Source organism: Doryrhamphus excisus, chromosome 17, assembly GCF_030265055.1.
Source record: "Doryrhamphus excisus isolate RoL2022-K1 chromosome 17, RoL_Dexc_1.0, whole genome shotgun sequence".
In the NCBI taxonomy this organism is placed as follows: Eukaryota; Metazoa; Chordata; class Actinopteri; order Syngnathiformes; family Syngnathidae; genus Doryrhamphus; species Doryrhamphus excisus.
In genome coordinates this window covers 7,749,342-7,821,430 of record NC_080482.1, presented here as the reverse complement: position 1 = coordinate 7,821,430, position 72,089 = coordinate 7,749,342, and the positions used below count along the sequence as shown (strand labels likewise).

The 72,089-nt window shown below is 40.9% G+C and overlaps 2 protein-coding genes across 9 annotated transcripts; one reads left to right on the top strand and one right to left on the bottom strand.

Annotated features, from left to right (window-relative positions):
- Positions 1-26,570: 26,570 nt before the first annotated feature.
- Positions 26,571-67,099, bottom strand: LOC131105698 (polycomb protein SCMH1). Of its 8 annotated transcripts, XM_058054095.1 has the most exons (16): positions 66,934-67,098; positions 66,040-66,113; positions 65,853-65,930; positions 65,716-65,786; positions 64,033-64,267; positions 63,864-63,952; positions 63,076-63,322; positions 61,749-61,990; positions 61,481-61,666; positions 61,105-61,231; positions 60,694-60,894; positions 60,440-60,614; positions 60,209-60,330; positions 58,482-58,571; positions 58,288-58,421; positions 57,165-58,073 (listed from the first exon to the last, which is right to left on the bottom strand). In XM_058054095.1, exons 2-16 carry the CDS (start codon positions 66,062-66,064, stop codon positions 57,954-57,956), a joined length of 2,142 nt encoding a protein of 713 aa, XP_057910078.1. In that variant the 5' UTR covers positions 66,065-66,113; positions 66,934-67,098; the 3' UTR covers positions 57,165-57,953. The 8 variants fall into 8 exon arrangements, with proteins under 8 accessions (XP_057910081.1, XP_057910077.1, XP_057910076.1 ...); XM_058054098.1 differs by lacking the exons at positions 57,165-58,073; positions 58,288-58,421; positions 58,482-58,571 and adding exons at positions 26,571-28,921; positions 52,535-52,623; XM_058054094.1 differs by having other exon boundaries at positions 56,291-58,073; positions 58,288-58,571; positions 61,749-61,987; positions 66,934-67,099.
- Positions 40,495-42,750, top strand: cited4b (Cbp/p300-interacting transactivator, with Glu/Asp-rich carboxy-terminal domain, 4b). Its single transcript, XM_058054109.1, has 2 exons — positions 40,495-40,747; positions 41,262-42,750. The coding sequence occupies exon 2, from the start codon at positions 41,267-41,269 to the stop codon at positions 42,011-42,013; it is 747 nt and encodes a 248-aa protein (XP_057910092.1). The 5' UTR covers positions 40,495-40,747; positions 41,262-41,266; the 3' UTR covers positions 42,014-42,750.
- Positions 67,100-72,089: the final 4,990 nt, after the last annotated feature.

Sequence of the window (72,089 nt, the reverse complement as noted above, 5' to 3'; positions counted from 1 at the left end):
TAAAAGAAAAAAAACAACAAAAAAAAACCTTAAACTGTATTATGGAAAGCAGGAAGTGAACAAATGTATGGAGATGGAGGGGTAGGATTTAATAAGCTTTGCTTCTTCCTACTCCTTTTGGACATGTGGAACTGTGAACTGATTATGTGATGCATTCAATTGTAATCTGATGCATGTTCAAATGAAATAAAACCATTACCATTACCAGTACTTGTCACGGGACAACACTACAGGGTGTATTAACAAAGTTCAATGTGGTCAAGGTCATGTGGTTGGTGTCACATAGACTTTTGATTTGAGATGGTGACCTCAGGGGTCATTCTACTGGTCACTAAAAGTTTGTCCTCCAGTGTGGTGGAGCATCATCTTGTCGCCCATCAAGCATGTTCCGAAAACACGACATTCCTATGAGAGTATGAACAACATACTCATTCAACATTCCGAGATAATCGTCACCGTTGATGTTGTTGCAGAAAATTAAACCATTATTCCGACAAGATTGGTCTTGTCGGAATGAGTCAACACAACGACTCCAAATGAGTCCGGATGAGTCATTGTTGTCTAGCTAGCTGGCAACACAAGTGAGTAGTAAGATGATTGTGTCTTGGCTACAATCAAGCGTAGTTGTGGTAGCGTCAATCATACAAGGGCATGCAAGTGTAAAAAGAAGTTCACCACCCTAAAAACTGAGGTGTGACGTGACGATGCGTACGGTGAATGCGAGTTTGCTTAGTTTGTGCAACATCCTACGTATGTTCAGTGTAACAAAAAAAGTTAGTCCTATTCTTGTGAGTTACATTACATTTGAGAAACTCTGAAGTGTTGTGCGACGTAGGAGACCAGGGTTCAATTCCACCCTTGGCCATCTCTGTGTGGAGTTCTCCTCGTGTATGCGTGGGTTTTCTCCGGGTACTCCGGTTTCCTCCCACATTACAAAAACATGCTAGGTTAATTGGCGACTCCAAATTGTCCATAGGTATGAATGTGAGTGTGAATGGTTGTTTGTCTATATGTGCCCTGTGATTGGCTGGCGACCAGTCCAGGGTGTACCCCGCCTCTCGCCCGAAGACAGCTGGGATAGGCTCCAGCACACTCCTCGACCCTCGTGAGGAAAAGCGGTAGAAAATGAATGATTGAATGAATGAAAGCCAAGGAAAAAGTAAAATACACAATGAACATATGTATCAGGTTTTTCCTTGATGTCAAAAATTTTAAATTTGATTTCAAAAAATATGTGCGACTTTTTAAAAAAATGTAATGTTCCAATGTACAAAACTCCACTGTTCCCCATAAATTCATTAATTCATTTAGTTGTAACCCAACACAGGTACATTTGGCGGTACTTGGTTTGTCAGAGAATAAGAAGACGTAGCAGGAAGGATCAGAGTCGGGATCAAAATACACAATGAACAGATGTGTCAGGTTTTTCCTTGATGTGAAAAATTTGAAATTTGATTTAAAAAAATGTGTGCCACTTTTTAAAAAAATGTAATGTTCCAATGTACAAAACTCCACTGTTCCCATAAATTCATTAATTGTAACCCACCACAGTTATATTTGGCGGTACTTTGTTTGTCAGAGAATAAGAAGACGTGGCAGGAAGGATTAGAGTTGCCAAATTAGTGACATAGTCACTATTTTATTAAATTCCCGACAAATGGAGTGAAGAGCATTTGGCAACTCAACAAGCAGCGGGTGCTGCTGTGGGCCCCCTCCCCCCATTGAAAAGCAGTCACAGGTGGCTCTGTCTTTTTTTTATGACATTTTACAAAAACAACATGTGACAGAAGAAAGATGGATTATAATTCTGTTTTTTTTTACTCACTTTTGACGTGTAATTCTTCAAGCAGTAATGCACTTCACCAGCTACACACTATCCAACGCTTCACTCTGATGTAACCATCATGACTACAGCATTCCGCATGGGGCTTCTTAATATATTACAGTAAAGCAGAGTTATATCATTACATGTTAATTGCTGTCAGCATGGAACTGCACTGAACCTTTTGCATCACCATGCTGAAAGAGAGGCAGGGGGGTGGATGCTGTACTTCTCCTCCCCCACCGATGGTAACTTTGGAAGGAAACTAATCAGCCCGATCACTCCCTAATTTATCATGAAATGAGTGAGACAAATGCCGGGTTTATGAAAAGGTTACATGGAAAAAAAATCTTTAATGTGAGCTACTTGTGGAATATGTCTTCAGGGTTTTTTTTTTTTTATTTGTTTGTTTGTTTTCGGAGGAGCCAAACCCCAAACCAAATAGTCTGCCGCTGCTACTTTGCCAGTTGTCTCGAGAGTAAACAGGATGTGTGCAGCGCATTAGAAGACAAGTGAGGGGGGGAGGGACAAAGCCTCAAGGGAGAAATAAAAAGAAAGAGAAGTTGTGTTGATGGCACTTTTTTTTGACAGACAATACACAATATCACGATGATGCGGCCACACATCATTTCCTGACATCTGCTGAGGTGTGTTTTTATTCCAGGGAGCACTGACTCATGAAGCTCACTTGAAGACAAACTGTGACTAGAACGGAAAGTAGGAATTGAAGATAAAGTCAACTCTTCCATTCTTAAACGCCCCTTAGGACATTCCAACAAACTCGGGCCCGCTTGTGTTCTTATAAAAGAGTTGTTTTGCAAAACTACATGGAATATATATACTTAATGCTACATTAATACTACCATTGGGTCGTGTTCCCTAACTTGGACATAAACATTAATTCTGGCAATAAATTATGATTCCTTTCACATCATGCAAAGTTCAACATTAGAGTCATTCCCTTGCTCCTTCACTTTGACCACTGTTTTGTCATTTATTACAGACTATTATTAATATATAAAAAATATTGAAAGACAAGTTTTATTTAGTATTCAGTCATGTTACACTGAACGTGACGTTATACTACATTTAGGAGATAGTGAAAAAAAGTTCTCCTCCCATTCCATGTGGAAGTGGTTGTCCTTCTTAACCGCTCCTTTTCAAACCCTTTCTTAAGTTTAGAATAAATATGTTACGTTACAGGTCTGTGATTGGCTGGCGACGAGTCCAGGGTTTACCCCGCCTCACGCCCAAAGACAGCTGGGATAGTCTCCAGCACCCCCGCGGCCCTCGTGAGGAAAAGCGGTAGAAAATGAATGAATGAATGAAGTTTTAATTAGTATTCAGTCATGTTACACTGAACATGACGTTATACTACATTTTCCTTCACACTACATGGAGTCAGTCATGTAGGACATAGTGAAAAGAAGTTCTCCTCCCATTCAATGTGGAAGTGGTAAGTTTTTGTCTTCTCACATTGTCCTTCATAACCGCTCCTTTTGAAACCCTTTCTTAAGTTTAGAATAAATTCATTAGAGGGTCTGTGATTGGCTGAAAATGAATTAGATTAGATTAGATTCAACTTGAATGAATGAATGAATGAATGAACATTCGAGGCTGAGTTTCTCTGCTTTAACTACAAAAATATTCAATTGATTAAAGTTGACTGTATTAAGTTATGATTTAAGTTATTTCTTAGTCTATATAGCCTGCATTTATTTATTTATTTATTTTTATTTATTTACTTATTTATATTGTATATTATATTTATTTATATTATATTTATAAGTTTCTACAATTTTTTTATATATTATAATATAATAATATTTCATTAATAATATGCTATAATATATTAATTAATAATATATATATATATATAATATTTGTCTAATTTTTTACTGTATTTATTTATTGTCTTTAGTATGTATTTATTTACAGCCATCCCTCCTTTATCGTGGTTAATTGGTCCCACAACCGACTGGGATAACTGAATTTCCGCAAAGTAGGATTCCTTCTTTATAAATGGAATACTTTTGCACCTGAATACTTTAAAACCTGAATACTTTTGTAGTTAGAACATAGGAAACATGTTTACAATCTTCTAAATACGGCTTTATAGATGGATTATGTCCGCCGTCTAGACATGAAATAACACCCCTATATCACCTTTACGCTCCTAATATAGTGGATGTTCATACAAGTGTAAAAAGAAGTTAGGCTGTTTTTGTCAGTCTCCATATTTTACCAGGGATGCCAGACTTCAACAATAGAAGACGTTTTTTTCAAGCTCTGGAGGTTGAGCTGCACTGTTTTGCTTACGGAGTAAATGTGTGACTATATCACGAGGCAATTACACTTCCTGTCCCTCATTTAATGTGTACTGTGTGGTTAATATCAATACGGCTCTGTTCCGTAACAAAGCATCCGATTATAAATACTACATGTACCGTTACACCCCAAAACATTTTTTTTTTAATCAGACCCACCATGTTGCTCTCCTTCTGCTACTTGTTTGCTTCAAATAAACAGTGCAAGGAGAGTAAAATAGAAAAGCCTACAGAGCAACCGGCTGCCAGGCTCTCATCACTTGGCAAAAGTGCAACATGTAAATTTCATGACCACAACATGTCACTGCTGCCAATTTCAAGCCTGTGAGTGTGATTGACTTGGACGCTCAACAAAAGCCAGCAGCATTCATCTTTTATAGTGCTGTTTTTTTTATTTATACCAATGTGATGGTCCCAATGAAAGATTCAGGGAGATGTTTAATCTCCGTGGGTCGAGTCAGGTAGACAGATATTGCACGCCTCTACGGAGGGATGCAGGGTGCAGACTGACAAGCAGACAGACAAGCGTGGCTGCTAATGTAGCAAGCGAGGAGGCGCTGATGGCCTGTTGCCAAGGTGACACAGGCCAGCCGGGTTGTGTCTCATTTGCAGATGCAAACGAGGCCGCGCAGCTCCTCCCGACGCTTGCAAAACCTCCTCTGGAGACATAAACTAAACCCTCCCTCCGCACGCTACATCCTCCCCTGGAGGCAGCTCCTGCATACACCTGATGTGAGGAAGGGAGGTGTGTGTGTGACTATTTGTTTGCTTTTCACGTTTTCCTGTGATCTTGCCTCCTTTGTGTCCAGTGGCTCCTTTTGAGAAGAAGGATTGCTCATGGTTCCTAAGTGTTCAACAACCCCCACATTGACATCTTCTCTCTCTTGTATCCTCGACGCGTCCATTGATTCTCTCTGTTGAATTGGCCCTTTTCAGAGAAGGGGGGCAGGCGGCGGCGGGGGTGGTGGGAGGTGGGACTGTTGAATAACAGCCCTCAGCCGACGCAGTACTCCATCCCAGTGACAACAAAAAGGCAGACTCCTTTGTTTGGCTAAAGGTAAACAGCTGGGAACAGATGACGCTGGCCGGGGCTGATTTACGTACATGGCCACATAGCAACTGTGGTGACAAGGTTTTGTCGTTGTGGTGAACACAACAGATGAGAGGAGAGACGGTCAAGTCGGGCAGAAATAAAAAATAATACCCACCTGACAGATCAGAGATTTAGTAGGACGACCCTTACTGTATTTACGCTAGCAATTTTCCTGCAAAATGTGCGTGTTTTAGAGTTATGCAATCCGTGTTCAAGCACCAAGTTTCCAAAAACAATCCAGTCACAACAAACTCCACCTTGGTTCTCGTACTACCCAGTTTTAGTATGATTCTGGTTTTGGTGAAAATGTTGTTCCAGTTTTTGTATACTGTTTTTCCCGGTACCATATCATTCCACGAAATCGATTGCCCAAACCAAAGCACCCAACGCAAAATATGCGTGTTTTACAGTTATGCAATCCGAACGTGTTCAAGCACCAAGTTTCCAAAAACAATCCAGCCACAACAAACTCCACCTTGGTTGTCGTACTACTCAGTTTTAGTATGACTCTGTTTTTTGGTGAAAATTTTGTTCCAGTTTTGTCTCCTAGTCTGTTTTCCATGTACTGTATCATTCCACGAAATCGATTGCCCAAACCAAAGCACCCAACGCTATGCTGACTCACTACTAAATAACCCGCTATGGGCCAAAGAAAGTTGATAAAGAAGGTGAGAAACTGTTCAGGAAGTCTGCACCAACAATAAGTTCCAGCCATTCGTATAATTATTTTGCATTGTTTGCATTGGTTTACATTATTTCCTATGCAAAAAAATGCCTGGATTTTTGTACATTCTGTTTTCCATTTGGGCTTTTCAAGCAAATAAATGACAAATGATGATGCACCGATTAGCCCGATTGGGTTTATATAGCACTGCATGTCTTTAATTTATCAAAAAAACATGATTTTCTTTAGTTTGCTCAATTAGTTAGTCACTTTTCAGTGACACAATCAAGAACATGATACTGTATCTAGTCCTGCCACAAATATGGACGAGATGCTGTGCTGGAAACTTGACATTTTCTTTAATTAGTTTGTTTGTCATAACACTGACTAGGGTTTAAAAAAATAAGAAAAAAGAAGCTCACAAGTAATGAAAAAGACAGGTAAGGTAAGGAGTAAGGAAGTGAGGAATCTTTGCTGTGACGCAATTCGAAAAAAAATTCAAGCCATTTGCCATTTTCTTGCCAAAATGTAAAAGTGGTAAAAGTTAGGTAAGTTAGTTTGTCACAATGTTCATTAAACTAAAAAAAAAAAAAACAACAACAACAACAAAAGCAAAATGCAAGGAAAACCAAAGCAAATTATAGTGGGACATCTGTACTTTAACCAAATCAATAATACAAATCCAGTTATTCTGTTCCGGACACCCAAAAAACACAAAACACTTTATTTTTATACTTTTATACAATTTGAAATGCATATAAATATGCATAGATTATGAAGGAAAGGGATAAATAAAAAAATAACATCACTTTTACCGAACAAGGATGCAAACCAAGGCAATAAATTCACGCTAACCGAGGTTCCACCGTATGGGAAAACCTTTGCAGTGATGTTACATTCTAAAACTAAAAAGTCCTACCGACAGATTTCACAAACATGGTCGTTTTGCTGATGAAAAAAGTTAGCGTAGCTTTTTGTACTGAGAAACAAGTCAAGTATGTGTGTAACCTTTTCGAAAGAAATATCAAGCTCTGCCTTAACAGGTTCCACAAACATGACCGACCTACCGCAGTGTAAACAGTAAACAGTATTTGGCCATGAACGCTGCTTTAATGCTTTAATGTCAAAGCTGTATTAATTTCCGGTTACAGCACAATTTTATTGTTCCTATTTTTATTTTTTTTTAATCGATGCTGAACATTTTCAGAGTAACAAATTGCAGGACCTCAGGAACATTCAACTTTAGCACTTTTTTTTTTCAAGAAATGTAATCAAACTGTGTTTACTGGTGCATTGCTTTTCACAAGAGATCCTAGTAAACGATTGCAGGAACAAGCTCTACAATTAATATACGGTATGTAAAATGACAGAAGAAGCATTCAAAACACCCCATTGTCGTCATCCTTGCATGAAAAACATATTTCCCCCCTGTGACGGCAGCAACTAATTAACGAGAGAGTAAATGCACTATTAGCTGTGATCATTTCGCAGTCTCTGCCTACAAAAAAAAAACAAAAAAACAGTGCAAATGGAATGGGCCATTAACAAGTGTGGCTGACACACACTTATGAGAAATGCCACATATGCCGCACAGACCAAATCCTGAATGGTTAATGGTCATGAATAATTAGGGCATTCTCTCAGTGAGCAGATGTCTCTTTCTGCAGAGTGAGGATGAACGGCGAGGCGAGATAAGCCTGGTGGAGAAGCATGGACGGTGAGAGGGAGAGGGGGTGGGGGTTGTTTTTCGATTCTTTTTCCGGATGGTATATTAGGAAATACTGGGCGACGTGCCCTGTTAAGACAAGATGTGGCATATGCACACAATCACACCCCCCCCCCCCCCCCCCCCCCATTGCCTATGTAATGCTGAGTCTGTGCATATTCACAGGCCTGATCAATGCCTGCTGGCCCACTGACCTTCCCCCCCTCCCCAAAAACACACACAGCACATAACACCGTGGTTATTTACGAGCATTCCCACTTGAAGCCTGTGAAGTCCACAGACAGCGACACAGAAAAAGGGTCTGGTGGTGAGGACCCACTCTACTGCTGAAATGCCTTGTGTCAGCACACTCATAAATTTCCTACCTCACCACTTTAATATTGATAATCGCTTGTCTTGTCCAACGAGAGGGGACACTTTGTCTTAGAAGTATGTTCCTGAGCTCCAAGGAGTGTTCATTTAATGGTTTCATGCTCTAAAGGGCGGTGGGGGCAGCAGGATACTTAACTTTGGGGCCATTGAGATCAATAGATCGGTTTCGTAAAGGTTAGATAAAATACAGAATACGTAAAATACGTAAAATACGTAAAATACGTAAAATACGTAAAATACGTAAAATACGTAAAATACGTAAAATACGTAAAATACGTAAAATGCGTAAAATGCGTAAAATGCGTAAAATACGTAAAATATGTAAAATACGTAAAAATACATAAAATATGTGTTGACCAGGGGCCTCAAACTAGTGTCCTGCGGGCCACATATGGCCCGCGGGCCGTGTGTTTGAGACCCCCGCCTTGATATGAAAGTTTAATGTTAGTACGGCCCCGCGCAAGTTTGATATGGATGCTGTATGGTATCATATACCCAGAAAAAATTATTACGTTTGATTAATGTTCATGTTAAAGGTTAAATAACTGTTAATAGTTATCGTCCATATACGTGTGGAAGTGGTAAGTTTTTGGCTATTTAAGTTTAAAGGAAATAACTTGAAGGCTACCGTTTAGGTCGCTAGCTCTCTAGTTTGCGAGTTAGCATGTGTCTCAAGACCCTGCAGTTGCGCAATATGTTGTAAATAAAAAAGTATAAATGTGACTATAGTCGTGTTTTGTCATGTCTACAGGGCTCTAATAATGCTTTGTTCATTTTAATCTGAAAAAAAATAACTTTGGGGCCATTGGGATCAATAGATCGGTTTCGTAAAAGTTAGATCAAATACGGAATACGTAAAATATTTTTTTATTTATTATTTATTTTTCATCTTATTTTGTGCAGAAAAATAAAAATTAAGATATTTGAGAACAGTGGAATGTTTTATCAGAGCTTTTATTGTAGAAAATCGGAACCAAAGCACTGAAAAAGTTTGTATATTTTTCTGTTTTTAATAAATGCGTTTTTTGTTTTTTTTTGGAAAACCTGATGCGGCCCAGCCTTGCCCAGACCCTAGCCCCAGTGGCCTCCAGGTAAATTGAGTTTGAGACCCCTGGCGTTGACCATATTATCATATTAAGGCCTACATTATAATTAAATGTAAGGTCAATACTTGTTGCATCCAGAGCCATTTGTATTAGCAGTAACTGCTGAGACACAGACGATGGGGGATTAAATAAACTCTGCTTCTTTCTATTCCATTTTGGACATGTTGAATTGTTTAAGTGTAAACATGTGATGTACTTCACGGTAACTTTGTTAAGCATGTTCTAAATGAACGTTCACCACATCCTAAAAGAGGTCCATTGTTCTGGAAAGGTTAACAATCAAAATATTTTCCTTTGCATGTAAGAATCCACACTGAGAATGTGATCCTCTTGCAAAACAAGCTGTTGTATGCATGCCAGTGTCGAAATGATTTGTTCTCATTGTTCTAGATAGCAGAAGCAAATCAGACTGTGAACTATGGCATCGCTACTATCAATCATCATACAGTAAATGCTAAAAGAACACTGTAAACCATGCAATCTAACCAGCTTTGGTGTTCCCATCTGCTTGCTACTCGTTGATGTCCAAGCGGAAATTTTTTTAATTCTACACTCGATCAACTTGACTTAAAGATTTGTCAGATCAACCCGCGTAGCTGTTTGGCTTACCCTTAATCACCAAGCGGTTTTATTGGCGCTGAGTGGCAACTTTCATTCATTTTCTACCGCTTATCCTCACGAGGGTCGCAGGGGGTGCTGGAGCCTATCCCAGCTGTCTTCGGGCGAGAGGCGAGGTACACCCTGGACTGGTCGCCAGCCAATCACAAGGTACATACAGACAAACAACCATTCACACTCACATTCATACTTGGAGTCGCTAATTAACCTAGCATGTTTTTGGAATGTGGGAGGAAACCGGAGTACCCGGAGAAAACCCACGCATGCACGATGAGAAAATGCAAACTCCACACAGAGATGGCCGAGGGTGGGATTGAACTTGGGTCTCCTAGCTGTGAGGTCGGCGCGCTAACCGCTGGACCGCCGTGCAGCCCCTGCCAACTTTCAAGCTCCTGCAATCACCAGTTGTGTTTCATAACATACCTCATACATATAGAAGAGATCCATGTGGACAATTTTGTAACATACTCAACATATTTAGCCTGTAAAAGTTTTAAACATTTTGTAGCTTTTGCGTGCATGACCTACAGTAAGGATGGTGCGTTTAACCAATGCTAAAAGTAAAAAAAAATGTCGACAGTTGTAACTGCTGCTACTAATTTTTTACTTGGACACCGTCCACGGTCCATTTACACCATTGCAGCTGTTGAACTCTTGATGAAAAAAAGCAGCCACATATGATGTGGGGGGGAAACTCGAGGCCAGCTTACATTGCAAGGTTTATAGTGTGCGCAAAGCCATTCATAATGTACCGCTTCCATATTGTATGTACCATCATTGGCAGTAGCGATGCCATAGCTGACAGTCTGATAGCCTTCTGGCTCTGCTGTGCCTGACAGCTTTTCTCTTAAATGAGAAATCATCACGTTTTAATCTTGTGAGATCTTGTTTATTGTTGCTCGTACGTAGTCATGTGATACTGGTGAACATTTAAATTTAGAGTGACACAGACTTACAGTAACATGGCAGTCTGCTATTGCTACCGTCCTCATGCTAGGATCCGACTTGTTTACGTTTCGTATATTCGGTCTCCACTGATGAAACAGAGATAATAAAATAAAATAAAATTACATTACATTACGGGCGGCACGGTGGTCTAGTGGTTAGCGCGTAGACCTCACAGCTAGGAGGCCAGGGTTCAATTCCACCCACGGCCATCTCTGTGTGGAGTTTGCATGTTCTCCTCGTGCATGCGTGGGTTTTCTCCGGGTACTCCGGTTTCCTCCCACATTCCAAAAACATGCTAGGTTAATTGGTGACTCCAGATTGTCCATAGGTATGAATGTGAGTGTGAATGGTTGTTTGTCTATATGTGCCCTGTGATTGGCTGGCGACCAGTCCAGGGTGTACCCCGCCTCTCTGAATGAATGAATGAATGAATGAAGTTTTATTTAGTCAGTCATGTTACACTGAACATGACGTTATATTACATTTCCTTCACACTACATGGAGTCAGTCATGTAGGACATAGTGATAAGAAGTTCTCCTCCCATTCCATGTGGAAGTGGTAAGTTTCTGGCTTCTCACATTGTCCTTCTTAACCGCTCCTTTTGAAACCCTTTCTTAAGTTTTGAATAAATATGTTACGTTAGAGGTCTGTGAAAAAAAGCGGTATAAATGAATGAATGAATGAAAACTACATTGCTGCTACACTAATAGCCATCATTCTATAAGGAACTTTGCAAAAAATGATAGATCTTGGTTTTCTATCACCTTGAAATGGCCAGGTGAGGGAATTATGTGCTCACTTTGCCAAGATTCTAATCATTTGGCAGCAAAAACCAGATGGCAATCAACATCCCGTTCATCAGTGATGATATCAGCATGGGTTTGGTCTCCGTCACATTAGAAGAGATAAAAAAAAAAAAAAACTGGTCTGATTATCTGCATCTGACATGGTGGCCTTTTGTCGAAGATTTATCTTTTTATCTTTCTTCCTGTCCAGTCGCTGGGGCTGCTGTCACTTGTTGTTTCACGACCAGTCAAGACGGCTGGTAGGACCGGCTCCAGTGTCCGAACTGGATTTATATCTGGGCAGATCCAGCCTCACAAATTACAGTCTCTACATTCAATAAAAAACAGAAGCTAACAATCCCCAGGAGGAGAGGATTTATGGTTGTATTACGCTCATCTTCCACTGTACCTCTACCGGGGTATTATGCCCTCACAGGAAGCAGTCTACAATCCTATATGTCTCCTTATTCGATTTATTCCCCAAGTCGGGGGGAAGCTTTTGTTTCAATTAGCCATCCTCTACTGAATGACGCTGCAGCAACCATGGACCAAAGGTTTTATGGCGTGTAAATGCAATATAATAAAAGTCCCTAAAGGTCGTGTGGTGCCAGCCGCTATGAAGTGTATCCATTGGCAGTGATGTGACTCGACTGGTGAAAGTCTGCGGACAGTAATAACTGTCAGCGACATGCGGCAACACGATTCAATCACAGGGAGTCAAACGCTAACCCGGCTCCCGTTAAAGGTCAGCCAAGCCAAACAAGCGTGCTCCCGATATATATGGATATATGGATTTGTTTTTTCTAGGAGAGAGCACGGAGGAGGGACTTGAACTCTGGGATTTGATACAAAGGGGAACAATGTTATGTAGGTGATTTAAATCAAATCAAATCAACTTTATTTGTATAGCACTTTTCCTGCAAAGACATGCAACACAAAGTGCTTTACAGAATTAAAACAATTTCCACAATTAAAAAGAAAAAACAAAGAAACAAAAGAAAGCCCCTACTTCCCACCCTCCATACTAGATCCACACACACACACGCACACACACACACACAATCACACACAGTAGGGAGACATGGCATGGCACTGAGGAACAAGGAAACGCCACCTTTGGGGCCGTCCACACTGGGAGGAGCTGCAGGCCGTGCCATCGGAGGCCCAGCACCCGGGCCCCCCGACTCCGACAGACGGGCGGACCCCCCACATTAAAGGGAGGAACCCCCAGCCGGCCGGGTCGAAGGGACCCGAGGATGGCACCCCCTCAGCAGACCCCGACACAGCCCCCAGTGTGGAGGACCCCCCTAGGGAAACACTGGAGTTAAAAGCTGAAGACTAAGAGCATAAAATAGGACTAAAAATAAAAAAAACATAACACTAGAGTTAAAAGCTGAAGACCAAGAGCAAAAAAAATAGGACTAAAAAGATAAAAACAAAACACTGGAGTTAAAAGCTGAAGACTAAGAGCATAAAATAGGACTAAAAAGATGAAAACATAACACTAGAGTTAAAAGTTGAAGACCAAGAGCAAAAAAATAGGACTAAAAAGATAAAAATATAACACTAGAGTTAAAAGCTGAAGACCAAGAGCAAAAAAATAGGACTAAAAAGATAAAAACATAACACTAGAGTTAAAAGCTGAAGACTAAGAGCATAAAATAGGACTAAAAAGATGAAAACATAACACTAGAGTTAAAAGTTGAAGACCAAGAGCAAAAAAATAGGACTAAAAAGATAAAAATATAACACTAGAGTTAAAAGCTGAAGACCAAGAGCAAAAAAATAGGACTAAAAAGATAAAAACATAACACTAGAGTTAAAAGCTGAAGACTAAGAGCATAAAATAGGACTAAAAGGATAAAAACAAAACACTGTAGTTAAAAGCTGAAGACTAAGAGCATAAAATAGGACTAAAAAAATAAAAACACAAGAAAAGTTTAAAAATATTAGTTAAAGGCCTGATTAAAAAGCTGCGTCTTTAATCTTTTTTTTTTTTAATTACAGAGATGTAAATTCAACACAAACAACAAGGAGCAAAACAAATTTAGGGCCTGAAGCTCATTTATCGCAGGCATTTTTTTTTTCTGTTAAAGTCTCAGTTATGACTGTAATGTACGAGGGACGAAGATATGAGTCAGAAGACGAGACGATGACTTACTCCTCTGCTGAGCTGCCTGACAGCTTTTACTGTGCCGCTGTAGTCGATCTAGACATGTTGTAACCTTCAGGTTCCACCTCTCTTACTCACCCTTGCACACAACATTAGGTAGACCTGTACAGTATCATAACGGCATCCTGGATCTTATTGATTTCAAGGCTGTACCTAATGTTGCTGCCATGTTCTACTCCTGAACTGCTGGACATAATTTCATTCATTGCTGCCAAAGAAAGAATATCTGTGCAGGGTCATGAAAGAAGCTGTAAATTATGCATACATGTAAACATTTGCATTTGAAAATAAGGGTCATTTTCTTAAAATCAAGGCAAAATAAGAGAAATTGGCGGAGGAAACTACCTACTACCAATGCGTTGCACCATTGTCTTTCCAAATCAAGTGTTGATACAACCACTATTGTCAGTTTGTGGGTTTTTTTTAATGAAATTTATTTAAACTTATTTAAACAAGAGGGCACGTAAAATCATGGTGAAAAAAAAATTATGTGTTTGTGCAAGCTAACTCTTAGAATGACATTTGGTAAAAATGTACACTACTGTGTTGCCTGTGGTATTGTTTTTCTGACAAATACGCCATTTGGTGGCCTTCAAAGTTTCACCCCCAGAAGTTGGACTGACTTGAAATTTCCCACACAGCTCATTGCGCTCTAGAAAACACCCACTGTAACTTTTGGGTGTTTATTGTTAGTGTATAAAATCTAGTAAACACCTTAGAGGACACCTAGAGGACTGACAAAAATGTGAGCAAGATTGGTTGAAAAACATGGCTGCCATCAAGCAAAATCTTTACAGGAACAAACTCTCGATACATCGTTGTCTAATAATTAGAAAAAATATATATTCCTATATAACTGTAACCCTGTAACTACACTACCGCTCAAAAGTTTGGGATCACTTGCAAATTTCTTTGTTTTCCAAAGAAAATTTTTATGCATTTCACAAACATTTTTATTTCACAAATAATTAAAATTAATCAGATGATTTTCAAAAAGTGATATACATTTTTTGCATAGAGGCCTACCATCAACAACTGTCAGTCCTCTACATCAATCTCCTGGTATGGCTGCTAATCCAAGTGAATCATTTTATAAGGCTAAGATTATTAGAAAACCCATCTAAAAATAATGTGAGCGAGATTGGTTGAAAAACATGGCTGCCATTAAGCAAAATCTTTACAGACACAAACTCTCTATACGTGGTTGTCTAATAATTAGAAAACATTAAGGATATCTGTATTACATGTATGCTAACATGTCTTTCAAAGCATTTTGACCTCAAACCATAGGGGGCGCCTTATTTAACGTAGACGTATGGCGTCCGTGTGATTGTCATCGTAGTCTTCAATGAAGGGAAAAGTGAATATTCATTCATTATTTTTCCGTTTTGCTAGCAAGCTAAAACTGTTCAACTGTTCAAAATGAAAGTGCTTCTCCATTCAGTATCAGGCTCAGATTCTAACCCTGTGTTACACATAAATCTCAACAAGACTGTAATTCAAGCTGGTTATGACTGGTTCTCCATGAGTCTGAGGCGTCACAACAGTCAAATGGCACTTTAGTGTGGGGGGTTGTGTGTGTGTCGGCCTGGCTGAAGGTATTTGTGTGTGAAAGGAAGTGTGTGTGCCTGATCACCACATCAGCAGGAAATCCCCGCAGGAGGTCGCTTGTGGCGCCTCACCCCCTATTCCACTGTCCTTTTGGTGATACTCTATCTTGGCCAGTTGCTGCAATATTCATTTTTTAGTAGCGTATTATCGTATATTGTAAGAAATGTGCACAAATGCATTTAAATGAGGACTGCATTTTTTGGGAATTTTTACCCATTATCCAAATTGTCCGTAGGTATGAATGTGAGTGTGGGTTTTCCCCGGGTACTCCGGTTTCCTACCACATTCCAAAAACATGCTAGGTTAATTGGCAACTCCAAATTGTCCATAGGTATGAATGTGAGTGTGAATGGTTGTTTGTCTCCGGAGCTAACAATGGACGTCATGGGAAATATGTATGTGTTTTGACGCTAAAGCCCTCACAAAAAATACATAACGGACTGCTATATTAACAAAGTTAGAGTTTTTTTTTGCGCTTCGTAGTCAAAATAAGTGTGTCCCAATGACGTGCATTATTAGCTAGCTCATTTTAACTCGTTTTCTGGCGTTATGATGCACAGTACAGGGAAATAAATGTGTTAATGTTTCACATAAGGATTCCTCCCACATTCCAAAAACATGCTAGGTTAATTGGCGACTCCAAATTGTCCATAGGTATGAATGTGAGTGTGAATGGTTGTTTGTCTATATGTGCCCTGTGATTGAATTCACAATCCTTATGTGAAACATTAACACATTTCTTTCCCCGTACTGTGCATCATAACGCCAGAAAATGAGTTAAAATGAGCTAGCTAATAATGCACGTCATTGGGACACACTTATTTTGAATATGAAGCGCAAAAAAAAAACTCTTAACTTTGTTAATATAGCAGTCCGTTATGTATTTTTTGTGAAGGCTTTAGCGTCAAAACACATATTTCCCATGACGTCCATTGTTAGCTCGCTCGTATTAACTTTTTTCTTGTGCTAGAATGCACAGAAAAGGGTAAGAAATATGTATTTACATAAGGATGGTGAATGACAAATGCAAAATTCCCAAAAAAAGTGCAGTTCCCCTTTAAGTGCAAAACTGTAATGAATTTAAATGTCTTCAAATACATTTGCTGTGCTTGCCAAGTAGCTCCAAATGGCAAAATGAGACATGACAACAAGGTGATCACTTACTTCAGAGCTTGAACTAAAGGCCTCTATCTATTTATTTCCCATTGGCAGAGGAAGGCAAACTGGCCTTTAAAAAAAATATATATAACAAACTTCACAGCTCCCTAAAATGCGAGTGGAAGCAAGAAGCCACTTCATCTTCTGCTCAAAATACGGCACCCAGCCAGCTGGAAGCACAACGGGGGGAGAAAGAAAAAAATTGTTGGAAGTGGCCAGTGGCTGGTGCGCTGCCCATTCTGATTTAGCAAACTTCACGTCTCTGAAACTAGAAGGGACTTTATTCCTCTCACAACAATGCATGTGGCAAAAATAAGACCATAAGAAAGAAAGCAATTCAAGGAGTATAGTACCTGAAAAGCATTATAACTATCACTTTGGAAACATAACCATTAGAATATGTGAATTAAAAAAAAAAACAATGTCAAAATTATGGCATTGTAATATGCCCACAATCGTAAAATCATTTGGATTTTACTACTTTAGTTGGCATATATTCTTCCACTGCACTGTGGCTTGCTTTTCTGTATAAGGCCCATTGATAATAGCTAACTAACATGATGCCTCGTTAATCGCTAGTCTCAGCATCATTCACAGAAGGACGATACCTAGCTACCTAGCTTTCGATTTCGCTACAAAGACTCAACAAGATGCTTGTTTAGCGTCAGCACAAGACTGGAGCACACATCTCGTGCTGGAAGACACAGCCATCACAAACAAGAGCGACAAAAACATGCTAGGTTAATTGGCGACTCCAAATTGTCCATAGGTATGAATGTGAGTGTGAAGGGTTGTTTGTCTATGTGTGTCCTGTGATTGGCAGGGTGTACCCTGCCTCTTGCCCGAAGACAGCTGGGATAGGCTCCAGCACCCCCGCGACCCTAGTGAGGAAAAGCGGTAGAAAATGAATGAATTAATGAATTAATGAAACACTACAGCTCATTTTCCGTTTTTGCTGTTCTCAATTAGAATTAGTTTTAAAAATATTTTAAAAAATGCCACGGGCCTCTAATTTCTGCCTGTGCTAATTTAGTGTTGTGGTGGTAAACTGGTGCCATGGTGTAACCCCAATGCAGGCAATCATCCTCTTGTTTTTATGTCCTGGTACAATGTTGTGACAGCTTACGCACTAACATGATGCCTTGTTAATCGCTAGTCTCAGCGTCATTCACAGAAGGAAGATACCTAGCTACCTAGCTACCTAGCTTTCGATTTCGGTACAAAGACTCAACAAGATGCTTGTTTAGCGTCAACACAAGCACACGTCTCGTGCTGGAAGACACAGCCATCGCAAACAAGAGCAGACATCGTAAGTGTTATCGCTGTTGTTGTTGTTGATGGAACTAGCATAAGTATGTTATCAATACGAACCGAGGTTTGACAGTACTGTGGATGCCCGATTGGCATATTTTTTCTTAATATCGAAAATTTACGCCTGAATTTTACTTCAGTTTGCGGACATTCTCAGTTATTGTACAATATGGCGGACATCGTGTCATGTTGTTAATACACTGCGAAAGTTCTACTGTGTTCTTAATGTATTTTTATCACAAACATCCTTATTAGCATCCTTAGCTTGCTAGCAAAACGCAAAAATGATAAATGAACGTTCACTTTTCCCTTCATTGAAGACTACTGTTCCCGAAGACACGATGACAATCACACGGACGCCATATGTGTCTTTTGTTACGTGATATTTCTTGAATTCAATAGTGTTTTTCACCTTCTTTATGAAAATGCTAGCAATTGCAACTTATTTTGTTCAGTTTTGGATTATTACGGTGAGAAAAACAATTGAATTCAAAAACTAACTCATGGCAAAACAGGAAGGTGGTGTCAATGTGGTGTTTCGCTGCTACATTGCGTCTTTGGGATCAGTTACGTCAAGAATCACATCGTCAATGAAGGGAAAAGTAACCTTTAATGTTCATTTATCCCTTTTAATTCATAATTCCTATGCATTTTTTTTACTTTTTTATTGTTTACTGCATGTAAAAGTACAATTGCAAAACCATTAAAATGTGTTTTGTATTAACGTTTTTGGCTTGAGTTTGAATTGACATGATTTCTTATGATAAACACGTATTCAGTTAGTGTCAGAGCTTCTGGTATGAATTAATCAAGGTTTTGCTGTAGGTATTTCTTAGTCTAATTGGCCTCCCAAGATTATTAATTGTATCAAAAAAACTGTTTTGAATTGGATGTTTGACAATTTTCAATGATTCTGTACTTTCTAACATGGGCAAGCATTTGCGGTGTACAGTAATTTCATGCTAATTAGCAAGGACACATCCTGCTTGCCACATGACAGCAGCATTTATGAAAACACCCGAGCCTCACTTGAATATGTTTATTTGGCCTAATTTTCCTATGACTTGTCATAGTTGTTAAACAAATATATTAAAGCAAATGCTCCTGCACTATTATTTGTTTTAAAGTTTTCCTTGATTATATTAAGCACTACGACACTTCTTGTTCCCTTTTGTAACCACACATATAACGCAGGAAAGGAGATTACGATGCATCACTGTCCTATTTACACAGATATCACCATAATTTCCACTCTCCAAAGCCGACTTATCGGTGTAACACTTTTTGTTCCGCCTTACAGATTGCGGCCCAGACATCCATAGGCTCACAGATATAGTCATTTTTAAGATACAGTAATGGAGAAGTAGTCCCTGTGGACTGTAGTGCTATTTTATTGTAACGTTCACACAATCTAAACGGCGTTGATTGAGGTAATAATGGCGGTATTGATTCCGGTGGCGCTTCTTGACTTGTCTATAGTAGCTCTATGACATGTGCACGACATCACGCTTTCACATGACACCACAAAGAACAAAAGCCTAAAGGACAAGTTAAAAACCATGCGGAATTAATTGGGAAAGGATTTGTACTATATTGTGTTAGATTGATTAGTTTCGAATGTCCCACAGGATTTAACCAGTACTTTAATTTCCCATGTGAAAATAAAGACTAATTATTTTACATGCCCTGCTCTGATATTATTGACAAACTTTGGAGTTAGTTTCCATACACCGCATAGTGTCACATGATTTTCTTGCGTGACCGCCTCAGCTTGATAGTATGTCATATATTTTAACCCTCCAAAGCAGGGCTATTGACGGAAATTATTCTGGGAGGTGGCATGTGGGGTCGAACTTCTTCTTTTACTATTAATTCAATTTAGTATGTAAATGCCAATATCATGCGTTACCATACTTTAAAACCTTTATTTCACATGGCTAATTTAGTCCTAAATAATGTAAAGAAATGTGCTTATATTAGTCCTATATATGTTCATTCATTCATTTTCTACCGCTTTTTCCTCACAAGGGTCGTGGGGGGTGCTGGAGCCTATCCCAGCTGTCTTTGGACGTGAGGCAAAAGACAGGGTACAAACAGCGTCTATCATTGAACAAATGAGAAAAAACAGGTTACTCACGTTTATAAGCACAAACTGTTTACGACAACTCTGAAACCTGTGCGGCTGCCCTGGTGCATTCAGGTGCCCATCTAGTGTCGTAAATAGGAGCAGCATTTAATCACGTTCACTTAAAACAACAAAAAAGAATGGACACTAGTAAATCAGTTTTGCGTTAATTATGCTAACATTTTTTTACGTAATTTATGAAACAGGCTGCAAGGCGGTCGAGTGGTTAGCGCGCAGACCTCACAGCTAAGAGACCCGGTTCAATGCCACCCTCGGCCATCTCTGTGTGGAGTTTGCATGTTCTCCCCGTGCATGTGTGGGTTTTCTCCGGTTTCCTCCCACATTCCAAAAACATGCTAGGTTAATTAGCGACTCCAAATTGGTCTAGGTATAGGTATGAATGTGAGTGTGAATGGTTGTTTGTCTATATGTGCCCTGTGATTGGCTGGCGACCAGTCCAGGGTGTACCCTGCCTCTCGCCCGAAGACAGCTGGGATAGGCTCCAGCACCCCCGCCACCCTCGTGAGGAAAAGCGGTAGAAAATGAATGAATTAATGAAACGCCACAGGCCATCAAATTACAGCTCATTTTCCGTATTTGCTGTTTTCAATTATAATTAGTTTTAAAAATATTTAAAAAATGCCACAGGCCTCTAATTTCTGCCTGTGATAATTTAGTGTTGTGGTGGTAAACTGGTGCCATGGTGTAACCCCAATGCAGGCAATCATCCTCTTGTTTTTATGTCCTGGTACAATGTTGTGACAGCTTACGCAACCCTTAAATAGCCTCTTTTTTTATTCAGCTATCATGTGTTTGGATGTCCCCTGTCCTTAACAGTATTAGCCTGTACTTTTTCCAGTCCCATGCTGTTAGCAATAACCACACCCCACCCTCCACAACTACACACACCATGCAACAGGGTGGAGGTCAAAACAGACAGCAGATAAGAGAAGGAGGGAGGAGAAGAGAAGAGGAGAGGAGGGTGGGGTGAGGGGAGATGGGGGGGGGGGTGGATGACGGTGGATGGGGCGTACTCCCTGACCGCAGAGCACAATGTCTTATCTTGTCCTCGCCGGTTATCTGCAGCACATGGAGCATGTGTCTGCCGCTGCTGCTGCTGCCATGAAATTCTAATAATCATCATGGGAAGAACAAGAAAAAGCAGGAGGGGGGGCGTGGGGGGGGGGGGGGTATGATAACTCGCAATAAGTGACTTACTTAAACTTAAGAGTACATTTTCAGTTTCCATCGATTTTCAACACGGTTGAACATGGTTAAAAATGTTAATATTATGACTTTATTCACATGATATGAAAAATCAAATAGTAAAAATCTGTGCTCATAGTGGGCGGGGCATAAACAGAAAGTGGGTGTGGTTTAACCCGAAATGAACAGAGCTTAAAGCTAGGCTTAAAGCTGCACATTAGTTTAAGTCTGAAATTAATTTGGATTGATCAGAAGTTGCAAAAGATGTTGTGTATGTATATATATATATATATATATATATAGTATTTTTCTCAAGCAGTAAAAAAACATCCGTGACTGATGCACGGTCGTGCCCACTGCTGAAAACAATGCATCGTGTAGTTATGAAACAAGTTTGAAATACCAAGGTGCATACTGAAACACATTGAAGAATATTTTTTTGTTTATAACGAGTATATCCGGCTCATCCCTAATTTCGACTCTATACTACCGAAATCCTAATATTAAGAATTTATTCTCGGAAAATTGCGACTTTTTATTTTGATTAGTATTTTGATTTTATTCTTGCAGCTGTTTTTCAACTTTCTACTTTCTTGTAATTATGACTTCATTGTCGGAATATTTTGACTTTATTTTTATTTTTCCACAACCTAATTTTCCCATAAAATACAACATTTTTGATTTTGTTAGTTTTTAATAATATCATGACTTTTAAAAATTAATGTATTTCTTTAAAATTTAAATGTAAAATTATAAAATTGTGTTATTTTTCATAATTTTTAGTAAATTATATTTTTAGAATGTTGCAGGCCCATAAAAAAGCAAATTACCCCCAGACTAGACTTTGGACACCACCGAAGTAAAAAATTCAGTTTCTTTAGTTTTGGGGCTCATTTTCAGTCAGTGTTCATACCGTCATTATCCAAGCTTTATGCCAATCACCATAGATGGCAGAATGTCACTAGCCAAACTGCTCAAACCCGATTATGAAAACGTGTATGCACTGTAAACCGTATTGTATGTAAACATTTAGCGTTATTTGTCAGTCTTTTGGTATTGTATAGTTAATGTTCCAAATGTGTAGGCAAAGACCTTGTGGATTTTCTTCTGTGTCCTCTGTTCTCAAGTCACGGTCTCAAAGAGCAATATCCAGGGATGAGCCTGGAGTGGATCTCGGATAAGCCGCTAGCCTCATGGCTTAGGTCCCCACCCCCCATCTCTCTGGTGCTTGCTCCTTCCCCCCCCCTACCCTCTCCGTTCCCTGTGCAACAGACACACACTACAGCGGGGGCTCCAGCAGCACTACATACACTTACAGTTGCCAATTTAATAAAGAGAGACTTTGTCATGCGTATCTCTCCTGCAGTTTCCTGGCCAGAGTGACAACAGTGTGGGTTGAGTGGAAAAAACAGGAAGGAGGACAGGCAGATGATGGTGCTTGTGTGCAGGCAGTTACAGTTCAAATGTGTGTGTATTTTATCTCCTTGAGCTCCCTCGTTGCATGTAAACACGGCGCAGTGTCTTCACCGGGACATTGCTCAACGCGTCGAGAAGCGAGGGTGTCTGGCGCAATGTTAGATAGGGTTCCCGGTCAGGAAGGAGAACTCGCGGCTTCCTGTTGGGTGAGTGTCGATCTGTCAGTGCACGGGCAAGAACGGAAGTCCATGGCCTTCATGGGAAGAGTGACAAACGGACAAAGACCGAATTTGAACTTTGAGTTATCGTAATTTCCGGACTATAGAGCGCACATGATTATAAGCCTCACCCACTACATTTATGCCACTATAATAATAATAGGCGGCACGGTGGTCGAGTGGCTAGCGCGCAGACCTCACAGCTAGGAGACGACGGTTCAATTCCACCCTCGGCCATCTCTGTGTGGAGTTTGCATGTTCTCCCCGTGCATGCGTGGGTTTTCCTCCCACATTCCAAAAACATGCTAGGTTAATTGGCGACTCCAAATTGTCCATAGGTATGAATGTGAGTGTGAATGGTTGTTTGTCTATGTGTGCCCTGTGATTGGCCGGCGACCAGTCCAGGGTGTACCCCGCCTCTCGCGGAAGACAGCTGGGATAGGCTCCAGCACCCACCGCGACCCTCGTGAGGAAAAGTGGTAGAAAATGAATGAATGAATGAATGAACTTAACAATAATAATAATATAACTTTCTTCACAAACGGTCCCTGTGACGCGGCTGTAAAACGGTAGTTTTCCAGCGTCTCACCATCGATTCGTTTATGCCAAGTTTACGTGTTTCCTTCTTTATCGGACAGCTCGATTGCTTTTAGCTTGAAAGCTGCGTCATATGCCTTTCTTTTTGCATTTTCCATGATGACGGTATGTTCACGCTAATTTAATTTATGCACAAGACAAGAAGTTGCAGTCTTCCTCGACGCATATATTCCACCTTTTCTACTCCAGAGCCCCTGGCGGCCGTTAGAAAAATTACATAAATTTGCCGCATCACTGTATAAGCCGCAGGGTTGAAAGTTTGGGAAAAAAGTCTTATAGTCCGGAATTTACGGTAGTCCAATTACAACTGGACCTTTAGGAAAAACAAGAACTGTACCGTAGCTGGGCTAATATGCTTGGGGCCGTCGATATTTGTATAAAGGCATGTATACCACATTCATACATTTTGAATGAGTGACGTCACTACTCATCTAATGATCTACTTGACAGTTACAGCAATCTATAGCATCTCTGAGTTCTGTATGAAAAGCATAAGAGGATTAATGCGGGATCTGATGCGGAAAAAGAAGCTTCAGTCTGCAGAAAGCATAGGTCGCCTGTTGTTGTTTTTTTTTGCAACCCACCTCCATAACTGTGGTATCATTTCCTCCCCATCCTCACACTCATACACACACACACACACTTCCTGATTATCTTGCTGCTGCTGTAATGAAGCGCATGAATGCTAACTGAGTCCAAAGTGATTTCTGCTGTGAGTCATTTGGGTAAATATGGGGAATGACAGTACCTACTTTCAATTTGGGCTCAGCTGTTTAGCAGTCAAGTTAGAGCTTCGACAGACGCACACGCAGCTGTCGGCACTTTGGGTGTTTTTATCGAAGGGGGAATTGTTTAATGCGTCAATGCGGGAAGCCGATGTCGCGGCATAGGCGTAGAGTACACTTTGAACGGCACCCAGGTAATGGTAATGTTTTTTTTTTTCGAACAGACTTACAATGAAGAATATGACTTTTATAGTGGTACAGTTCAGCATGCTGGAAAAAGGAGTAGGAAGAAGCAGAGCTTATTTAATTCCAAAACAAAATTTATATCACTCTCACAAAGACAGGAAGTCCCAGCAAGTATAGGCCATGCTTTTTCACTGATATCGACTTTGGTGGCCAATCAATCGGCACAACCTTAGTATTTGTTATTGTTTATACATGAATAGTTTTTGACTGTGCCATTGGTTTTTCCTCACTGTTCTGATGGTCTTGATGAAGAACCCAAAATATCAGCAATTTAGGAATAAGTTATATCAGACACTGTGGTATTTGTTAAATAATTACAAATAAATGATATCAGGAATAAATTATATCACACACTGGTATTCATTAAATCATAATAAATGAATTAATTCAAGAATAAAGGATATCAGATACTAATTTTCCGGACTATAAGTCACACTTTTTTTCATAGGTTGGCTGTTCCTGCGACTTATACTCCAGAGCGACTTATAAAGGAAAAAAACTGTTTATGTTACGTAAACATTGGACACGTTTTCTGTTTGTGTTTATTTTTTGTGTAGTCGAATAACTATTGTGTTAGCATAGCTTACATCTATTCCGCCTGTTCGCTATTATTTTATTGTTAGAACTTGCCTTCCAAGAGGATGTAATGTCAGTTTTGGTCAAGTAGTTACCCGCAAAAAATGCGACTTATACTCCAGTGCGACTTATGTATGTTTTTTCTACCTAATTATGCAGTTTTGGCCTTGTGCGACTTATACTCCGGAGCGACTTATAGTCCAGAAAATACAGTGTATAGTTGTATTCATTGAATAATTTTAAAAATGTATTCTGGATCAATGATATCAGACACTAGCCTTGTTTACATGAGGAGTTTTTCTCTTTCCAAATGGAATCTTTCCGAATGACCTTTCCGAAAGCAATGGTATACATAGAAAGGAATACTCCAATCGCGTGTCTACATGTGCCGTTATAATCAACCAGAATAGTCAATGGGAAATGCGCAGTAAAGCGTAAACACCAACATCATGTGATACCGACTTCCTCTTTTTCTTTCACTTGTTGGAATAACTCCATATTGCCAATTTTTCATTCGTCCAGTCTTGAAATTTACTTTGAATCAAAAACAAACTTTCCACAGCAGTCCAATGCCGATTGCTCGCTTCCATTTTTTCTAAATCGAATAATGTCTGGAGCTGCGTGTTACGTCATATCTCAGCATTCGCCGAAAGAACGCACCCGGGAACAGGAAAAGAACTTCAGTTCAATCTTGCTAATATTTTATAATTAAGCTCGGCACATGTTTTATATAGATATATATTTTCTTTTTTAATAAAACTGGACTTGTGAATGGTGTATAGAAGGGTTTAGATTCTGTTCCACAGATGGCGCTAATGCACACGAAAGCTGCTTGTTAACCGCCAATAAACAACAGAAGAAGAAAAACGCCACGAAGAAGAACGCAGTCTGACAACTTTCCGATTGAGCGGTTACAAGATACCTCAATCGGATTGGGGAAAGAAATATTCCACCCCTGTGAATCCGATTATATATTCATTCAGATTGGCACTTTTCTTTCGGAATGAGGTGTATACAAAGGTTAGATTATTTCCGTTTGAGCAAATAACCCGAATGGAATTGGATTATTTGGGTCCATGTAAACGTGGCGTTTACCGTGTTTAACGTGTCGTTCTTCCATGTACACTGTAAGCAGTATACTATGCTTTTACTCTTTCTTAAACAGTATATTGTCTGAGTTCCTTGCTCAAGCCGTCCCCCAGTTTTACTCCACATTCTGTCACGCATCAGAGCGTTATAGACCCGCTTTGGTTTTGACAGCTCCCACAGATAGCAAACGGAACAAAATAAATCATGTTGGAAACAGTACTACTTCTTGCCATCCACTAAATGCAGTTTAGTTCCTGTTTTATTGCTACACTGGGCTATAAACATGTTTTGAAAAAGAGTAGCACAAAGTCCAGCACTGAGTAAGCCAAACAGGCTGCAGGTACATGCGAATGCACGTGCAAGCTGCCAGGAGGAGTGTCACCGGGGTGCTCTGACTCTACCACAAAAAAAACCTGACTCCTCCTGACATCTGTGAGTCAATTAGCTGAAAGAAGAGAAAACATCCCTGCCCCCCTCTCTCGCACCCCTCCTCCTTCACTTCATGCAACCCTTCCTCCACCAAACAACTTCCAACCAGCACAGCCTGCTTCGCTGGCGTTGCAAAGTCGCCGCTGTCTGCCCGGGCTGGTGGTGTGAGAGGCGATTGTGGGGGGTAGAGGGGGGGGGGGGGGCAGCCAGTCATGGCCTGGGGTGTGAGGGTGGTTGGGTGATGAGGTTGGATGTCAAGAATGTGGCTCATGGTCGAGTCTTTTGTGTGTTTTGTGCAAGATGAATAGGCCCATGTCGGGGCTGGGGCGCTCGCCAGGCTTCCCCATTGACTTGTGTGTTAAGAAAAGCCTTCAAGTCCTCGGGCTCGGCAACGAGACAGATGATAAACCGAAACTCCCACTACTTCTGAATCTATCTATCTCCTCCATTTATAGTGCAACATCAGCACAGGATATGTGATATTTACTTTTATTTTGCTCTGTAATTAGCAGAAAACTGACATTTTGGGTTTCTTTAAAGGTAATAATATGAAAATAAAAACAAATGAGACAAATTTGTTGTTTGTTGACAGCACCAATATAATTTATATTTGTTTGGCAATTGTGTGTTAGCACACAGTGCAAAAAAGCCCGAATAATAATATAAAAATAAACATTAATATTTGTCCCAGTACACATTTCCTGGTTAAATACAAAGCTCATGGTGCCTGCCAGTTTCTGTCTGTCAGCATGTGGAAACATGAATTATACACCATGACATACTACAGCCCTTGTCATGTGTTTATAGTAAGTCTGACATTATTATTCATGCGAATCAGACAATAACATACGTAGATATGTCATATGGGAGGCACTTGCAGTATTCCCATCATCCTGAAGGGAGCGAAAAGGTGCTTGTCATTGCCGTCTTTCCATATGTCAAGCTAATGTTGTTGGGGTTTTTTTTGACAATACCAACAGGAAGTACAAACAGCATACATAACAGCAGCATAATTACCAGAGAGCTACCTAAGATGACTGGACCGTACTATTATTGATACAGGAGTGGTGGTAATCGTTCTGTACTGTACAGGCCACTTCCTGGCTAAAAGACAATGACATAGGATCACTCGCCAATGAAAAGCGTGCTTCATAAGTTCATACTCAAAAGACTAGATAGGACAGCTCTAGGCTCCCTGAGAATTCAATGACCTGGATGGCATAACTGTCTTTGTTTGTCCATACTTCCTGGTTCATGGAGAATGATCGGTTGGATCGAACCATCATCTACAGTACATTCTGGAATGGGATCAGTGGTTCCATAGGGAGCTGCTCTGACCGGTAATCGGCATTGGCATCGAAATGTTACGTGTTCTTCCTCAGCGCATGTGCCACCCCTCCACAAAGTTTTATTAATTCATTCATTACCGCTTTTTCCACACGAGGGGCGCAGCTGGAGCCTATCCCAGCTTGTACCAGGACATAAAAACAAGAGGATGATTGCCTGCATTAGGGTTACACCATGGCACCAGTTTACCACCACAACACTAAATTAGCACAGGCAGAAATTAGAGGCCCGTGGCGTTTTTTAAATATTTTTCAAACTAATTATAATTGAAAACAGCAAATATGGAAAATGAGCTGTAATTTGGTGGCCTGTGGCGTTTCATTAATTCATTAATTCATTCATTTTCTACCGCTTTTCCTCACGAGGGTCGCGGGGGGTGCTGGAGCCTATCCCAGCTGTCTTCGGGCGAGAGGCGGGGCACACCCCAGACTGGTCGCCAGCCAATCACAGGGCACATATAGACAAACAACCATTCACACTCACATTCATACCTATGGACAATTTGGAGTCACCAATTAACCTAGCATGTTTTTGGAATGTGGGAGGAAACCGGAGTCCCCGGAGAAAACCCACGCATGCACGGGGAGAACATGCAAACTCCACACAGAGATGGCCGAAGGTGGAATTGAACCTGTGTCTCCGAGCTGTGAGTTCTGCGCGCTAATCACACGATTGCCGTGCAGCCGACAATGTTTTAACACAAACAATAACATAAATACTGTTTATTCTTCAAGGTCACAAGAGGACTGGAGTCTATCCATATATATTAAGGCATAAATGAAAATCTGCTATGTCAATCACTATTAAATTATGCTGGTGTTATGTATGCTGTTTGTACTTATCCCCTTCGTATTGTCAAAAAAAACAACATTAGCTTGACATATGGAAAGACGGCAATGTCCCTTTTCATTTCCTCCAATTTTTTTGTTGCTTCTCTCCTTTCTCCCATTCGTCCCCGGTGCCCTCCATCTCCTCAGGCTACCGCTATATGGAAATACACTCACATTGCTAATTATTTAAGAGTCGTCACCTCATTAACAGTGCTGAAGAGATAATGAATGATTAATAGGTCACTCGTCCCTTTCGTCAGACAATGTGTTCTCCCACTCCCTCCTTACCCTAATAAGTACCGGTTTGACAAGCTGGGCGGGTGTTTTGGTGTCCGCTGCGTCCACTCTCTCCTGCACCGTGTGCTGCACATTCCTGGAGGTAACTGGAAACATCATCAGCGGCTGTAAGGCAGGAAGTGCAGTGGAGGGGACATGATTAGTGTTTGTGTCGACAATGACGCCCCCCCCCCCTCCCGGGGCTAGTAACGCTATAGAATGGTGTTGCTTGGATATGCAAGCGTTTGGGGCCTCGTTGTTCTGACTTTAAATGACCGACATCGCTCGGTAACCAATCAAGATGCGATACATGAGTTCTGGTGTGTGTTTGTATAGCTTGCATTAAGTCATCATCGGAGTGTGTGTGAACACCTGCAGATACTAAGGCGACTTATCGAGCCTCTGGCATCGAGATAAGAGGAAAAAGGGAATTCTCAGCTGCGGCAGGGACGTTATTTCAGCAGTTATCTGGCGCCTCAGACTTCCCTTCACGGGCTCAACTTTCTCAAGCGACAAGAAACCTTTTAATGCTGCAAGACGCATCGTTTTACCGTCAGCCTTTCAAGGGGCTCCAAATGCTTCTGATACACAGAGTCAAACAAGGTTTCAAACAACTCCATCTTTGCTCATACTGACAGGGAAGTTGGAGGACGTGTCAGACAAACCGGGGGGGGGGGGGGGGGGGGGGGATAAGTGAGGACAACTTTGAACTGCTTCTCCTTTGAGGACGCTGTTGGAAATATACTTTAAGAAGGACGAATTTCAAAACATTCCCCTTTTTTTGCTGTATGAAAGCTGCTATTTAGGTCAGTTGAAAGCAAACTAAAGGAGACTTCTGCTATTGTTTATAGCCGTGGTTTAAGATCTGGACATCTTTGGAGTGAGTCCAATATCTTGCATGAGCGCTTTAACTGACAACCGCAGAACAGTTGCAAGAGGGAATTTCCGCCTCAAAAGTAGACGGGGAGGGTTTGAAGGAAGACAGTTTGAATATGAGTGAGAGTTAGGGTACATCATAACAGTGACAGTTTTTTGTTTTGTGATTGACAACATCCCCTTAGAATGGAGTAAAAGTAAGTACAGTTGGCCGTGATGTGTTCAAGATTTGAGGTTCTATCAAGGGTTTTCAGGTTTGAATTATCTCACAACAGGCCCAATAATAACAACATAAGAATCATAATACTAACATGGGTTACTGTTGCAGTATAATCCAGCTAAATCACTTCCTGTCCACACGTCCAGAACACATTTATTCCAATACGCACAAGCATGAGTTTTGGGTATGTCTTAAATGGTTTTTTTTCGTCAGATGTATCTATTATATTGGGTAATATGAATGTGAGGGTGACTATAGGGGTGTTATTTCATGTCTTGAGGGCTCTATTAATGCTAAAAACAGTATTTGCAAGGTTGTAAACCGGTTAATATGAGAGATTACTATACACCCCTTGCATTTCGGTAACCATTTTGTTATTGTATTGGGTAATATGAATGTGAAGGTGACTATAGGGGTGTTATTTCATGTCTAGAGGGCTCTATTAATGCTAAAAACAGTATGTACAAAGTTGTAAACAGGTTAAAATGAGGTATTACTGTCCACCCCTTGCATTTCAGTAACCATTTTGTTATTGTATTGGGTAATATGAATGTGAAGATGACTATAGGGGTGTTATTTAATGTCTAGAGGGCTCTATTAATGCTAAAAACAGTATTTGCAAGGTTGTAAACCGGTTAAAATGAGAGATTACTATACACCCCTTGCATTTCGGTAACCATTTTGTTATTATATTGGGTAATATGAATGTGAAGGTGACTATAGGGGTGTTATTTCATGTCTAGAGGGCTCTATTAATACTAAAAACAGTATGCAATAAAACGATACTGGATGTGCTAAAATGCTAAAATATTGCATTTCAATATGAAGATATTGCAAAATGTGAACCACATCCTTCATGCAGCCTCCAGACCATGAGGCTACCACCACCATGTTTGACTGATTTTTATCTTTTACAGTTAAAACACAATAAAATACAAACTGTATCCATTGCTTGATAGAAATGAAGTTAGAAGTGCCATACTGCTAAAATGTTGCATTTCAATGTCAAGATATTGCCATGTAAGTGCAAGTTATAAGTGAGTTGCTTCTTTTAGCCAGTAGAACTCATACAGTCTCGGACTATGACGCTACCACCGCTGTACCTTGCTACTCCCTTGTGATGGCAGCTGTTTAGACAATCATCAATGTGTATTGACTATTTTTCCAGTGACTAGTACATCCATAGTACTATGTAAGCTACACACTGACTCCATACTTTCTGTAGTCTTGTCCTTTGAGAAGATACACTGTCATAAAAATGGGTGGTGTGCTCACTTTTGTAGTAAAGCATTATGTTATTAAGAACATCATCAGGGTTTATGCCGCGGATTAAAGCCGATTTTGGCTGCCGGTTTACTTTGATGGCTGCCACTCAATATTAGTCGAATTCCAAGCATTTTTAAATCATGAAAGGACCTGAATTGAGGTCGTTATTTAAATGCCAGATTTTAGTATACTTGAAAGAGTTGGTGGAAATGTTTTATTTAACCTGGCTGTGTTGCACAATGTTGTAGTACACTGTTTTTTTTGGTTTGTTTTTGTCCAATAAGCAAAACATATGTGAACTTTGGATCCTGATTTAAAACTAGATCAGTCTTGTTTGTTGATCTTGCATCACCCTGATATTGAGTTTATTTTTAGATTTCCCCCGACTCCATGTGAGTGGAAGTGTTTTTGGAGTAGAACTTGTATTAGTTATGTGACCACGACCATGAGGGTATAAAAAATACATGTTTTGGAATAGCTTAGCCACTGCCCAGTCCTAACTTCAATTGGAAGTTCATGGATTGGAACACTTTTGGATGAATAAGTAAGCAATAATTATGTTATTTTATACTTTTCCATGTAACATATTTGTTTTTTATAGGTTGTTATTAACTATATACACATAAAAGAGGCAGCGTTCATGTGGAAGAGTCACAAATGTTGTACATTCTGACCCTGCACCTTCCCAGCCCGATCACATTTAAAAAAAAAAAAAAAAAACTTTCACTCAGACCCCTGACCGCTTCCAATCCAAAGTCCCTCGCCCAGTTCTCCTCTCCACCATGGTATGCTTGACTCACAGCTCCCTCCCACCCCCCATCCCCCTCCAACGCTCCCTCCCCCGGCAGCCTTGACTCAGGCTTATTGCCCTCGCTCAGCTGCTCAGTTCGACGCTGACTGTTGATTGGTGCTCGAGAGGAGAAGGAAGCCTTGGGAGTATTTATAGAGACTCTCTCGTTTACCAGAACAATAACAACCCCCACCCTCTTTCCAACACACACACACACCACAAAAAAAGGGGCAAAGTGACTTTTGGCTTCACGTGGGACACAATTTTTGCGCCCGTTGCGTGTTGCTCACTTGCAGCAATAATAACAACAACGCAAATGCGTTGCCACGTTTTTCTGAGTTCATATTTCAGAAAAATGACAAATGATACAGTTAGCAATAGCTTTGACGTACATGAAACCGACTGACTTTCAGGAAGTGGCAGCAGAGTACCCGCAGTCACATGGTATTGACGCTTGTGGACCTGTGTCAACACTGCAACCCAGCAGTTTAACTGTAACGCTCTTGAAAGTTCCTCTTGGAGTTAAAGGCTATGTTTACACAACAACAATTGATTTTTTTTCCCTCTCTACGTAGACGCTGTAATAAGAATACCGAACCACTAGTTGGCCATGAAACGGGTACTTTTTAGCGGGTACTTTGAATACCCTGTATCAGTATACAGTACTACTAGAGTAGCTATGCAATAACCATATTTTCAGGCTCCAAAACTGCAGTTGTTGTGCAAATATACAGTCAATACATCAACCGATGTTGTCTTTTAAAAGTAAGCGGTGGTGACAATTCCGATTCAAGACAGGCTCCAAATCAAAACTGAGTAATGCAACTGAGTCGGACATCAACTGCCAAACAAAATGTCCTTGGTGACTAGAGAACACCCATGGAAAACCAAATTGACAACAAAAATTATAGACCATTTAATATTGTAAAAGTGACTATTTCGGTTGACATAGAAAATGTATGCAAAAATGTTACGGTAATGGTAATGGTTTTATTTCATTTGAACATGCATCAGATTACAATTGAATGCATCACATAATCAGTTCACAGTTCCACATGTCCAAAAGGAGTAGGAAGAAGCAAAGCTTATTAAATCCTACCCCTCCATCTGGTACTTTTACAGTCAGTAACTGTTACATTTGTTCACTTCCTGCTTTCCATAATACAGTTTAAGGTTTTTTTTTGTTTTTTTTATAATTTTTAAATTTTGTAATTTTTTGTCCCCTACCGAAGTACAAGGTGATATGACCATCCAATGACATAATGGATAGCTGTTTGAAGATGAACTATATCAGCAAGTTTAAGTATTTGTGATTTTAGAACTAATGAGTTGTATGTTCTCTGTAGGCGGCATTATGAATTATCCTTACTGACCTTTTTTGCAGTACATTTAGCGAGTGAAGATTGCTTTTATAGTTATTACCCCATATTTCCACGCAATAAAGAGTGTGGAGTGATTTCTGATTGAGAACAAATTTTGCTTTGTTCAATACTGAAATATTTCTGGCCACCTTATGTTGTATATTTGTAATATGAGGTTTCCAGCTCATATTTTGACACCGTTTGCATACATTTCCCGGTTGGCGTGTGTCATGTCGTGTTATTAATACGCTGCCTGAGTCCAACTGGGAAGACTCAGAAGCCATTATCCCCTCAGTCACCCACCTATGATGTCATCAGCAGTTTGACAGTTCTTCGCCAACCTACACAGTTGTGCCACAAGTGTCTGCTTTTTCTTATTGATCACGGCTGCAAAATAACCCACAATGGAGCCAAAGAAAGTTGCACTTTGATAACAAAGGTAAATAAATAACTCATAGCAAAACACAAAGGTGGTATCCATGTCAACTTGCTGCCTCATCGACGTCAACAATGAAGTCCACGTGTGTGTGTCCATGTGTAAACACAGTAATATTAGATAAGGGTGACTTGAAATAGACCATACAGCCTATGACACCATCTCCAGTAGAGTCAAAATATGGGCATCAATTCCTAAATTCTGTTGAAGGATTCAAACACATACGCGTTTTTTTTATACTCTTTTGTTTGCGCTCCTCCTTACAGTTATATTGGGACATAAAAGATGCCGTGTAGCCGCACTCTTTAATTACTTTTGCTCGATAAGTGAGCAGTTAATGGATTTCGCACGGCGCCCAATACACAAACGCACTTGCTGCCGTTTGATGTTTTTGGGTACGTCGAGCATGGACACATCTAACTGATTGAGTATGTTAATTAGCGGTGCCGTGGCGAGAAGGTTTGTTCATTCCCTTTTGCTGTGACTGACACGAGTGTTCAGCGAAAACTAACATCCACTCCTGGCTGATTACAGAATCTGAAGACAAACGATTGTTTGACATCATACGGTGCATGTGTGTCCCCCGGGCATGCAACTACATCACAGTACGTGTCGGAATCCATGCTGCCTCTCAATAAACCACAGCTCCCCTAGTGTCGGAAGCACTTAAGCAGTCCCAAACTATGGTAATGGTTTTATTTCATTTGATGATGCATCAGATTACAATTGAATGCATCACATAATCAGTTCACAGTTCCACATGTCCAAAAGGAGTAGGAAGAAGCAAAGCTTATTAAATCCTACCCCTCCATCTGGTACTTTTACAATCAGTAACTGTTACATTTGTTCACTTCCTGCTTTCCTAATATAGTTTTTTTTTCTGTATATTTATTTATTTATTTTTGTCACGTACCGAAGTTTGAGGTGATACGACCATCCAATGACATATTGGGTTCTGTCAAAACTGTCAATATAGTGATATGTATAGCACATCATGACTGGTTCAATACTCTTCATCCTTGTATTTAGCAAACATCAACTTTTTATTTAAGTCTTAAATTGCTTATTTTCTCTCAATGTGTTTAGTATATTGGGTAATACGAGTTTAAAAGTGAATATAGGGGTGCTATTTAATGTCTAGAGTGCTCTAATATGTTAAAAACCATATTTAAAAGGTTGTTATCAGGGTTTCAAACCCAGATCTCCCAGATCGCCTATAGTGATATATATAGCACATCATGACTTATTCAAGCTATACCTTGACTACTCTAAAGAATACCCAATTTTAATTTCTGACTTCGAAAGACATTTCAAGCAGGCTTCATCAGTTCATGTTCCCGACTAGATGACGAGAGCTGTCCTATCTAACCTGAACAGTCCGGTTGCAATGCCCTGAGAGTACAATGACCTGGATGAATGAGAATATTTACAGAGACATACTGTACTGTATATAATTGACACATTGGAAGCACAAACTGTACCTTACCAGGCCGAACTGAACTGTACCACTCAATGGAAACGGGGCTTATCAAACCATACATTTTCACAACCATCTTATGAACATTTACATTTCATCCATCATTCGCTGTGACTCAACATGAGTCAGAGAGTCATTTTAAGACCTTTTACAGAAGCGACTCATCATCATCATCATCATCATCAGCCGTCGATATGCTGTGAGCAGATTTGAAGTGAAATGCTAGCTTGGCTCTGTTAGTGCAGCATCATGATTCACAGCGTGGCATAGGCCAGCGTCCACACTGGGGAGTGGAGGCACCACTTGCACCCTATTGCTCCTATTAACACCGTCACATGACCTCGTGGTTCTCTTGCTCGTTTCTCGCAAGCACACACTAGCTCACACATCCAGGATCGATACATGGCTTAAGGGCACCTGGCTGTGTTGTATGTATGTGTGTGTGTTTTTGTGTTGTGTTGGCTCCGCCTCAAAAATCATGGACTACAGTCAGTGGGGAGGATGCATCATATATCAAACGTACACAAAAGCAGAAGAGACATTGTGCTGTTGTGTTGTGTGTACACCATATTTGGGTATATGACTTAAAGCAAAAATAACTGCTTCTGAATCATGGTGATGTGACACTGGCGGGTTTATAATTGGAGTAATTGTGGTCTATAATATTTGTGGACCAGCAAGGCGGCTTTTCGTGCGCTTATGAGCGCTAGCTTCGATTTTGTTGCATACATCCAGCAAATGCACATTTAGTGGGGGGCCTGGAAAAAAAATCATATTTGGTTTTTATAGAAAATGTTTACAACAATTTTGCCTCGGTTTTCATACACTGTCTTGGTTTTCATTCAATATTGCACTTAAAAAACGAATATGTTTGTCCTGTTTTGTATGGTTCTGCGAAGTTGAATGCCCAAACACTGACTGTCAATGCAGTTTTAAATTGACTGCAAAATAGCCTGCCATGGGGCCAAAAAAAAAAACTTGCCAGCACTAAGTTGAGAAACACTGAATTAGATTTTTCCTGGAAAGTCCGCATCCAGCCATTCGTCATTTATAATTATTTTGCATTGTTTTCTGCATGGAAAACTATAATTATTCTCTATAGAATGTATTTTTGTTCATATTCTGTGGGACTTTTTGGAATGGATTAATGACAAAAAAAACAATAATTCAGTAACAGGTATTGTTTTGACGGCCGTTTGATATTTTCCTGGAAAGTCCGCATCCAGCCATTCGTCATTTCTAATTAATTTTGCATTGTTTTCTGCATGGAAAACTATATTATTCTCTATAGAATGTATTTTTGCTAATATTTTGTGGGACTTTTTGGAATGGATTAATGACAACAAAAAACAATAATTCCGTAAGAGGTATTGTTTTGACGGCTGTTTGATATTTTCCTGGAAGTCCGCATCCAGCCATTCATCAATTATAACTATTTTTGCATTGTTTTCTGCATGTAAAACTATAATTATTCTCTATAGAATGTATTTTTGCTAATATTTTGTGGGACTTTTTGGAATGGAATAATGACAACAAAACAATAATTCAGTAACAGGTATTGTTTTGACGGACGTTTGATATTTGGTTGGATTGTTAGTACGCATAAAGATGAAAAATTTACATCTCATTTGGTAGAGGAAGAACCAAAAAATGCCAAGTCATGATAGATCTGGATAGCCAAACAAAACACACAGAAAACAATACGCTGCAAAATAATGGAATCGTAATAGAATCTCATATTGTATAACTCAGGGTTGTAAACTAATAAACAAAAACAAACACAAATAGCCACTCTATGATTATTTTTTTACACTTTAGTTATAATGTATTTTATTGTTTTTGTTATATAAATGACATAAGAACGCCTCAGCCCCACCTCTGCACTGGTAATGCATTTTTTTTTCTTTTTGATGATTTTCTTTACGTTTTCCTGCCCATAATTTAAAAAAATGGTTTGGTCCACGGTTCTGCATGGAAAACTATAATTATTCTCTATAGAATGTATTTTTGTTCATATTTTGTGGGACTTTTTGGAATGGATTAATGACAAAAAAATAAATAATTCAGTAACAGGTATTGTTTTGACGGCCGTTTGATATTTGGTTGGATTGTTAGTACGCATAAAGATGAAAAATTTACATCTCATTTGGTAGAGGAAGAACCCAAAAATGCCAAGTCATGACAGATCTGGATAGCCAAACAAAACACACAGAAAACAATACGCTGCAAAATAATGGAATCGTAATAGAATCTCATATTGTATAACTCAGGGTTGTAAACTAATAAACAAAAACAAACACAAATAGCCACTCTATGATTATTTTTTTACACTTTAGTTATAATGTATTTTATTGTTTTTGTTATATAAATGACATAAGAACGCCTCAGCCCCACCTCTGCACTGGTAATGCATTTTTTTTTCTTTTTGATGATTTTCTTTACGTTTTCCTGCCCATAATTTAAAAAATGGTTTGGTCCATGGTTCATCGGTAGCTGTGGTCTGTTTCCTACTGTGTGCTATTGCAATGTTATTGTTGTTTATTGCTTGTTTTGATCAAAAAGCTTGAAATAATAGTAAAAGTTGACTATTAATGTCCCGTGACAGTGTGCTGTGAAGTGTTTCAGAAGAGAAACTGATGTTGATTCTGTTTTATTTGCACTGGCTGACTGGCTGGGTGAGTTTCTCAGAGAGAGTGGCCCTCACCTGGGAGTGGCTTATTAACACTAGCTTAAAGTGGCTTGGACAATGTCAAACAATGACAAACGCCTGCCAACCGTTGGCCATTTACAGACGAATGCCCTGGACAATAGACCCGTCTCCACACGCACTATATAGAGCTCCTTTCATTTGCAACGGCAGGTGAGTGGTCTTTTCTGAAGTGGCCAATCGACAACATGTGCATCTGGCGAGCGAAGGCTCGGCATCGATAGTCTGCACACGGAGCACATCCATGCACAGCTGTAGCTACATGGCCTAGAATAGCACATTCCTCTGTCCTCCCTCTCACACGTAGACCCACTGGTGGGTCACATGGACCAGAAGTGGACGTGCACAGCAGGCCAGCTTTGCACAAACACGCCAAAAAAAAAACACACATGAAGGTGTGTTTTTTTTTTTTACATACTACCCACAATGGTATCCCTTATACACTTCAAAATGATTCTCAGGATGTTTAATCACCTAAATGGCTGCTGGCCTCAAGTGTTACGTTGCATTCTCCTGTGTGCTCTCTTCTTGTCTCTTACAACACAACATGGGGCTCATGTCTCCTGAACAAAAAAAAAAAAAAAAAGGAGGTCAGCTGGCTGCAGGGCCTTTTCCTATTGGGCCACCCCCCCTCCCCTCCTCTGTCTCTCGAATAAGAATAATCTCACTGATGACATCACAGCGGCTACATTTACACTCAGGCAGCAACACTCTTGACATTAACTCAGTGATGGCAACTCTGGGAATTAGACAGTGAACATAACATCTATTTATCTCTGCTAAAAATAACACTAGCTTCTATTAAGACTGAAATTACCTCTAAGATCATAGTCTTCTGGTTGTTTGCCTTCAAAATGTTGTCATGTTAAACATGTAGAATATAAAAATAGCTATCTATTTACAGTATCTTTATCCAATGGTACACATCTAGTTATAAAAAAACACTATTGTCGTGAGAACAAATATTGTTGGTAATGTTAGCGACACTGCCAACTAGTGGCCTGGCATGCTAACTACTTTTAGTATTTGCACTGCTCATTGTCTCAAACGTCGAAATATCCATTTACATGTTTTATTTAATTTTGATTCTATTATTATTATTCTTTCTTTTATAATCTTATATTTCTTTTATTCTTTATTAGCTCCAAATTCAGTGATAGAAACAGTATCTCAATTCTCTGTATGTTCTATATTTTGAGATATGACAATAAAGAATGTTGACTCTTAATATCTGGCTAATCTTATTGTTGTTGTTTATGTATGAAATATGTGAATGTGGTTTAAGTATATAACTATAAAACAACATTCAGACAATAATTATTGGTTATGTCAGCTACATTGCTAACTAGTGGCCTGGCATGGTAATGACAGTTAACTTTAAGCTAGCTATGTTATCTCACAATTTAGCTATCTATCTAAACAATAACGTTATAGACATCAAGCTAACTTAGACCGGAATAATAATATTTTGTCATTAAAAAATGGTCATATAAACACAGCTAAAGTTTCTAAATAGTAGTCAAGTGAGCAACAACAAAAACTTTTGTTAGCTGCCCTATTTAGCCACAGACATAGATAGCGCTGAGCCGAATGTACATTTACAGCCTTGACACATCCAAAATCGCGACAACGTTGACTTATCACAGCAGCGGACAAATCCACTTGACGCGGTTTATCTATTCTAAACAATCGTTTTAAAATGTTGTCATACATACAAACTATATCAAAGTATCTATTCATCAAGATATTTATGTATTTATGTTATCTGTTTAGTTCTATCTCTGTAGCTAGCTACTTATGTCATGACTATGCTAAGTCACTTGAGTTAGCTATACTGCCAACTAGTGGCCTGGCATACAAACTACTATTGATAAATAGCATATAAACAAACGTGCATACAAATATGGCCAAGTTAAGAATATAGCTGTCTGTCTAGCTACAAAAACAACACTTTGTTGTCCATTATGACTAGAACTTGTGGTAATTGTAAAAAAAAAATTCAGAATCAGAATGCCCTTTATTGTCATTTTATATAGACCAACAATTCACAATTTGTTACTCAATGTAATTTGTTTATTTTTTGTTTATATGTCCAATACTTGATTATGCTGCATTGATTGCCACTTTCTTTGTTAATAAAGTTTTGTTTTTTGAAAAATAATACATACAAATAATTTAAAAAAAAAAGAACTCATGGTAATGTTAGCTGCACTGCCAACTAGTGGCTTGGTATGCTATCTACAGATGAATTTTCACATCATATCAAACATAAACACAAACAGTTTTAAACATAAATAAACTTAACTATCTATAAACTATCCATCTAAAATCATATAAGATAAATATTGTCATTGATAATCTATATATTTCTAATCTTGTCCGATTCAATGTTTTTGAAGCGAAACAGCAGGGAGGAGAGTATTTAAATGTACTTTGCAGCGGACTCTTAAGACTGCCCTTTTCTCCGCTACGCCCCTGCACAATTACATTAATGGGCCAATAGGAACAAAGAGGAGGCAGGACCTAAGCTCCTCCCCCCTCCTACCACCAAGAAGACCGCCTTCCTCGGGAGCTTTTTTAGATGTGCATAATCCCTGAGTTGACCCAGAAAATAGGCAGTCGTTTCAAGATCTGATGCTGCAGTCTTTGTTGCGCACCTCTCCGGCAATGACGCGCGGCCCTGTGGACTACACGCACTGCTGAGCTCCCCCTACCCCCCACCCCCCCTTACCCCCTTGTCCTCCGCACCGCAGCGGAGCACCGAAACAACCGGAGCGACCCTTGAGGAGAGGAGCAACTTTACTTGTGAACCGAACACGGTACGTGCACATTTTGGATTGTAGTCAAGGTTAGGTCTTCTTCCACCGTGTGTGTGTGTGTGTGTGTCTGCGTGTGCATGTTTAGCGTATATGCGCGTGTGTGGTGGTGCACGGCGCTCCATTGTTTCCTTGTTTGAAAGCCACGGCGATGTGATTATTGTGCAGTGTCGGGCACATTTACGTGATGGCAATATTCCATTTAAACAAAAAAAAGGGGGGGGGAGGGGGTGTAAAGAATTGAAATGCAGCGTGTGCAGCGGTGTTGGGTAGCGCCGTGATGTCACAGTGTTCTTTGTTGCAACCTTGCGTGCGTAAAAATGTGCGTTTAGCGTTCAGGCATTTAAAAAAAAATGCAATTTGCTTGAAAACGTGCATGCATTCTTTTAAGCCAGGGTTGCACATAAGCGTCATATTGACGCCCAAACAAAGCTAGGTTAGGTTTCAATGTTGTTATTATTACTAGTTGTGAAATAATAATGATAATAATATTAATAATAATCTTCAAACTACACAGGAGGAATGGCTGAGCACCTCATGATGCCCATGAATCACGGTTCGGCTGGCGCTGGTCTCCACGGTTACCGGATGGGCATGAACGGCCTGCAGGCGGGCCACCAGCCGCACGGCAACCAGCAGGCCATGCGACCGCTTCCCGGCGGCCAGATGATGCATTACGGTGGCGCCCAAGCCAGCATGGAGACGGCCATGCGACAGCGGCAAGGCATGGTAGCCGGGCCCATGAACGGACAAATGAACGGCGGTCAAATGGGCCACCATCACCACCAGATGACGTCCGGGAACATGATGTATAACGGGCAACAACAACAGCAGCAGCAGCAGCATCACATGCACCAGGCCCAGCAACAGCAGCACCAGCCGCACCAACAACACCAAGCCCAACAGAACCAGTTCATGAATGGAGGCTTAACATCTCAGCAGCTCATGGCTAGCATGCAGCTACAAAAACTCAACACCCAGTATCACGGACACCCGCTGGGACCCATGGGCGGGAACCACATGGGCCCGGCGAATCAGTATCGCATGAACCCGGCCCAGCTGGCTAACATGCAGCACATGGCGGGCCCGGCGCTGGCCCTGAACGGAATGGACGCAGACATGATCGACGAGGAGGTGCTGACCTCTCTGGTTATGGAGCTGGGCCTGGATCGGGTGCAGGAGCTGCCGGAACTGTTCCTGGGCCAGAACGAGTTCGATTTCATCTCAGACTTTGTGAGCAAACAGCAGCCCAGCACTGTTAGCTGCTGAGTGGACACCCCCTTACCCTATCTTTAAATGTCTTCATTAAGATGGACCATACACGGAGGTGTGCTCATCTCTTTTAGGACCACCAAAGCCAGGTCATGGTGCCAGGTGCGCAGAAGGAGAACTCTGGCTTGTGGTCTGAGTTGGGTGGAGGTGTGGGGGGCGGGGGGCGTTGGACCTCCCACTTCCTGGACATGAATGTAAAAACAAAAAAAGTCACAAAGCCACTCAGAACAATGACACTGTGTTTCCTCTCAGCCTGGATGGCCTCCACAAGAAGGTGTATTTATTTATAATCTGACACAGAGAACTACCACCTACTGGGGCCAAGTGCTTTTTAATCATTTGACTTCTCATTTTTAAGTTAAATTTAAGTTCCTCGCTTGGTTTTGTCTTTCCTTTTTTTTCCAGCTTAAAAATAAGCTCACAGGTCCAAAAAGGAGCCTTAATTAATTATAAGGCGACTTGACAAGTTTTTTTTTTTTTTTGGAAAGAAAGATTATTTTTTAGATGTGCTGTTCTCAAAATGGACTGCTTGTACTGTATGAAGCTGTATAACTCCGACACTGTTGTGTTCTTCATGGAGACGTAGAACCGCCTTAATCACGCAGATTCTTATTTATTATTGGTTGTTCATAATGTCCCTTTTTTGTGGATGAGAATTTGAAGGTGGAAGGGGAAGAGGGATGGTCTTTGTGAAAAGGTTTTGAGGATCAATAAAGATGGCCTGGATAGAAGAATGGCCTGCTTTTTTCCATTTATTGCAACCCCCCCCCCACACACACATGTCACCCTCCTCCCCCCCCCAGGCTGTTGTGAGCTTGCTAAGTGATGATGTTAACCTGTGGGGTGAGGTGGGCTCTTAAATCGTGCAATTATAGATCGTATATGATATAACGGAGGTGAGGCGTTATTACCTCCTGCCAGGAACGGGATGTTTTCATTGGCGTTTGTTTGTGTGCGGCTTCCTGTTTACAGTTTTTTTTCCATGTATACTGAAATGTTCTCGTTTTTCTTCAAAAGGTTGACAATTCCATACTTGATCAGAAAATGTAATAATAAACATACGGTATACACAATGTTAGTTGACCCCATTTTCAAGTCAAACTGGGACACGTCTACATTTTTCGAGACCTTTGGGAGTTATGTATGTGCATATGGAACGAGGAGATCCAGCTTGTCGGATGTTGTTTGAGGCGGCCTTTTAAATTATCTATTTTTGAGGTTTAATAACAGTGCAATCATTGGGCAAAATTGTATAATCCAGAATTTTGTCCCAGAGGACCTAGATTCGGACATGTGTGAGAAGTTGCAAGTCAGTGAGACTTATCAGGTTAGAGTTGCAGCCTTTGAAATTGTGTTTTTTTTGGGTTTAATAACAAGCCACCATGGGGGTAAATTCTATGATACTTAATTTTGTCATAGAGGACTTTGATCTGGATATGTGAGAGAAGTTTCAAGACTTACTGCTTCGTGAGGTATCGCTTTTTAAATTGTGTGCTTTTGGGATTTAAAAACCCAATTCTACTATTGGTAAAATCCCTAAAAGTGGTATTTTTGTAGAGGACTGGATGTGTGTGAGAGGTTTGAAGTCGTGAGTTGAAGTTTGTAGCCTTTTTAAATTGAGTAATTTTGCGGTTCCCCCCCAAAAAAATATTCTACTGTCCAGAATTTTCAAGAAATGCCATTTGTGTGGATAAGAGGCTAAAAAGATAAAATACTTTACTTTTACTTATACTTTGAGCTGAAAATGTTTCAGTGTGGATAGCACCTAAATTGTGTAATTTGAGGGTTTAATAACAACGACACACTCTATCTAGTCAAATTCTACGATCCAGAATTTTGTCATAGACTATATTGAGCTGGTTGTGTGTGAGAAGTAGCAAGTCATTCACTTATCAGGTGAGTGGTGTGGCCTTTTTAATGAATTGTGACATAATAAACAACGTCCCATGTGGTAAAATCACAGTACAAAGGATTTCTTTGTAGAGTGACTCTGTGTTGTAGTCTATTGAACATTCTATAATGTCCTTAAAATATTGGAATTTTACAGTTTAATAACAGTGCCACGATCTAGCCAAATTCTCTCATCCAGAATTTTGTCTTTGCAGACTTTGAGCTGGACATGTGTGAGTCAAAAAAAAAATGTAAAGTTTCTACAGTTTAAAGAATTTTATGTAGAGAAATCTGAGCTGGACATGTGTGGGAAGTTTCAAGTTAGTCAGCCATATTGGGTGAGAGGTGCAGGCTTTTAAATTGTGTAATTTGGGGGTTTAGTGACACCGTTTGTCAAAATTCTACGATCCATTCTATGATTCATACAGAACTATGAGCTGGATGTGTGAGAAGTTTCAAGTCATTCAGACATAGCAGGTGAGTGGTGCTCCCTTTAAAACTGTGTAACTTGAATAAACAATACCACGTGGTTGAGTAAGGTATAATGCCTTTAAATTGTGTAATTAGGGGCTTTAATAGAATTGATCTAGAGTTTTGTCCTAGATGGTATGTCATTTAGGGTTTAAAAAAAAACTGTGCCATAATCTAAGAACATCTCTGCAGTTCAAAGAGAATTTTGAGCTGAATGAAATATCATGTCTTGGCCCAAAAAACGTAATTTCAAATTTGGTATAATCCAGTCATTGCAAATAAATCAGATCAATGGAAGATGATGGATATTGTCCCAACTGACAGAACACCTGCATTAGCTTTAATTCTATTCAATCCAGGATCAAACATAACCTCCTTTAAGCTAGTAAGACTACAATATATTGGAGACATTTACACATTGATTTTGGAGGGTTTAGTTTGTTTCTTTTGGCTTTCGGAGGGGTGATGCATTTAAAAAAGAAGCCTCATTGGAAGTCAGACGTCATTTTCTCTTACTCTTGTTGATATGTTTTCTTGTTGATTAGCTAAATGGATACCATTCCCTGTGTTTACCTTGAGGAAAAACTATTCTCGTAGGAATGAGCAGCTTATGTAAGTAGCAGTTAACTAACATTAGTTTCACTTACCGCACTGCTCACATTTGTTTCAATGCTGTGTGTGTGTCTGTGTGTGTGTGTGTGTGTGTGTGCAAATGGGGGAGGTGTGAATGGCCAAAGAATGCTTACCTTGATGGGGGTTTAACTGACTTAAAGCTTGTAAGCCGTGACTCACAAGAGGCCTGGTGCCTTTTCACAGCTCGCACAGTGCGAACTTTGAATACATGAGTGTGTTTTGAATGTCATTTTCCCTTTGGAAGTCATGGAATGGAAATACAGCTGAATGGCATACTTGCTATTCAGTAAAACATCTCATCTATCATCTTCAGGCTGGTAGTGATTTATAAATATGTGATAATACGGGTCAAATGTACAGTTTGAATTTAGCACTGTTGAAAAAATCCCGCAATGTTGGCATGTTTATGTCTTTATGCTTCACTGATAATGTTTTTTTTTGTCAAGTGTTGACATTTTGCACTTTGTTCGGCAGTCCATAAATGCACCATATTTGCTGTGCAACTTAGACTCGAACGCCAAGTTCTGATACTCCATATATTTTATACTGTAAATGTGTCCAATAAGTGTTTGAGGCATATTTAGCACTTAAACCTGAAGTTCCGAATAATCAATTGGCAATTGAAGAGAGACAGAGGAGTTTAATCTAATAATCACAGCAGTCATTCATTCATTCATTGTAAATGTTGATCCAAAATCAGAGGAGAATGTCACACCAAGTTAGCAGGAGGGTTTTGGAGGCGAAGTGACAAAAATGTTAATGGCCGGATCTGTTACTTGCAGTTTTTGGCCCTGGAAGCTAACTCCTATATGAACTGTTCCTATCATTTATTTACTGTATTTATGTTAAATGTAGTCAACAATGTTTTTACCCTTAAAACTCTGTCATAAATTTTACCCTTAAGTCCCAAAATGGTCCCATTCACACAGGCAAAGAGTTGTAAAAAGATAATATCTCTTTTTTTTTTACTTTCACCACAACTAATCTTTAAAAAAAATTCCGACCCAGGCATTATGGGTATAAAAGTTATTATTATTATTAACAATATTGATTTTTATTTGTAATGAAAGCTACATTTTAAAAAAATATGGTTATAATTGGAGTCCCATGATTTGTTTTGTCTCATTTTCGATGATGAGCTGTACGGTGGTCGAGTGGTTAGCACGCAAGCCTCACAGCTAGGAGACCTGAGTTCAATTCCACCCTGTGTGGAGTTTGCATGTTCTCCCCGTGCATGCGTGGGTTTCCTCCCACATTCCAAAAACATGCTAGGTTAATTGGCGACTCCAAATTGTCCATAGGTATGAATGTGAGTGTGAATGTTTGTTTGTCTATATGTGCCCTGTGATTGGCTGGTGACCAGTCCAGGGTGTACCCCGCCTCTCCCCCAGAAGACAGCTGGGATAGGCTCCAGCACCCCCCGCAACCCTCGTGAGGATAAGCAGTAAACAATGAATAAATGAATTAATGATGGAAAAACGTGTTCAAATTCAGAATTATGCAACCTCATTTCACTTTGGAGTTTCCACAGCTGTATTAATGACCAAAACGGTGTGGTTGAGTTTGTTGGTGAGATGTGAGCCCACGAGTGCTGCAGCGTTTGATTTGAGGTCACATTAGGGTAAATATCATGGTCGTATTTAGCTTTTCGACAAAGGCGTCTTTAGTGGTGCCAGAACTAACAAGGGGAAAACTATGCCTGCTAGGAATAGTCTTGCTTCTTTGCTTCATTTTAAAGATGCTTCACCTTTATTCACTTCTTGTTGCTGCTAAACTGAAGCTAGGAGTGATTGACATTGAAATATTCCCTATTGCCAATTAACTGGCTTGCATTTTTTTTTTATCCTGGCCTTGTCAAGTGGAGGGCTTAAAAGTAGGCCATGGCACATCGCTTAGCAACGGGTCTCATGCCCGGCGCCAATATGGTGAGATGGTCTTCTCGTGTCGCCTGCTTATCTCATAATTGTATGCTGCAATGTTATGCCTCAATTAAAGGGACAATATGTAGCCATTTTGGCTTTGAATGAATAACCGTTTGGAGAATAACATCAGTGTCAATGCTGTGGCCACACTGAATTACCTATTTCAGTGGCGGACCTGGCTGGACACTGCTCATGTTTTGTAAGCGCTAGCAGCGCTCAGAGTTGTACAAACAATTAAAATGATCAGATAATGTTCATTCAGACATGATGCCATCGCACAAACAAGCCCTGTTAGCATTTAGCATGTACATCCATTCGATTGTGGTAGTGAATTAAATTACTATAACCACAAGGGGAAGCTAAAGATGCTACCTTGAAGGGAAAATAGGTCTTAAGCTACATTTTTAGCATTGTTTAAAACCAAATCAAATAGGAAAATGTGTTTATAAAAATAGCCAACTCAAAAACCATTGCTGAGCAGCCTAAAATTCATTTTTCAAATTATTCAAGACCAAATTACATAGCAAAATATCCATTCATCCATCCATTTAGGTATGTAGGAACCTATCCCAGCTGTTTTCGGGCAAGAGGCGGGGTACACCCTGGACTGGTCGTCAGCCAATCACAGGGCACACATAGACAAACAACCATTCACACTCACATTCATACCTATGGACAATTTGGAGTCGCCAATTAACCTAGCATGTTTTTGGAATGTGGGAGGAAACCGGAGTACCCGGAGAAAACCCACGCATGCACGGGGAGAACATGCAAACTCCACACAGAGATGCCAAGCGGAGAATCGAACCCAGGTCTTCCTGATGGCCTACGTGCTAACCACTCGGACATAGCAAAATATGTTTTCAAAATACCAAACTCAAATTTTGGTGACATTTTTCACTGGTTTAAAATTACCAAATTACATAGGAAAATGCGTTTTTAAAATACAAAATTTTTTCGCATGGCTCAAACTCAAATCAACAAATACACATTTTTAACAAAATCGTAAAAAAAATTCACATTTCTCAAGACCAAATCACATTGGAAAATATTAGGGATTCCCGATATTGGCTTTTTTTGACCAAAAACCGATATGCCGATATAATTTCCGATCCCGATATCAGCTGATACCGATATGTGTAACATGATGTATCTCCTGTAGTTCAATGAACACATACAGTATGTGTTGTACACAGCATTTTTTTCGGTTCATGATCCAATATCAAACTATATTGGATTTTTATGATGACATCATGTGTCATTTTAGTTATCGGATATCCCTAGAAAATATTCATCCATCTTCTATAAATACTAGGTAATATATGTTCTTAAAAATCCTCAAGGTTTCTATGCATTGTGTTGTGTTTAAGAGCACCGGGAAGTTGCAAATGTAGCAAATGGCAACAAAAAACATGGCTGATGGTGACATTGAGGTCGTGTTTGTTTCGTTTGTGAATAGATTATCTGTTGATCGTTAGTTGATCTACTTCCTGGTTTATGGACGGGTGTCATTAGGATTTTTGGTAGCTTCCTGCCTCGTTCGCTGCACTTGACAGAGGCTATTATTCCTTACCGCTACTTTAAAAAACTGACAAACAGTGCCCTCATAAAACCGCCACCTGCCTCAAGGAGGTCAGTCACAATTCAGTTTCTTTACTTCTGCTTTTTTTTCTCTTCAGTCCTCCCACCTCAACTGTCTTCCTGTGGCAGCTTGGTGTTTTCTCGTTTTAAGTCAGCCATCGAAAGCCGCATCATGACAAACAGGCAAAGTGAAAAACACCAATGAAAAAAAAACAAAAAACAGAGTAATACTAATCTTAAGTTGTTGTTTCTCTGTGGGGGGTTTTCCACAGCAAGGACATTTATGATTCCATCGGACATTAACTGCACGTGTACTAGTTTGTTTATGTCCTTTTATTACTGGCAGGCTTTATTCCAGGCGTCCATTTGCAGCTTTCACACATGACCAGGCCTTCAAGTACACATACACAAACACACGCACATGGGAGTCAAGCATACAACGTGATCAAACAAGCTAAAAGAGCCTCCTCAGTATCAATGTGGAGTCAAGGGAAAGATAAAGGATTTATGTCTCATTATGTTGGAGCCTTCCTGCTCATATAAGGCAAATGAATGATGAGGCAGCATTTTCACTGCCTGTTACGCAAAATACAACACTTCAGCCTAGGGTGCGTGCACGTACGTGGCCGTTTATATTCTTATATACATATTTTATACTGTATAAACAAAAATACATGACATTATCTACTGCACATGATTTATTTATGAAAAATATAATATAATAATGATTATATCCTGAATACACTTTGGGAACACAGGATCAGAACAGCTTCCTGACACCCTCAACGTGAACTCAGGCCGACGAGAAGTACAGATTACTTAAAATAAATGAGTTATGATGGGCTAACTGCTCAAGTTCAAAGTGGTTGCCTAGCAACAATGCCAAACCATACTGGCCCTCAAAACCCGGGTCCATCCGTCCATCTTCTACCACACACCCAAGCAGGGAGGCCCAGAATTGCCTTTCCCCTGCCACTTTGTCCAGCTCCTCCTAGCGGATCCTGAGGCGTTCCCAGGCCAGTTGGGAGACATGGTCTCTCTAAGTGTCCTGGTTCTTCCCTGAGGTCTTCTACTGGTTGGACGTGCCCTAACCAGATACCCAAGTCACAGAGATAGTGCCACTGAGGAAAAGACAGGAAGCAGAACTGGAGGTAGCAGAGATGAGGATGCTGAGGTTCTCATTGGGAGTGACCAGGATGGATAGGATCAGGAACGAGTACATCACAGGGACATTACATGTTAGAGGCCTTGGAGATAAAGTCAGAGAGGCCAGACTGAGATGGTTGGGACATGTCCAGAGGAGAGATGGTGAATATATTGGTAGAAGGATGCTGCGTTTGGAGCTGCCAGGTAGGAGGTGTAGAAGAAGACCAAAGAGGAGGTTTATGGATGTAGTGAAGGAGGACATGAGGGTAGTTGGTGTGAGAGAGACAGATGCAGAAGACAGGGTTGGCATTCCCAGGCCCGTTGGGAGACAGTTGGGTCTCTCCAAGTCCCTGAGGTCTTCTACTGGTTGGACATGGCCTAACCAGATACCCAAGCCACAGAGACAGTGCCACCGAGGAAAAGACAGGAAGCAGATCTGGACGTAGCAGAGATGAGGATGCTGAGGTTCTCATTGGGAGTGACCGGGATGGATAGGATCAGGAACGAGTACATCATAGGAACATTACATGTTAGAGGCCTTGGAGATAAAGTCAGAGAGGCCAGACTGAGATGGTTCGGACATGTCCAGAGGAGAGATTGGCAGAAGGATGCTGCGTTTGGAGCTGCCAGGTAGGAGGCGTAGAGGAAGACTAAAGAGGAGGTTTATGGATGTAGTAAAGGAGGACATGAGCGTGGTTGATGTAAAAGAGACAGATGGAGGCGGTTCATTTGCTGTGGCGACCCCTGAAGGGAAAAGCCCAAAGAGAAAGAATAAGATGGACGCCGTGTACTTAGTCCCCAAGGGCACACATTTGGATAGTGTTGTGTTGTCCCAAATCCATTACTTTTCATTGCATACTTATATTTAATTGTGAATTACAACACCCGAATCCGTCGCTTTCCAGAACCTTCTTTGGTGCTGAACCCCAGGCTGAGGAACGAGTGGAAAAAGCGTTCAACTTGAGTTATTTATTGACAACAGGGGGCATGTTTCTATCTGTTTGTTTGGTAGTTTCCAGGGTCGGGAGACACGCTTGAACTTGTCAGAGCATTTCAATTTTTTTTGTCATGTTGAAGCGCTCAGCGGTTTAGCACAAGCAGATCCCAGGGGGGGTCAGGGTTCATGATGTAGCGTTACTTCCGGATTGGGTTGCGGAGTGTTCCTTCCACCCGCTACCTGAGGACATGTATTTATTATTTTTTTTATGCAACAGGCCGTCTGCTGCGGAGTGGAAATAAGCACATCGACGCATTCTTTCCAGGAGACACTCATTTAAGCTAATTGTTTTGTTTTCCGTGCGCGGCCTGCTGAGGGTGGGCTTTAAAAGGCAGCCGTGTATGGCGTGCTTGCAGCCTCTGTGGCTAAGTGGCTGATTCCGGCGTGTCGAGGCAGGTGACACAGGTTGCCTAGTGACGACCGACTATCCCCCGCCGCCCCCCACAACCCCACCCCCACCCTAAATCTGAGCTTGAATGATTTGCCAGCGCTTTGAAGTAAAAGGAGGCAGCATAAATAATTGATTCCGCTTCACACCGGCTGACACCTCACGGCGGCCCCGAGCACAGCGAGGTGTCCCAACAATGTCTAAAGGTGGTAAATATTTAAGGCTCGTGTGATTTACACGCCTGTGGAGCCGTGGTATTCGCCATTGAGTCGTGGAAGTTTTGACAGCATCTCAGCTTTAAATGTTTTTTTGTGTGTGTGTGTGTGCCCGCACGATTGTATTCTGTCACCGGATGAATTCCCTCAGTGGAAAAGCACTCAAGTTTCAGTTTAAAAAACACTTAAGCTCTCTGTTGTCATGTGTCAAAAGCTGTCAAGATGATTGTAAAGAGACATTTGAAAGCAGCACAAAGGAACAATTGTTTTTGGTGGGTTTTGTTTCATTGTGCTCACAGGCTCCCCCTAGAGGTTCCAAATGAAATCTAATTACCGGCGAGCCACTGCTTGTCAATACAAACATCCAAACAAGCTAAAGCTCAAGAGGCCAAACTAACAAAGACAATCATAGAAGTCAAAACAGTTATCAAGTCATGCTAAGAAATCATCATTTTGGCCTATATTACATACATATATCTTCTGTACCACTTATCCTCCGATATGATATTTATCTACCCTACTGCAATGCTTATAAAGCTAGCAACATAGCAACAAAGCTAGCAGTTAGCACCATAAACAAATGCACAGTAACACAACATCTCAGCTATAAGCAGTACATTAAACACACTGATATAGCATGCTAACAACATCATGAATGAGTGGCAATGGCTAACTTAGCTCAGCAGTTAGCAACCAGCTCGGCGGCTGAATCACAACACAGTCCAATATCGGTACAAACAGCGTCTATCATTGAAGAAATGAGAAATAATCATGTTTCATTGTGCTCACAGGCTCCCCCTAGAGGTTCCAAATGAAATCTAATTACCGGCGAGCCACTGCTTGTCAATACAAACATCCAAAGAAGCTAAAGCTCAAGAGGCCAAGCTAACTAAGACAATCATAGAAGTCAAAACAGTTATCAAATCATGCTAAGAAATCATCATTTTGGCCTATATTACATACATACATCTTCTGTACCACTTATGCTCCGATATGATATTTATCTACCCTACTGCAATGCTTATAAAGCTAGCAACATAGCAACACAGCTAGCAGTTAGCAACATAAACACATTAAACACATTAAACACATTAAACACATTAAACACATTAAACACACTGATATAGCATGCTAACAACATCATTAATTAGTGGCAATGGCTAACTTAGCTCAGGAGTTAGCAACCAGCTCGGCGGCTGAATCACAACACAGTCCAATATCAGGGTACAAACAGCGTATATCATTGAAGGAATAAGAAATAATCAGGTTACTCACGTTTAGAAGCTTGCACTGTTAGCTGAACATCAAATGTTACGACAACTCTTGAAACCTGCGCGTCTGCCCTGGTGCATTCAGGTGCCCATCTAGTGTCGTAAATGGGAGTAGCATTTAATCATGTTCACTTAAAGCAGCAAAAAAGAATGGACATTAGTAAACTAGTCTTTTGTACAAATGTTTAAAGTATTTAGGATGTATTCTCCTTTCCAGTTTACATGTAATTGTGATTTAAACAAGAGTAACAACGAAAGAAATGAAATGCAGCTCGCTAGTTGTTGTGATGTTCGAGGTGTACGTAAAAGCATCTCGCGATCTATCGCATGAGGAAGTGTTGTGATGACAACGGATTCGAGACGTGTTTGTTTTAGAGTTAAGAGATAAATAATGAGTTGATAAATAAACGGTAATAAATGGTGTATGAATTGCAATGCTGTTAATGTGTTTAACTGAGAATAAAGTTATAAAGAGGCGATATACTCTGTGTAACTCTGTGGGGAGCTACACTGTGCCGCCGTCTGACGTCATAACAGAGCGCTGGCTTGCAGATGCGCATGCGTTAATTATGCTACTTTTTTACCTAATTAATGAACTAAATTAGTTAACGCGTTATTTTTTACAGCCCTAATATATATGCATATATATCGCCTTCCAAGTGTTTTGGGCTAATTAATCCAATAACCTTGTAATTGCTTTGTGTAATGACTCCATATTGTTGCTTTAACGTACGACACAAAAGAAGGGGTAGCAAAATAATCCAACTTGGCTGGTGCTTAAATTGTTAACGTTTTTCATCATAAAACGTGTTGACACTGTAACATATTTCAGAAGCCGATCAATAATGACTGAGGCTGTATTCCGCCTGTGGACTTTTCTCACTGAATTGTGTTATGTTGCAGGGAATTCTTATGATTGTATTTACAGCGTGCAGCTTTATGTGACCCCGGGACTGTGCTTTACGACGAGTCGCAGGTTGTGAACGGACACAGTATTAAGGCGGCCTGTGTCCTGTACACAGTGTCTTTATGTGCACGGCTTTAAACCTGCGTGCTAATCTGGTGACAGCGGCGAGCACATGCTACCAAAGACAGACTAGCCGTCTGTAAGCATGGGGGTGGAATTAATACACGAGAGCACTTCTTGTACCGCTGATCACATCCTTGTGCACATTGTCACTCGCTGAATGTACTGCAAAAAAGGTCAGTAAGGATAATTCATAATGCCGCCTACAAAGAACATACTAACTCCTTATTTCTAAAATCACAAATACTTAAACTTGCTGATATAGTTCATCTTCAAACAGCTAAAATAATGCATAAAAAATAATGCTAAAAATAACCAATTAGCTAAAAATGTCATCCAATACTTCTCTACAAGAGAGGAGAAATATGATCTCAGGGAAGAACTACATTTGAAACACTTATATGCTAGGACTACGTTAAAAAGCCATAGCATTTCAGTATGGAATCAAACTATGGAATGGATTGAGTAAGACCCTCAAACAATGCACAACGATGAGCCAATTCAAGAAACAATACAAGCAGTTGATGTTGTTGTAAAAAATAAAAAATGGGAAAAAAATAAAAAATAAAAATAAAAAATAAACTGTATTAGGAAAGCAGGAAGTGAACAAATGTAACAGTTACTGATCGTAAAAGCACCAGATGGAGGGGTAGGATTTAATAAGCTTTGCTTCTTCCTACTCCTTTTGGACATGTGGAACTGTGAACTGATTATGTGATGCATTCAATTGTAATCTGATGCATGTTCAAGTGAAATAAAACCATTACCATTACCGTTACCATTGTGTAATCAACTAGCGGTGTGTCAGTGTGTAGGGAAATACAACTTATTTGACAAATAATACTATGAAAGTGTGTTCTGTGCAGTAGCATTTTTAATAATAGGTCACAGTCTAATTAAAAAGAGTGTCATTACGCTGCAAAAAAACTAGCTGCAGTGAATGCATCTGTCAAAAAAGGCTAACTGAAGGGGAACTAAGGTCCTTTGTATTTACTAGCATATAAGCTAATGTTAGCATGCGTGGTTGTTTTTCTCATTTCAGTCATTTGATTGGCCACTTGTTACTAGGCAGAGAGAACCTTTGGTGTATTTTTACAATGAAAGCATGAAGTCGAGAAACTTCTCAGGAAGTTTTATCTAAGAGGAGACTGAGGGCCTAACAACAAAGTGGACACTGTGGAGTATAATTCTTCTTTGTGCAGGGTAAGCTAGGCATGTATTCCCAAATGTTTTACGCCACCCACATAGAGTATGGGTATAGAGCCTGACCAGGTACTATAAATAGTACCATGTAGTACTGCTTTTGAGGGCAGCAGATGTAGATCAACAGAATTCTGATTGGCTACTTGTCGCTAGACAAGTTCTACAGGCCCCCATGACGTCTGCCCCCGAAACCAGTGTTTCTCAACAGTCATTGAGATAAAGTACATAAATATATATAAAATTAATAATGATCAGTGGAACACATGATGGGTTCAACCGCCCCAATTCCAAGTGCCCAGAACTTCCCAGATAGGATCGAACCCTTAAGGTCCCCACTTTTGGTTGTAACCTATTTCACATTTCAACTGACCCCTTTTGGCCCCCATTAGAGGGGGTGGGGGGGACCCATGTTGCCTGATCAGGCCCCATAGGTGAAGGCTCCCCATCGACTCCGGGCCCCAATTTTGGCTCCAGATGTGCTCCTCTGTGACTGCCGTCCAGTCATGGGGACCAGTCAGTCCAGTTCAGTCATCATCAAGGGTTTTTGAACTTCTCCTTGTCTTGGTTGACCCTACCTCAGATACAAAAGCCCCCCCACAACTTAGCTCCTAGGATCATTGAGACCCACAAACGCCTTCACTGTGATAAGGGGAGTAGCTCAACGAGCAAGTGGAGGGCTTCAAGTACCTTGGGATCTTGTTCCCAAGTGAGGGAAAGGTGTGCCGTCTGTCCATCTTGTTAAAAAGGGCGTTGAGCCTAAAGGCAAAGCTGTTGATTGACAAGTCAATCCACTTTCCTACGCTCACCTATGGTCGGGAATTATTGGTATAATGGAAAGGACAAGGTCGCTGGTACAAGCAGCCAAATGAGCTCGGAGTAGAGATGCTGCTCCTCAGCATTGAGAGGAGCCAGATGAGGTGACTCGGGCATCTGTTTCCCGGATGTCTCCCCTGGACAGAAGACCCGGCACACATTGAAAATACTGACACTACATAAGCGGAAAAAGATGGCTGAATGGATGGATAGAACCCCAGATAGCAACATACATTCATTCATTCATTCATTTTCTACAGCTTTTCCTCACGCGGGTCACGGGGGTGCTGGAGCCTATCCCAGCTGTCTTTGGGCGAGAGGCAGGGTACACCCTGGACTGGTCACCAGCCAATCACAGGGCACATATAGACAAACAACCATTCACACTCACATTCATACCTATGGACAATTTGGAGTCGCTAATTAACCTAGCATGTTTTTGGAATGTGGGAGGAAACCGGAGTACCCGGAGAAAACCCACGCATGCACGGGGAGAACATGCAAACTCCACACAGAGATGGCCGAGGGTGGAATTGAACCCTGGTCTCCTAGCTGTGAGGTCAGCGCGCTAACCACTGTACCGCCATGCCGCCGCATCTTTTTTTTAGATGTCTATTTTTTTTTTTATTTGAAGTGTGCCTGTCATGGTTGACGTACTGTACATTCAAACCCCCTCAAAACTCGACCATGTTCGAATACTTCACTTGACTTCAAAGCCAGCATCACTTCTTTTTCCACTTTAAAGACGGTTAAGAACCTATGACACAAAACACATTAACTTATTCTTAACTAAATGTAATTTTTTTTCTTCTATGGCTAGCATCACCATTTTCCTCACTTCTTAATCAATCCCTTGACTGTGTATTTATACAGTATAACTGTACTTCTCCATATATGGTATATATGCCGTGTATGAGTCATGCATGTTTGTGTATACATAAACGTGTTGTATCATCATTACAATAATCCCACCATGCGTATTCTGCGAAACACTTGAGTGAGAAGCACCTTGCCAATAAAAGAGGTGCCTATAAATAGCTCTCAACACGCACAAAAACACATTGGCTACTATTACACAGCATACACATGGACATAGACTTATGTATGTGTTCTCATGCACGTCAGCTACTCAGTGGGCCGGGTCACTGTTTTCCTGTTTGTGCTCTCGGAGGATACATTGTGGTCGACGTCTCATACACACACACACACACACACACAGAAGGGCTACTAGCCCACACATGTGGTGACAAATAATGGAAATATCACAAAACAGCCTTTAGGGGAAAAAAAATAGCACAACTTGACCTTCAAAATTAATAGAATTCCGGATGCAAAATTGGTATTAATGAAGCATGCCAATAAATGTGGCCACTGGTGTAAAAATAACCCAGTGATCAACACGCTGAGTGGAACAGATGGAGATGTGGACACCCATGGCACAACATATCACCCAAGGAGAAACACCAAGGAGACAGGAAGGATTGGATTCAATGATGCTATGCTGCCCCCTGCTGGTGAGTCAGAAACGCACTTCAGTTAAAGTCATAATTTGACCAAATTATTATTATTTTATATTATTATTATATTATTATATTATTTTTTTAACCCATCACTTTGTGTGCACCAATGTTAAAATTTTACTTTTTAAATATTGGATTTAAAAAATATATATTTTCACTCATTTGCTATTACAACCACAATTGCAAAACCATATCACATATATATTATAACATTATATAACATTATTTAATATATCTAATGTACATAAAACCATCAATTAAAAGTTCCACCATTGTATACTGTATTTATTGAACAGTGTTACACATGATAGTTATCTTTAGGTACGAACTGTAAAAAAAAAACAAAAAAACATGGTATCAAAACGATTTAAAAAAGTAGAAATAACATAAGTGAAGACATTGTAAAACACATCCATATCCAGAAAAAGTTTCTCATGGTGGTATTCTTAAAAAATGAGTATTTTTAATGACTATTTAGTCATAAAAATGTGATTATTCTCACCATAATTCATATTGTAGTTGTGTGTGCCTCAAAAAGAGACATTCATATATTGAAGCGTTCCCATTCATTGGGATGAATGTAGTGATTTTATCATTTAGGTTTTTTTTTTTAAAAAAAAGTGAATTTCAAGTAGAAAACAGTGAGATAAAATGTAACAATAAAAAACAGGCCAGTAGAAATATTATATATAAAAAAAAAAACAATGCATGCTGCCTTAGGCTAGACTGTGCTACTGAATAAAAGCGTCCTCATTATATGAGGTGGATGTGATTCCGGAGAAGATGGCGGCGGCTGTGTGTCGATGTGGCGTAGGCGTTTACATGAGTCAATACTGCTCATTGGGTCTGGTTCTGACCCATCACGCTCGTTTGAGCTTGTCGATGTGAAAGGTGAGCTTGAGGGCGGGGCCCAGCTTCAAGCCCATGTACTTCATCATCACGTCGCTGCGCAGCAACAGCAGCGCTTTGCCGTCGATCTCCTGCGGCACAGGATGGATCGCGTTGTTGAATTTTGCCAAACGGAACGTATGTGTAAACATTACGGGTGTTACAGTACGCTTTAAACAAAAATGCAAAACAAAGCCTGCATGACTATGTCACAAGGCATTTACACTTCCTGTCCCACCCAAAAATACAATTATGACTACATGGACCATTGCAATCATTACATGATTATTATTAAAGTATGCATACGTGTTTCCTGAATAGGTCGGCGTGCGGCGCCAGCACAGGGTCGATGTCCCGAATGTACTGCATGACTTCCTCAACGCTCCAAAGGTTGGGGTCCTGACCGCTGGGCCTGGGGCTCTCCCGAAAACTGCCCGACTCTGACAGAACACCAAAATCATCCCTTTGCACGTTGTTCAGGTATGTGTGTGTGTGTGTACCTGATGAGTTGGCGTGGCGCACCCCCGACTTTTGCCCCACGGGGCTCTTTAAGTGCTCTGCTGCCACCATGCTGCTCTCCACAAACTCCCCTGACCGATACAGGAAAACCCACTGATGAAATAAACTCATTCATTTTCTACCACTTCGCGGGGACGCTGGAGCCTATCCCAGCTGTCTTTGGGCGAGAGGCGGGGTACACCCTGGACATGTCTTCAGCCAATCACAGGGCACATATAGATAAACAACCATTCACACTCACATTCATACCTATGGACAAATTGGAGTCGCCAATTAACCTAGCATGTTTTTGGAATGTGGGAGGAAACCGGAGTAAACCCACACATGCACGGGGGAGAACATGCAAACTCCACACAGAGATGGTCGAGGGTGGAATTGAGCCCGGGTCTCCTAGCTGTGAGATCTGCGCGCTAACCACGCGATCGCCGTGCAGCCCATGAAATAAACTAATGCAAAGAAACACAAAGATCATTTACATTCGTTACTGCCGACTATCCATGCAAGTCTCTCACGTGAAAAATAGCTCACTCAACTGCTGTGAGTATAGGGCATCTATAAATCAATACTTCTCCTTTATAAGTTCCCCATTTTATACAAAAGTGACTTTTTTAATGATGTTCTATAGTAATGTGTACCTAGATCCTACTAATGGATGAATAATCTATCATCTCCTTTACTTCTTACAGAGAAGACGTGCTTCAACAGTCACTTTTGACGTGATGGCTTTTCATGATGTCATGAAAGAATAACCTCTTCAAAAGAACCCGTCACTCAGCTACAGACATTTGATACACAGGTTTGATCATTCTTTTCTTCAGTCAATAGGCTAACGTAGCAAGATGTTGCTGTTAAAATGTGACTGTAATTTTAACACTGTAACTCACGTAGCACATTTGTGTCCGCCTGTCCCACTCCTTAATTGTATGTGATATATGGCATCTATTACACTGGACAAGTTACAGAGTACAGTAATGCCTCCTTTATCACAGTTAACTGGTTCCTAACCCAACCATGATAAGTGAATTTATGCAAAGTAGGATTTCTTATAGGCCACACGGTGGACAAGTGGTTAGGGTGTTGGCCACACAGTCAGGCGATCTGGAAGATCTGGGTTTGAAACCCTGATAACGACCTTTTAAATATGGTTTTTAACATATTAGAGAACTCTAGACATTAAATAACACCCCAATATTCACTTTTAAACTCGTATTACCTAATATAGGAAACATATTGAGAGAAAATAAGCAATTTAAGACTTGAAGAGTCTTGAACCAGTCATGATGTGCTATACATATCACTATATTGACACTTACTATGGTACACATTATGTCATTGGATGGTCATATCACCTCGTACTTTGGTACGTGACAAAAATAAATAAATATATATTAAAAAAAATAAAAAACTATATTAGGAAAGCAGGAAGTGAACAAATATAACAGTTACTGATTGTAAAAGTACCAGATGGAGGGGTAGGATTTAATAAGCTTAGCTTCTTCCTACTCCTTTTTGGACATGTGGAACTGTGAACTGATTATGTGATGCATTCAATTGCAATCTGATGCATGTTCAAATGAAATAAAACCATTACCAAATAAGGTCATACTCAGGTGTTATGTATGTAAATGTGTTCCTGTTGCATAGACAGGAAGTGACATCGGGGGTTTAGATGGATGGCTGTATTATTTGTTATAAAAAAGGTAATTACCATCAGTTGAAGGACGGGAGCTCTTGGCCAGTTTTGATGGTAGTGGGCTGTTGTACGAGTTCTGCAGGAACCTCTTGGTGCCTCGCCCAGGACCAGTCGTCAGGTTATCTGCCAAACTTCTCCTGTCTAATAGCAGACAGAGTAAACGTTATAGCCAACCTTTCCCCTTGTTACATTTCTAATTGATAATAACTGCAATATGGTTCCTTTATATTGAAAGAACAAAGTGACTTGCCTGCAGCATAGGTGCGTCCGTCATAGTGCAAGCTTCCCTTGGCCACAGGCTGACTGCCAAACAGGGCGTCACAATGGAGGTTGTGGCAGAGCTTCTCCAGGAAGCGGAGGACGTAGGTGACGCTGCTGACCGTGGGCAGCGTCAGCGTGTGCTGCTGCTGGTTGAAGAAGGCTGGACGCCGTGCACAATTTCATTTCAACAGGAAACATTCCCAAGTACATTTCATTGTTCCATTCAGAAAGCACGTTACCTGAAATGACCTCACCCCCCTGGCCGGGCTTGAGGCAGGAGAAAACTGTGGCCTGGTCGTGGGCGGAGTCCACGCAAGCCTGGACGCATTGCTGAAGCACAGAGGATGCACGACCTGGACCGAAGTGGTCCGGCAGCTTCTGAATGCGCCACTGGTCCAGATGGGGTCCCACTTTGCCGTATTTGTTTAAGTAAACACAAACTAAAGGGGGCAAAACCACAGGGTGGTGAGTTTGTGGCTGTAGGCAACCTCACCTCTCATTAGAAAAGTTAGCCAGGTTACATCCATTTCTTAATTACGGGACAAAATTGTCCATTGAGGTAGCACATCAATAAGTGAACAGATTTCTGCATTTAATTAACGGACATGGTATTCACTCACACGCCATGCTGGTCATATTATTCATGGTACCTGTGGGGGCCTGTAGTGCAGAGTTGGGGATGGTGGCGTTGTCGAGGGGTACAGTGCTAGTGTCAGGCTCAGGGGTGCTGCTGGTGGGAGACGTGGGAACTGCATTAGGTACCAGGCGAGGTTTTCTCTGGACAAAAAAAAACCCAAAAACATTGTAGCATTTGTATCATTCTTTATGTGTCACAGGGAGAACAGCAACAACAAAATTAAGCCAAAGGCCATGGAACATCATGGAAGAAATTGATGATTAATTGGAAATGTGGGCTGGTAGGCAGCCTAAATAAAAAAAAAAATCACTTGTCGCTATGTTGTTATTGAACAAAAGCAATCTGCTTGTCTTGCCAAGTAGAGCTTTGTTATGGTGTATGACTGTTACCTTGCTGCCAGGCTTGGGCCCTCTTTTTTTGGGGATCTTGACAGGTGAGGCCTGGGCCTGCTGTATGGATATCCTCTGGGTCCAATTGGCCGGCAATCTGCCACGGGGTCGTCCCGGACCTGCGGTTGGCCGCCCGGGTCCTGCCATGGCGTCTTGCAGCCAGGCTGCTCTCTTTACCCAACTCAACTGTAAAAAGGAAAACCGAGACAAGGTAATATGGGTGTTATTGTTAACTATCCAGTCGACTTCTGAGGTTGTCCGGCCCTACCTTACGTCCGGGCTTGGGTCCTCGTTTCTTGGGGATCTTAATAGGCTCCAGGCTTTTGGTTGTCTGGATGCTCGGTGGTCCTAACACAGCAGAAGTCTTCTGATTCCAAGGCCCTTTGGTTTTCCTGCGCCCGGGTTTGCGCCCCCTCTGACTGGGAGGTTTGTCGACGATGGAAGGCGTGTGCATGGCTTGGTTTTCCACCGCCCCGTCTGTTAGCGGGCCAATACTCTTTGGCGGCACTGCTGTGAAGAGGAAAGTTTTTGAGATACTGCGAGTAAACTGGGTCGAGTGTAACACAATTTGATCACACAGTAGGGAAACAATTCAAGAGGCAAAAACGGAGACTCTTGAGAAATTGAGTGCAGTCAATAGTAGTCGAGGAGAGTAGTAACAGATTCTGAGATTGCATTTGTGTACAAATGATTGTTCCAGACACAACTAGTTAAGCTTTCAAAGCAGTAACTATCTTTTAAGCCACTTTCTTATTACCGAATGCCTTTCCATGAAATGTGTCGACTGCAAAAAGGAACAAAATATCAAATCTCGAGAGAACGTGAGAGTTTATTAACATTCTATCTACCATCCAAATGCCTGAAAGCTATGACGAAGCAACAAACACTTGAGGCCTAAAAAGTCCAACACCTCACACAGAAGCCAACAGAGGTCACCCTGACAGTACGGTAAATCACTCCAACACCTACCACAGCAGGAAGCACAAGCATACAAAGTATACAGTATACAGCCTGTGGGGATTATAAATTAAATACGCTTTCGCAAAAAGAATGTCGATCAATGCAACGCTGCAAGCTACAACAACTTTTCATAGGGGAGTAACCGTGAAGCCAGGAAAAAACACCACAGTTAATCGATTAGCACGGGTTAATTCTTGTTCATATATTTAGGTTACATGGTCATTGATTTCCAGTAAGAAAGCAAGTTCTTGTGTTGTTTTGCATTTCCTGCACTTGAAAGAGTTCAGAAAGTTCACACACTCCGACCCTTCCGTCATATTCTAGCATTCTGTCCTTTTGCTCATCTTACCTTAGCTGTCCTGCTGAAATAAAAGTCAAAAGTCACAGCTCGGCTATTCATCTGCTGCAGATTAAATAAATCTTACAAGCGCAACGCCGCTCCTCCCTTCTCCTCTCTCCTCCCACCATCTGACAACCATGTCAACAGTCTAACTTGTCTTGACTAAGTCCTTGCAGCTCATTTATGAAGGTTGAAGTTACACCAGTGTACACCCGACCCCCCCGCATCACTGTCAGGCTGTCTTCCAAACCATTAAGACATGCAAATGTCTCACAACACGTGTTGAACTCCTAACCTTTGGTTCCAGGTGGCTGCAGGTTGTCCCCGGTGAGCGTGCACCAGCCGACCGGGAAGATGTCCCTCGAGTCGTAACGGCAGTAGTAGTCGAACGCACCTCGCCAGCCGTCAAAGGTGACCAGCACCTCCACTCCACGTAGCGCACCCACTGTTGCCGGGCAGATGAAGTGAGGGTTTTTACGGTCCACTGCCTCTAGCTTCATGCCCACTTGGAAGGAGTTCTGCTCCGGTGCAGGAGGCTCCTGCTAGGAGATGGTAGGAAGGTGGTATAAACATGTGGGTGTAGAACTGTTATCAAATACTGTAAAGCGAGTTTCTTTACTCAACTACAGAGAGTACCGGGCATGTATTTATTTAAGGAGGCTCCTCCTAGGAGATGGTAGGAAGGCGGTATAAACATGTGGGTGTGGAACTGTTATCAAATACTGCAAAGTGAGTTTCTTTACTCAGCTACAGAGAGTACCAGGCATGTATTTATTTAAGGAGGCTCCTGCTAGGAGATGGTAGGAAGGGGGTATAAACATGTGGGTGTAGAACTGTTATCAAATACTGCAAAGTGAGTTTCTTTACTCAACTACAGAGAGTACCAGGCATGTATTTATTTAAGAGGGAGGCTTTATTTTATAAACACTCTGTAAAGCAAGACATACTGTCTGCAAAATGATACAATAATAATAAATAATACAATTGCTGCATGACTCTGATGTATTTTGTTGACATATGACGCAACCAAAGATTAATGAAGATATCTATTAGGGAGCAGGCAACTAGCTTGTGAAACCTTACCTTATGAAAAATGCGAGGAGGCGCCATCTCAGCTCCATTTAGTGTTTTCAATAGAAACATAGGCCAGGATGATGCATTTAGACGAAAACCTGGAGGAGACAATACAACAATACTCACAAAAAAAAGACCTGACCTGAAGACATCAATGCCTATTTTTGTGTGTATTTACCAAGCGGTGGCTGCAGCATGCCCCCGTTCTTCTCGCAGTTGCCGATGGGTTGGATCTCCGACGAGTCCACCAGGCGCCAGAAGTCATTCTTGTTATCCGAGCCGTCCAGGCGCAGGCGAAGCCGTGACCCCGTCAGGCCCACAACGGTGGCGATGCAAGTGGACGTGGTGTTCCGTGGATCTTGCGCCTCGAGCTTCATGCCGGCTTTGAACTCATTGAGTGGGGGCGTGAGGCTCTGTCATATTGTCGAATGACGCAAATTAGTGGGAGGCTGGTATACGTGCACAGATATTTAGTATCCACTGAAAATGAGTCAATACACAGCAATTACTGTCTAAAGAACTGGCAACGGAAGTGTGTAGCAAGATAACTGTGCCTTGCCGACAGTCATGCATGGTCACAGTCATACATGATTGTCTGGCATGGGGGGGTGGGGGGGGGTTGTGGCTGATTCAGTGGAAACAAGAATTCCAACATGTACTGTTACTTTGTAAAGCCCGATTCCTTCCCTTGGGAAACTGTTTTCTAACATGATAAGTAGCCCAAACACACCTCCAAGTGCCTTGCTGAGGAAGCTGAAAGAGATGCCGTGTCCAAGTATGTCTCCTCCAGAACTGAAGCACCTGTGGGGCATCCTCAAGTGGAAAAAAAAAAAAAGCGCAAAGTATCTAACTTCCATCAGTTCCACCTGTGCAGGCAGCTCTGGTTAGATAATAATGGTGCTCACACTTTGGACACAATAATGGCATTGTGCTGACTCATTTTCAGTGGATAGTAAGTCTACACTTCTATGCAAGCTGTACAGTGACTTCTCTAAAGAAAAGCCAAAACTCTATTTCTACAGTATTTAATATGCTTGCAGAAATTTGCAGGACGTACTTATACTAAGGCGTATCACCATATAACAATATACAACTATATAAAAATATAATTAAATACACTACACAACTAGCTAACTTTTCGAATGGGATGTAAGCCAAGGAAGATGTAGTCACCCATGCAATTCCAAATGCATATGTAGATAATTTTATGACTCTTGTTTATAGATGGCAAATGGCACTTTTATTTTGAAGGTCGGTCGTGTGTCCTCTGTGTTTGGAGAATGTGTACTCAGAGTTGGGTACAAGAATAAATTAAACATTAAAATGGTGAAGATATACTCATCCAGCCTGTGTCACGCATGCAACCACGCTTATTTTAGATGTTCTTATTGTGTTATTGTGACACTTGCTGTTAACGTTTACTTTATTTTATTTTTTTATTGTAACTGTTGCACTTTGAGATCATTCAATTGATGTTAAGTGCGTTATAAATTAAATGTATTATTATTATTATTACTAGCATATAAGCATGCAACTAAGCTAACCACGCTAGCTTCCAGTCACACTCGAAGGTTCTGCCAACTTTCGCTGGTGTTTATCGCTATTTTAACCCATTTAGTTCGGGAGGAGGCGGTTTAGTGTTTATAGTGATTTTGTGCCACGCCGAGTAAATACGTCCCCACACAAACGTTACTTCTTAGGATGATAGCATTTGAGTCATCAACTCAGCTTGTTTACATTTAGCATTTATACCGGTCTAAGTCATTTTTTTAGCATTGAAGAATCTATAACTGTATACCGCTGTATAAAAAAAACATACCCTAACTCCTATTCATGCAGGGTGCACATGGGTCAAGGTTACCTGTCGGAAGCATGATGAAGGTGCAGCACTGGCACCAGTCTCCTTAAGGTACTTCTCCCAACTGAAATGTCCTGTGCGAAAGTGGCGTTAGAAACCTGTTTATTACTTTGATTTTTGTCTGCTGTTTGCTAATCCACCTTGATACAGGGAGGGTCCCCGGACGGGACGTCCACTGCGGGCATGCTTGATCCTTCTTGCGTCTTTCCACTCTATAGCTAAAGGGAGCAGACAAGAAAAAGGTTCATCTTCAGGGTACTTCCCTGTCATTAAGTATCAATGTAGCTTCGTAATATTTGAAACAAAGTAATAATAATATGTTTTTACCTTTCTGTGGTATAGGCTTCCTCATGCTCCAACGGTGTGGACCAAGATATCAAGATAGGACAGTGATGTTTACCCTTCACAAAAACAGGAAAAAAAACACAGAGCAGCAAAGCTTGCTCAGTATGTCACCAGTTTGGAAATATTATTATGTTATGGTGGATTTTTGTTATGGTAGCCAAATAAGCCAGTCAAAATATGAGTGTAATTTGATACAGTATCAGGTATTGGTATGAGGTTTGGATATACCTAATGACGTGTCAAGGGTGGGGGGATTAGCATATTACAGGAAACAAACAACAATGGCGTCCCTGTTGCCTCATGCTAACATGCTGGAATATTGAACACACTTACGTTCGCACTTCATAACCGTCGTGCAGTGTTGTTTATCCCCACCGGAGGGTAAGAAGTGCGCCTTTTTCTTCCGCCAAGCTGGGCGTTCAAATTAATACAACCCACCACTTGTTTTATTGTTCCATATAATATAATGAAATGTGGGGGAATGGCATTCAAAAAAGAGAATAGAAGAATATGCGAGTGGATCACCCACGCAAATGCTCGGCGCTTCATTCAAAGTACAAAAAGCTCACACATTGGATAGGACACCCCCTTTTCCTCCTAGCCCACCCCACTCAGACCGGAACCTTGCCAGCGATGACAGCAGCGCCAACATGGGAGCTACTTAGGCTAACAGCCACGACGTATGTAAAAAAAAAAACAAAACAAGGCAGTAATGTGTAAGCAAACGGCGCCTGATATACTATTGCTAGAAAACCGTTAACTAGGCTAAGCTAGCCTGTGACACATATACAGTCAATGATGCTAGCAATCTTAGCATGCTAGGCGCTGACCTAATTTTTAACAAATTACAAAACATAAACATACTAGCAAACTTACCTTCCCGAGGCCAGCGCGTTGGTTGTGGTGTGCCGCCTCTAAAAAGAACACCGTGTCTCAGAGGAGTTTTATTATCGACATTGGCTCGCTTGCTAACGTGTGTGTTCATCACTAAGGAGTTAGCCCTTGGCCGCCATTTTTTTCCCTTCCACTTAGTGATGGGGAAGAACTGGAGGTATGGATGAAAGACAGCTAGAAAGAGGAGAAACTACGGCACCTAGTGGCCAAGATTCAGTACTTCAAGGAGGTGTGCCAATTTGAGAGGGACAAATTCATTCTTAAATCGGTATTGTTGTACTTTCGAGGTTATTTAACCTATTTATTTATACCACTATACTAATGTTTTATTCACAATTTGTATAGAAAACAGTCCTATTGTCATAAAATTCAGTTTTTTTGCAAATTTAATTTCAATTTAATAATAGTATGGCGGCACGGCGGTCTAGTGGTTAGCATGCAGACCTCACAGCTAGGAGACCAGGGTTCAATTCCACTCTCGGCCATCTCTGTGTGGAGTTTGCATGTTCTACCCGTGCATGCGTGGGTTTTCTCCGGGTACTCCGGTTTCCTCCCACATTCCAAAAACATGCTAGGTTAATTGGCGACTCCAAATTGTCCATAGGTATGAATGTGAGTGTGAATGGTTGTTTGTCTATATGTGCCCTGTGATTGGCTGGCGACCAGTCCAGGGTGTACCCCACCTCTCGCCCGAAGACAGCTGGGATAGGCTCCAGCACCCCCGTGACCCTCGTGAGGAAAAAGCGGTAGAAAATGAATAATGAATAATAATAGTATGTATGAAATTATGGCAAGCCAATTGAAGGCACGACGCAATATGAGCACATACAATGTGTGTTTCAGTCAGGGGTGTAGGTGTGCAATTAGAAATAAAGTCAGGGGGGGAGGGCATGCCAATTAAAGCCTGAGTGGCAAGTATAGCTATGTGATTTGAAGAGAACACCCCCAGTGCTTCACTCATGTGTATGTGTAATGGTCACCTGGCAGTGGCACGAATGTCCGTTTCAGCCCACGCGCAGTGGCCTAGTGGCCCCCCCACCTCCTTCACCCTAGGCAATTATGTTTGGTTTCACACGGTGAAAAGGGTTAATTGGCAGTGCCCACGCGCCTGATTGGACCTGTTTCACGCCTGTCAGCCTTCATAGCATCAAATGAAGCCCCGGTCCACTAGGGAGACCATTATTGGCACACACACACACACACACACAGACACAACCCTAGTGGACATGCACACTGTGGGTTCTTAAAGTGTAATGTTCTTGTGACTGCACTCACACAACTCTGATAGATGGTACTCTACTTCACTTGAAGTTCATGCTGAGAAGAGTGTGCTCACATTTGGCATTCTAACTTTCATCACTAGGGGTCAGTGTTGTTTCAGTCAATGCTCATTCTCATTTCAGCCTCCTCATCCTCATAATGTGTCTTGCTTTCCCTCTTGGGATGCACATGATGATCCATCACGCCACATTGTTCCGTCATTTTAAATCACTCGTTAAATTCTAATAATGACCGTCTTCTCTCATTATGTAATATTTATGGTGTCCTTCTACTTTCTTTGAAGGCGATTTTGTCTTCAGAGAATGGCTTGTTGTCAAGTCCCCCCCCCTCCAGAAGTGTTATATTGTCTGCTCGCTCATGTGGTCTTTATTAATAAGCCATAAAGCATACTAGAGTCTGGCACCGTCTATTCCATCAGGTTTGTTCGCGTCAATTAACCGCATGGACAATGGCTATTGCTGTTATCAGTCGCATGTATTATAACTTAAAAGCAAAAAGTAATTCTACCATATAGGAAGCAGTGTAAAGTGAATTAATCTGCTATGGGGTCAAACTGTTTCCATCCCATAAGCTATAGAGGCAATGTTTCTAAGTAACTTGTACTTCAAAATGTAATCATTGTTTAGTAAAACTAAAATAAAACAACACTACTCTAGCAGATGATACTATTCCTTTAGAACATTTAATAGATATGCTGAAATCTGATTCAACAGCTTCATTAAACGAACAGGCAAAGTTTTACATTTTAATAAAACTAAAATAAAACAACACTACTCTTTTGGAGACATGGAAAGATATTTGCAGTTGATACTATTCCTTTGGAACCTTTCATAGATATGCTGAAATCTGATTCAATAGCTTCATTAAACGAACAGGCAAAGTTTTTACATTTTAGCATTGTTTAATAAAACTAAAATAAAACAACACTACTCTTTTGGAGAAACAAAAAGATATTTGCAGATGGTACTATTCTCTTGTGACCTTTCATAGATATGCTGAAATCTGATTCAATAACTTAATTAAACGAACAGGCAAAGTTTTACATTTTAGCATTATTTAATAAAACTAAAATAAAACAACACTACTCTTTTGGAGATACAGAAAGATATTTGCAGATGATACTATTCCTTTGTGACCTTGCATAGATATGCTGAAATCTGATTCAATAGCTTCATTAAACAAACAGGCAACGTTTTACATTTTAGCATTGTTTAATAAAACTAAAATAAAACAACATTACTCTTTTGGAGATACAGAAAAATATTAGCAGATTATACTATTTTTTGTGACCTTTCATAGATATGCTGAAATCTGATTCAATAGCTTCATTAAACGAACGGGCAAAGTTTTACATTTTAGAATTGTTTAATAAAACTAAATAAGTACTGTAAACAGTACTTTCATATTTATTGATGGGATTAAATCATTATACCGCTATTATACTAAATGTCACAATAACAAATCAATCAAAACACAAAAAAATGCAAGAAAAATGTAAGCAAACGCAAAATTTAGATTGAATACCAAACTGTACCACTTTTAAGGGCAATTCATTCTGTGCCCCAAACCCTTAATCCTGTGGTTACGTTTTTTTTTATGGTGCTTTGTCGTATTGGTTGAAAGTTTTGCAGCATCCATCCATCCCTTTTCGATGCCGCTTATCCTCATTAGGAGCCTATCCCAGCTGACTTCCGGTCACCAGCCAATCGCTAGGCACATATCGACAAACAACCACCCTATGGGAAATTTAGAGTAGCCAATTCACCTAGCATGTTTTTGGAATGTGGGAAGAAAGCGGAGTACCCGGAGAAAAACCACGCACGGGAGAACATGCAAACTCCACATAGGGATGCCCAAGCGCCGATTTGAATCCAGGTCTTCCCGATCATGCTAACCACTCGACCACCGTGCTGCAGAATGACGAGCAATTTAATGACCATTTTTATTTGTATTATAATTTGTATTATTTTGTACCGTTTCCTACTAAATTATCAGGAGAAAACAGCAAAAGATGGAGTCTATGTTTGTTTGTGTGTGTGTCCTTCTGTTTTTACTTCGCACTCTGCGGGCGCATTGTTGGCGACCCGAGTGTGAAGTCGCTTGGACGAGCCGTCCTTCCCAAAAAATTTTTGGCTAAAAGTTGTTTGTGCTCTCACTCTTTCGCAGCCATATGTTTACATGTTGACATCCTCGGCGGGCCTCCATCACTTCGTCAGCGGGACCCTGAAGCCGTCGACTCTCTGCAAAGGAATCTAAGGTATCAAGCCCAAAATGTACCTCAAGCAAGGTGGTTGCTGAGGGAATGTTTTGTAACACAACATTTCTCAACATATGCAAATTGTAACACAACATCTGTTTTTTTCATAGTAATTAGAGATGCGTGTGCACTTCCAAATGTAAGCAACAACACTCATGGAGTGTATGCTGCACCCGCGCTGAGGTCTTGTGGCGCCTTCTATCAGTTGTGCCAATAAAATGTTTTGGAAGAGAAACGGGACTGCATGCAACTAAAAATATCAGAATACCACCTTCACTTCTAAGTATGTTTTTTAACATTATTAGACATATTTAACATCATAACACCACAATAATAACCTATACACTCGTATTACCCAATATAGTATAGACATTCATTCACTCATTTTCTAATGCTTATCCTAGCAAGGGTCGCGGGGGGTGCTGGAGCCTATCCCAGCTGTCTTCAGGCGAGAGGCGGGGTACACCCTGGACTGGTCGCCAGCCAATCACAGGGCACATATAGACAAACAACCATTCACACTCACATTCATACCTATGGACAATTTGGAGTCGCCAATTAACCTAGCATGTTTTTGGAATGTGGGAGGAAACCGGAGTACCCGGAGAAGACCCACGCATGCACGGGGAGAACATGCAAACTCCACACAGAGATGGCCGAGAGTGGAATTGATCTCGGATATCCTAGATGTGAGGCCTGCACGCTAACCACTTTGTTGCCGTGCAGCCCTGTTGTAATACATTCATTCTGGACCACTTTTCCTCACGAGGGTCGCGGGGGTGCTGGAGCCTATCTCAGCTGTCTTCGGGCGAGAGGTGAGGTACACCCTGGACTGGTCGCCAGCCAATCACAGAGCACATATAGACAAACAACCATTCACACTCACATGGGGGTAAAAGGGTTGTATAAAATCGTAGAAAATCTCATTGGGTGTCCTAGTCAGACATAAAAAAGCACCTTGGAAACCCCCCAGACCCCCCCATTGGAGACCATAAAGCACACTTTTCAGAGGGGACCATTTTGCACCATTTTGACTCACATTTTTGGGAACCTTTTGAGGTCATAGGTCATTGATTTCATTGTAGAGTTGGGGTCTAAAACCCCACTTTTCCACATTTTTGAACTTCTACTACAACATTCATTCATTTTTGGGTGAGAGGCGGGGTACACCCTGGACTGGTCGCCAGCCAATCACAGGGCACATATAGACAAACAACCATTCACACTCACATTCATACCTATGGACAATTTGGAGTTGCTAATTAACCTAGCATGTTTTTGGAATGTGGGAGGAAACCGGAGTACCCGGAGAAAACCCACGCATGCGAACTCCACACATAGATGGCCGAGGGTGGAATTGAACTCGTGTCTCTTAGCTGTGAGGCCTGCGTGCTAACCACTCGAACGCCGTGCAGCCTAGTTTAGACATTCATTCATTCATTCATTCATTTTCTACCACTTATCCTCACTAGGGTTGCGGTGGGTGCTGGAGCCTATCCCAGCTGTCTTCGGGCGAGAGGCAGGGTACACCCTGGACTGGTCGCCAGCCAATCACAGGGCACATATAGACAAACAACCATTCACACTCACATTCATACCT

What these genes read in the sequence shown, in the direction of transcription:
- cited4b (XM_058054109.1), top strand. Translation starts at nt 41,267, where the DNA reads ATGGCTGAGCACCTCATGATGCCCATGAATCACGGTTCGGCTGGCGCT.
- LOC131105698 (XM_058054091.1), bottom strand. Translation starts at nt 66,064, where the DNA reads ATGAGGAAGCCTATACCACAGAAAG. An exon ending in GCAGCCACCTGGAACCAAAG is followed by an intron (nt 61,991 to 63,075) that starts GTTAGGAGTTCA and finishes TCCTCTTCACAG; the next exon opens with CAGTGCCGCCAAAGAGTATT. An exon ending in GGCCCAAGCCTGGCAGCAAG is followed by an intron (nt 61,232 to 61,480) that starts GTAACAGTCATA and finishes TTTTTTGTCCAG; the next exon opens with AGAAAACCTCGCCTGGTACC.